The 63,997-nt window shown below is 50.7% G+C and overlaps 2 protein-coding genes across 4 annotated transcripts in view; both read right to left on the bottom strand.

Moving 5' to 3' along the window:
- Positions 1-23,606: 23,606 nt before the first annotated feature.
- Positions 23,607-37,872, bottom strand: HEYL (hes related family bHLH transcription factor with YRPW motif like). 3 transcript variants are annotated; one of them, XM_046662786.1, is made up of 5 exons: positions 37,682-37,872; positions 31,582-31,648; positions 30,485-30,568; positions 29,157-29,238; positions 23,607-26,732 (listed from the first exon to the last, which is right to left on the bottom strand). In XM_046662786.1, the coding sequence occupies exons 1-5, from the start codon at positions 37,759-37,761 to the stop codon at positions 26,059-26,061; spliced, it is 987 nt and encodes a 328-aa protein (XP_046518742.1). In that variant the 5' UTR covers positions 37,762-37,872; the 3' UTR covers positions 23,607-26,058. The 3 variants fall into 3 exon arrangements, with proteins under 3 accessions (XP_046518742.1, XP_046518743.1, XP_046518744.1); XM_046662787.1 differs by lacking the exon at positions 37,682-37,872 and adding an exon at positions 32,892-36,345; XM_046662788.1 differs by lacking the exon at positions 37,682-37,872 and adding an exon at positions 31,881-32,875.
- Positions 37,873-48,897: 11,025 nt separating this feature from the next.
- Positions 48,898-63,997, bottom strand: part of NT5C1A (5'-nucleotidase, cytosolic IA) — a 20,783-nt gene continuing 5,683 nt past the window's right edge. The window contains exons 2-6 of the mRNA XM_046663473.1: positions 62,595-62,762; positions 62,003-62,132; positions 60,447-60,569; positions 58,184-58,368; positions 48,898-56,533 (exon numbers count right to left, since the gene is read on the bottom strand). Coding sequence (XP_046519429.1) covers positions 56,168-56,533; positions 58,184-58,368; positions 60,447-60,569; positions 62,003-62,132; positions 62,595-62,762 — 972 coding nt within the window. The 3' untranslated portion in view covers positions 48,898-56,167. The remainder of the gene's footprint in view (positions 56,534-58,183; positions 58,369-60,446; positions 60,570-62,002; positions 62,133-62,594; positions 62,763-63,997) is intronic.

Here is a 63,997-nt window from a genome sequence, read left to right as displayed (position 1 = left end):
ATCCATCCATCTATCCATCCATCCATCCATCCATCTATCCATCCATCCATCCCTCCATCTATCCATCCACCCACCCATCCATCCCCTCAATAATTACCTGATGCCTATTACATGCTGGACATGGGGAGCAGAGATGAATAGCACAGGAGGTAGGCATGCGAACCAATAAGTTCCATCACAGAATGATAAATGCCTTGGAGAAGACACAGCATAAGTCCAAGAGGGGAGTAAATAACTAACTGAAAAAGCCAGAAAAAATCTCTCCAAAAAGGGACATCTGGGTCCTTCTCTTTTTCCTGATATAGCTTACTTTTCTTTTCCAAGTAAAAAGCAATGCTTGCTTACTGAAACAAGCCAAATTCTAAGAAAAAAAAGGTAATTTCCCTCTCCCCCACAGAATCATTTTCTGGCTTTTATGGAATCCTTCTATTTTTTCTGTGATCACATGAATGTATGTGAACTTAGCACTGTGTCATGTCACCCGGCAGGCACTCAGGTCAACCCAGGTAGATCTAACTTGTTCCTGCTAATACTCTTGCCAATAAGGGTGAACCATGATTCATTCAACCAATCTCGACTCGTGGAAACTCACATTTTTTCCAGACTGGGGCAGTGACAAAATACAGCCACAAATCTTGACCTTAATTACCAGGGTTTTTTGTTTTTTTTGGGTTTTTTGAGGAAGATTGGCCCTGAGCTAACATCTGCTGCCAATCCTCCTCTTTTTGCTGAGGAAGACTGGCTCTGAGCTAACATCTGTGCCCATCTTCCTCTACTTTATATGTGGGACGCCTGCCACAGCATGGCTTGACAAGCAGTACATACGTCTGCAGCTGGGATCCGAACCGGCGAACCCCAGGCCAGCAAAGCGGAACGGGCAAACTTAAATGCTGCGCCACCGGGCCGGCCCCATCAGGGTTTTTAACTAGACTAAATAGTCTCAAAAGTGGGATTACAGGGGTCAATGAGTACATGTATTTTAAATTTTAAGAGGCACTGTCAGGCACCTCTCTGTTGTGTTCAGATTGTTGTAATTCAGTCTCCCAAGAGAAATATGTGAAAAGGCCCATTTCCTTCCATCTTTGCCAGCCCCAAATGTTATCCATTTTAAACACTTTCCTCAATCTTATAGGCAAAAACTGGTGTCTCTTTGTTGCATTGATATGCTACTAGGGTGACTGCCTTTTCATGAGTTGATTGGCCATTTCCCTTTCTTTATCTGTGAGTTGACTGAACTTGGTTTTGAAAGAACAGGCATTTACCAAGCAAATGGGACACTCAGTAGAAGACCTTCTGTGCAGAGTCTGTGCAAAGACCCCCAGAGCAGGAAATCTGATAAGGGAATTATAAGTGGTTTAATTCTAGTGGCTTAAACCAAAAATGTTGGTTTGCAGGATGATGGGAATGGCAGGAGATAAAACTGGATGTGTGGATAGAGGGCCAGATCTTGCTGTGTCTTCCATGCCATACAAGGTCCTAAGACTTTATCCCCTAGGTGGTGGAAGCGTTGAAGGTTCTCTCAGGTGGCTGGGATGGAATTTGAAATGATGAGTGTATCAGTTTCCTGGGGCTGCCGTAACAAAATACCACAAACTGGTTGGCTTAAAACAACAGATATGTATTGCCTCACAGTTCTAGGGGCTAGAAGTCTGAAATCAAGGTGTCAGTAAGCCATGCTCCCTTTGAAACCTGTAGGGGAGTCTATCTTTGCCTCTTCCTGGCTTCCGGTGGTTTGCTGACAATCTTTGGTGTTCCTTGACTTGTAGATGCATCACTCCAATCCCCCATCTTCACATGGCATTCTCCCTGTGTCACATCATCTTCCCTCTTCTTATAAGGACATCATTTATATTGGATTAGGGACCCACCCTACTCTAGCATGACCTCATCTTAACTAATTCCATCTGCAATGACCCTGTTTCTGAGCAAGGTCACATTCTGTACTGGGGGTTAGGATTTCAACATAGCTTTTGGAGGGAGGGGGCACCATTCAACCCATAAAAATAGGGAAGAGCGTACTCATGAAAAGGCTAATTAATGGAACCCAAACAAGGAGCGTGGCAGCAGAATGCCTGCTTCAGTTTTGTTGCTTTCCAAACTGCTTTTCATACAGCAGCCGGAATAGACTTAGAAATCGTTTCCCCTACGTAAAACCCTTCAAGTTACTCACTGCTCTTAAAATAACATCCTGACTCTTTACTATGGCTTTCAAGGTCCTGCATGAGCTAATCAATGCCATTCCTACCTCATTCCACTGGTGTTTGCTGCTCCGGCCACACTGTCCTTTTCTTTGTTCCTTGAACACTTCCCATTTCAGGGCCTTTGCACTTGCTCTTCCCTCTGCTTGGAAGGCTCTTCCCCTGTTCCTCTCTGCCTGGCTCATTCGCATTCTTTGGGCACCCCCTTAAATATCACCTCTTAGCAGAGGCCTTTCATGGCCATCTTGTCTAAGGCAGCATCGCTACCACTTTACTCTGCCAACTTCCTTCAGAGCCTGTATCATTGTCTGTCACTTCTACTACGTCCATCTTACTAGCCTGTAAACTGCACCAAGTCAAGGGACAATGTCTGTTTTGTTCACCATTGTATCCCCACTGCCTACCACAATGTCTGGCTTAGCGTGGAGGTTCCATCAATTTTGGGTGAATGAACAAATGACCACATTGATTTGCGAGTCATCAGCATAAGTATGACGGAAGAGGTCAGTGAAGGGGAGAAGGTAGGACGTTGAAGTCCTGGGGAATGCCCACACTGAGGGGGCAGTGAAGGAGACTGAGGCGGGAGCAGTGACAGTGGTGCCCACTGGATGGGATTTCAAATGGTAAATCCATCCAGGCTTTTTAAGATGGTGGTGACTAAAGGTGTTCATTGCTGAAAGAGATGAGCCAATAGAAGAGATGGAGGATCCCAGATGGAGTGAAGAATCATGAGACAAGGTCCCCAAGGAATGAGGAGGGGGTGGGACCTGGGAATCTGGTGGAGGGATTAGGCTGGGATAGAGGAATGGGATCCCCTCCCTTATCCCTCCCCAGGAGGAGAGGACAGGGTTCCTGGTCAGTGTCTCCAGGCTCTTCTGGAAGCATTCTTCCCAGGCTTACTAATGCATTCCCACTACACTGGCCCTTTCGCCATTCAGGACCTTTGCATTAGCTGGGACCTCTCCTGGGGCTCACCTCCCCTCATTGGCTCTTTTCTCATTCTCCAAGTCGCAGCTCAAGTATCTCCGCCTCTGAGAGGCCACCTTCTCTCACAGGTGCTTTTGTGATTGTCTGTCACAGCATTCTGCTTATTCTCCTACAAGAACGCATGAAAATCTAGAAGGTATTCACTTATTTGGAGTGTGAGCTCTATGAGGGCAGGGCTCATATATTTAGTTCCTAACATAGAGCAGGTGCTCAACCAGCCTTCCCATCCACCTAGTTGCACAAACCAGAAGAACACAGGCATCATCCCATCTCTCTTCTCACCCCACTCCACCAACCACATCCAGCCAATCACCAAATCATAGATCCTGACCCTCCCGGTAGCATCTCCAGGCAGCCTGACTCTCCCACTCCAACAGGTCCCTCAGCCTGGGTCTCCACCCACCGCCTTCCATTCTCTTCACAGCAGCCGGTTACCTTTCCAAAGTGCAAATCCAGTCCTGCTCCTCCCCTGCTTAATCTCTGCAGCAATTCTTCCCTGCCTTCAGAATAAACTTTAGACATCTTAACAGGCTCCCCAAAGTCTCTCAGCTCAGCTCTCCTCCTCCTCCTTATCCTTAGCCCTGCCCTCCACCTTCCAGTATAACTCCAGCCTTTTTGAAATCTTCACCTCAGAAGTCTCCCTCTCTAGGAAGCCTTCCTTCCCTTCCTGGTGTGGAAGTGCTGGCAACGCCTCCTTACCCGCGCACGGAGGGGCCAGGTAGTGTTAGTCTTGTTCACCACTGTATCCCTGGCATTTAGCACAGGGCAGCACTTGGGAGCACCCTCCCTCCCCAACTCTTTTGTCAAATAGCTAATGAACTGGAGGCACAGAGGGCGGTTTTGCAGGAGTCTTAAGAGCAGAGAGGTTTTGCTGTTCTGCCGGAGAGTGGAGGAGTAATGGTTTAGCAGCAGCAATGGGGAAGGGCCGCTTCTAGTGGGGGGTGGGAGACCCAGCAGACAAGAGGCCCTTGGGGAAGCAAGGACAGAGGGAATCACATCTTCCAGAAGGTAGAAGGTTTGGGAGAGAGGCAGGCCATGGAGGGTGGACCACGAGGATTAAGGAAGCTGTGTGGTCCAGTGGTTATGGACACAGACGTCGGGTCATGTAGGTTTACGAGTCACCAACATATAGGTGATAGAAATCACGTCACCCACTTACTTCCTGAACATGTGCAGAGTGGTCAGTGGTGGGAGCCCTCGCTGTTGGATTGGAGACTGTGGTCAGCCTGAACCGGCCCACAGAGCTGGGCTCTCCTGGGTACACTGGACACACTGTCCTGAATCCTGGCAGTCCTGGGGCTGATTCAGAGAGGAGAGGATCACAGGAGAATCTACTTATCTGGAAAGGCCTTGAATCAGCACAGGGAGATAAAAGACAGAGATTTTGGTTTGGGTGGAGGGTGGGACTGGGGGGGGCGGTGGGGACAGGGGGCTGGCAGGAAGGGCAAGCTCCTCCTCCCCGCAGATCCCTATGGCTCCTCCCTGGGTGCTTGCCACAGCCTCTTGGTCCCTCTCCCTCCAGCGCCCCTGCCATCCACCCTGCACGTGGCAGCCAGAATCATTTTTAAGACGTGTAAATGAGATCATGTCACCAGCCTCGCCCAGAGGAAATCCCGTTAGAGGCTTCCCATGGCTCTTAAGACAGGAGACGGCAATACGTGTCTTTTCCAAAGTCCGGTGGGAAGGGGGATGATTTTAGGAGGCACATGGAGGAAGATTTTTAAATTTCAACCGCACATTAAAAAAATGTAAGTGATATATTAGTCCTTTGATTTCATGAATATGCTTGCTTAGGGTAAGGATACAAAGGGAGCCAATTTAAAGAAAATTTTAAAGGAATTAAGAGTACAAGTGGAGTCCCATGAAGCAGGTCCTTGAATGATAGAGGTCTCTCTTCAGCCTCCTCCACCCTCGCTGTCCCTCCCTCCCGGGCTCCAGATATACTGGCTGGCAGGTCCTTGAAGATGTCATCTGCTCATCTGCCAGGAATGTTCTGCAATGTTCTCCCCAGCCTCCCCCCCGGTACCACTCCCCCATCTTCTGCTAAGATAACGGCCACTCAGCCTTCAGCTCTCCACTCCGGCGTCACTCTCTTGCGGGGAGTATCTCACGGTCAGGGGCCCCCGGTGTGATTATCTCCCGGGCCTCTCTGCTTGTCCTTCTGAGCGCTTCCTGCAGTTTGGGCTGATCTATTTTGCGTCAGGGATTATCTGAGGCCTCAGTGAAAGGTGAGCTTCTTGAAGCTGAACAACTTCTTGCTCACCATTGTACACCCTGCACCTAGCACGGTGCCAGGCAGTACTAAGCACTCATTTAAATGAATGAATGCATGAGTGCACAGATGAAGCCAGTGACTCCACCTGGAGGCGCCTGCATGTTGGCACCACGCAGCTGTGCCTGTGGAGTTAGGCGCAGTCCTGGGGCTGGTACTCAGACGGGAGGATCACAGGCACCAGCCTTTGAACAAGGAGCCCCATGCTTTCATTTTGCACTGGGTCTCACAATTTATGCAGCTGGCGGTTGAGGGAGTTGGGAAGTGAGGGCAATGGGGTGGGGTGGGGGAGGAGATGACTCCTTCCAGAAGCAAGGCTGAGAAGGAAAGAGAGAGGGGGTCAGAGCCTCCCTTTTTCGCCCTGGTCCTGACTCTGCCACCTGGGGTCGTAGAGACCAGATCTGAGCCCTCTTCCTGGGGGGGTCCTAGGAAAGATGTGCAGGCGAGGTCAGGGCCCTCTAGGAGCCTCCAGCGGCTCCTCCCTGGTGCTGAGCCTGGCCTCTTACCCCTGGCCTCTGCCTACGCCTCAGTGCTAGCTTTTCCCGGACACCACTGATGTCAGACCTTTGCCACAGGAAGGGTTAGGTTTGGAATATACGTTTTAATTAAAAAACTTTTTAAATATTTTACAGAAGTCCAGAAAATAATGTAACAAACACCCATGTGCTCATCACCCAGCATAATCAACTGATAATGTTTTTGCTCCAGATATATTTTCTATATAAAACAAATAGAACATCACAGATAAAGCTGAAGGCCCCTTTGTTCCTCTCCCAAGTCCAATTCCTCTCCCTCCCTTTCATTCCCAGGCACAGCTGTTGTTATTAATCTGACATGTATCCTTCTAATCTATTTCTACGCACAAAACAGAATGTGTGTTCATAGCAGCACTATTCATAATAGCCAAAAAGTGGAAACAACTGAAATGTCCATCAACTGATGAATAAATAAGCAAAAGGTGGTATATCCATATAATGGAATACTATTAAGCAATAAAAAGAAATGCAGTGGTACTCCATGTTAGCATGGACCAGCCTTGAAAACACTATGCAGTGAAAGAAGCCAGACACGAAAGGCCACATATTGTGTAATTCCATATATACAGATTAGGCAAATGCATGGAGACAGAAAAGAGATTAGTGGCTGATAGAGGCTGGATGGGGAGGAGGGAGGAAAGACAATGACTTCTTAGCAGGTATGGGGTCTCTTTTCGGAGCAATAAAATTGTTCTGGGGCCGGCCTGGTGGCGCAGCAGTTGGGTGTGCATGCTCCCCTTCGGCGGCCTGGGGTTCGCCAGTTCAGATCTGGGGTGCGGACATGGCACCATTTGGCAAAGCCATGCTGTGGTAGGCATCCCACATATAAAGTAGAGGAAGATGATCATGGATGTTAGCTCAGGGCCAGTCTTCCTCAGCAAAAAGGGGAGGATTGGCAGCAGATGTTGGCTCGGGGCTGATCTTCCTCAGAAAAAAAGAAAAGTGTTCTGGAATTAGACGGTAGTGATGGTTCCATCACTCTGTAAATATAAGTCACTGAACGTACACTTTAAAATGGTTAAAATGGTGAATTTTGTTATGTGAATTGTATTTCAATTATAAAAAACAGACTGTGATTTTAAGATATTTTCCTAAGTTCTTTCATACTGTAGTTATAGTTCTGCCCCTTGTTTACTGACTCAGCATTGTATTTGATATGGAGATCCGATTCATTTATTTTAATTGCTCATTTATCTTTTATTGGAGGAACACGCTATAGTTTATTTTTCTACAGGTGGGCACTACAGGTGATGCAAATTTTCTCTACTAGCAGTGCTGCCATGGACAGCCTTGGCAGTGTCTCCTGGGGCACATCTGGGGAGAATTTCTCTAGGGTATATAATTGCAAGGTTGTAGAGAACACAACTCTTGAAAATATTGTCAAATTGCTCTCTAAGCAGTGGTACCAATTACACTCCCATCGGCAGCTGATGAGTTCCCCCAAGTCCTTGCCACCAACACTTGTTACTTTCAGACTTTGATTTTGACGTATCTGATGGTTGTGCAGTTTCTTTTTTTTTAAAGGATTTTATTTTTTCCTTTTTCTCCCAAAGCCCCCCATACATAGTTGCATATTCTAGTTGTGAGTCCTTCTAGTTGTGGCATGTGGGACGCTGCCTCATCGTGGCCTGATGAGCGGTGTCATGTCCGCCCCCAGGATCCAAACCAGCGAAACCCTGGGCTGCTGCCGCGGAGCACTCCAACTTAAAAACTCGGCCACGGGGCCGGCCCCATGTTGTGCAGTTTCAATTTGTGTTGGTATTTCATTTATTTCTAGTTATTTCTTTCTTTTGTTTCTCCTTCCTGCCTGCCTTCCTTCTTTTCTTTCTTTCTTTCTTTTCTTTTCTTTTTTTTTTTTTTTGAGGAAGATTAGCCCTGAGCTAACATCTGTGTCGATATTCCTCTACTTCATATATGGGACACCTGCCACAGAATGGTTTGATAAGCGGTGTGTAGTTCTGCGCTTGGTTCCCAAACCACGAACCCTGGGCCGCCGAAGCAGAGCCCGCGAACTTAACCACTATGTCACCAGGCTGACCTCCTTGTTTTCCTTTTTAGTATTTTCTTGGCTATTCTTGGACCTTTACACATCCACATGGATTTAGAATCTGTCCAGTTCCATGAAAAATCTTGTTAGGTCTTTTAAAATCATAGATTCATTTGTGGGTTACCTGGCATCACTACTATATTGAGTATTCCCATCCATGAACAAATGATATATTTCCACTTATTTAGGACTTCCTTTACTTTTTAAAATAGGCTTTATTTTTTAGAGTAGTTTTAGGTTCACTGCAAAACTGAGCAGAAAGTACAGAGAGTTCCCATATATCCTTTGCTCCCTACATGCAGGGCTTCCTCCACTATCGACATCCTGCAGGTCTGCGTATCTTGCCCCACAGTGGTACATTTGGTGCAATCAATGGACCTACAGTGACTCGCTATCATCCAAAATTCATAGTTTACTTTAGAGTTCACTCTCGGTGTTGTACATTTTATGGCTTCTGACAAATGTATAATGACATGTACCCACCATTATAGTATCAGATAGAATAGTTTCACTGCCGTAAAGATCCTCTGTGCTATGCTATCCCAACCCCCTCTTCCCCTCAACCCTTGACAACCACTGATCTTTTTACTGTCTCCATAGTCTTACCTTTTCCAGATGTCGTATAGTTGGAATCATACAGTATGTAGCCTTTTCAAATTGGCTTCTTTCACTCGGTAATATGCATTTAAGTTTTCTCCATGCCTTTTCATGGCTTGATAGCTCATCTCTTTGTAGAGCTGAATAATATTCCATTGTCTGCATGTACCACAGTGTATCCATTCACCTACTCAAAGACATCTTGGTTGTTTTCAAGTTTGGGCAATTATGAAGAAAGCTGCGATAAACATCCGTGCGCAGGTTTTTGTGTGGACATAAGTTTTCAACTCATTTGGGTGAATACCAAGGAGCATGATTGCTGAATCATACGATAAGAGTATGTTCAGTTTTATATTCCTTTACATTAAAAAAATGTTTTACAGTTTTCTGAGAAAACATCTAGCAATCTTTTGTTATGTATATTCCTAGGTGCCTTATAATTTTTGTTGCTATTGGAAATGGTATCCTTTCAATTATATTTTCTTATTTTTTGTTAGTAATCCAATAAGCATCCAATAAGAATGCCATTGATTTATATAGAATGTTCTAGTATTCAGCAGTCCTGCTAAATACTCATATTAGTTCTAATACTTTGCATGTACCTTCCTTTATTTGCTAGGAAGAAAATAAACCATATGCATGTAGGGATGGTGTTAACTCTTCCTTTCTATTTCCTAAACCTCTTACTTCTTTCTATCATTTTATTGCATTAGTTAGAAATGCCAGTAAAACTGTGACTAGAGAGCATTCTTATCTTGTTTTTGACTTTTATCTTAGAAGGCTAGATTTTCACCCTTAGATATGACATCTAGGCATTTAGTAAATATCCTTATCAGGTTGATGTATTACCATACTAATCCTAATTTGCTAAGATTTAAAAAAAATCAGTGTTTAATTTCATGAGATGACTTTTATGCATTTATTAAAGTGATCATATCCTTTTTATCTTTCAATACATTAAAGTTTAGAATATAGGAATTGTTTCCCTGGTGTTAAACTATCCTTGCATTTTTGGCTACACTCTATTTTTGTATACTTCTATATAATATGGATTCTGTTTTCTGTTTTATTATTTAGGATGTTTGCATCTATAATCATAACCAGGCTTGTTCTATAATGTTCTTACCTCTGATTGCCTGGGCTTGATGTCAAGGTCGATCTAGAATTAGAAAATGAGTTAGGTAACTGTTCCTTTTTTCCATCCCCTAAAACAGTTTGTATAAAATAGGATGTATTAGTCAGGGTTCTCCAGAGAAACAGAAACAGAACCAATAGGAGATGTGTGTGTATATCTAGAAAGAGAGAGAGGGATTTATTATAAGAGATGGCTTATGTGATTACGGAGGCCAAGAAGTCCCAAGGTCTGTAGTTGGCAAGCTGGAGACGCAGGAGAGCCGCTGGTGTTGTTCCACTCTGAGTCCGAAGGCCTGAGAATCAGAAGAACCGATGGTGTAAGTTCCAGTCCAAAAGCCAGCAGGCTCAAGACTCAGAAAGATTGGATGTTTCAGTTTGCATACAAAGGCCGGGAAAAAACCAGCATCCCAGCTTAACACTCAGGCCAGCCAACTTCCCTCTTACTCAGCCTTGTTGTGCTAGTCAGGCCTTCAACTGATTGGATGAGGACCACCCATATTACGTAGCACAATCTGCTGACTCAGTGTACCAATTCACATGTTAATCTTGTCCAAAAATACTCTCACAGACATGCTCAGAATAACATCTGACCAAATATCTGTCTATCCTGTGGCCCAGTCAAGTTAACACATAAAATTAACCATCACATAGGGAGAATATGTTCTTTGAAAGTCTGTAAAACTCAACTGTGAAACCTACCGAACTTGTCATTCTTTTTGTGTGTATTTGTTTGGGTGGGGAGGTCGAGTAACTTATTTTTCAAGAAGATCATTTCCTTGGAGCTATTCTGCCCTGCAGGGACCCACACGGGCTAGTCTTTCCCGTTGCCTCTTGAAGAAGTCTGATCTTCACTTAGTCCGTGAAGATTGATGGGATCCAGGAGACTAAAGGAATCAAGAACAATGGGCTGTTTTATTTGTAGAAACTACTGGCTTTGGGGCTGTACCATTTAGGGATGTTGTAGTATTTCACTCAGCAGTTGTCAAGTTGTTATTTTAATTGACCACTAGAGGTCAGTAATGGATCAAGAACGAGGACAATATAATAAAAGGATTAAAATAGCTAACATTTGATAGATAAAAAGATAGATGCTTTCCCTCTCTGCCCATAGGATCCTGAGATTTAGAGAACCTAGGAAACTTGTCCAAATCATGTATTCCAGTACATGGAAAATCTGGAATTTTAATCTAGTTCTAGCTGATCCCAAAATTCACTGTTTCTGGTATGGGTAAAGTAAATAATTGCTCTTCCTTCATTCATTTTTTAAGTTCATTTATTCATTCACTCATTTGAGAGCAAAATAGCAGAGTGGCTAGGAATTCAGTCTTGGGAGTCAGCCATTTGGATCCCTCCCATACTAGCTAGCACCATAAGAGCTCTGTGCCTCAGTTTCCTCATCTGCCTATGGGGATACTAGGATTTACCTCATAAAACTATTGAAAAAATGAAATGAGATGATATAGGGAAAGTATCTGGAACACCATATCTGGTCTTTAGTAAGTACTTAATAAATTTGAGCTATTATTATTAACAACCAATATTTATTAAGTGACTACTGTGTTCTAATACTACTGCTGTAGGTTCTGGAGATGCAGCCACCACACACACGCACAGACATCCCTGCCTCCTGCAGCTTACATTCTAAGGAGGGAGACTGACAATAAACCAAACAGGAAAAATGTTGTATTTTTCTTAGTATGAGCAAATGAAAATGGCCAAAAATAGAGCGTGGAAGAGGGCCTGGGGGTGCCGGGGGTGGAGGAGGGCTTGCAATTTATATGGGGCTGTCAGAGAAGGCTTCGCTGAAGTGACACCCAGCAAAACCCAGGGGAGGTGAGGGAGCGAACTTCCGGTTTTCCAGGAGCCATGTGGATGACTGGGGGTTGAGCATTTGGGCAGAGAGAAGAGTAAGAGTAGAGGCCCTGAGACAGGACGATGCTGCCTTCAGGGAATGGCACAGAGGCCAGGACAGCAGAAGCGGGGGTGGGGTGGGGCCAGAGCTGAGGCATTGGAGGGGGGAGCCGATGGCACGGGGTCTTGCGGCCATGCGGGCGGCTTTGGCCTTTATGTGGGCTGGGAAGTCCTTGGAGGGTTCTGAGCAAAAGGGTGACCTCATCTGACTTGTGAGTTCAATGCTCCCTCTGGCTGCCCTGAGGAGGAGGGATGCAGGGCAGGGGCGGAGGCCAGGAGCCTAGGGGCGAGGCCGCTGCAGGGATCGCGAGGAGAGATGGAGACACGCTGAGGGCTGGGACCAGAGCATAGACTTGCTGGTGGTGAGCAGTGGACAGACTCTGGATATATTTTGAAGAGAGAGCTGATAGGATTTGCTGATGGACTGGAGGCAGGCTGTGAGAGAAAGAGGTGTCAAGGACAACTCCAGGGCTTTGAGCCTGAGCCACCAGGACAGAGCTGTCATTTCCTGAGACCCTGAGGATAGGGGAGGAGTGTGTCGGGGAGAGGGGGGGCAGGAATCAGAAGTTTGGTTCCGGACATGTTAGTTTTGGATGCCTCTTAGACATTTGGCCCTTGGAAATCCAAACCTGGACGTCGGGGCCTGGGCTGGAGACGCAAATTTGGCAGCTTTGAGCCGGCCCCACTCACGACCACACAGGGCGTCTGGTGAGCTCTGCCCAGGACTTGGCCTGTGCTCTTCCCCCAGCACCCTACCATGGCTGTGTCTGAGGGAGCCTGCTGCAGCCCCCTGCACCTCCCTACACGGGGTCTCCCGACAGAAGCACTGATCTCGTGCCCGAGGCAGGGTGGGTAACACCCACACCTCCTCCCCATGGTTCATTGAGCTGGGTCATCGCACCTCAGGCCACAGTTATTCACAGAAAGCAGGAACAAACCCCAAACCCAATTACCCATTAACCAGCCCTGAGTGAGGGCCAGGTGGACAGGCCTCATTTTCTCACCAGAGCTGGTTACAGTCAGTCCAGGGAAGGCAAATAGGTTGCATCTGGTGTGTCAACCTCAATTAATTGAGTTTGGCTCTGGATAGTGCTGCCTTAACAAGGGGGAAGAGGTGGGTAATTGATTAGCAATGTCTGCCATGGGGACAGGATCAGGAAGTGGGGGTTCATGTGCCAGATATTTGTTATTCCCAGTCTACCTGCAAATACTCATGGGCTTTCGCTTGAAAGGGCCTGTTGGGGGACCGTGCAGTGTGGGTCAGTCAGCCAGCTTCCTGAGATTCTCAGGTTGAGTGAGAAGTTTTCGGTCCTGCTTGAATCAAACAGAAAGAGCCCTCAAAGCCAACACCTGTCACCATTTCCCTCAGCCCACCAGCTGTATAATGAGGGCCTCTCAGCAGCCCTTTCGGTGAGAAATTTAACTGCACAAACAGAATTTGAGATGCTGCTGAGGACACGGCTGGCGACCGCAGCCCTGCAGCTGTTTTTCTTAGTGAGCAGGTGACCTCAGTGAAGTGGAAGGACTGTGGTTTTTTGAGGGGGAGGATTTTCAAAGGAAGATGAAGAATTAATTAACCTTTGCTACCTGGATGGAACTTTCTTCCGCAGAGGGTACCTGATGTGGGTATACAACTTAACCTCAGGAAGATTCAGAATTATGTATAACATGCTAAGCCAAGAATTAAAACTTTAATATTAATATTTCTGTTTAAAGAAGAAATCTATGTACATTCAGTTTTTTATATAAATAGATTTTTAAGAGAACTTAAGGTTCACCTCATTTATAACTTGGATTTATTAGATTTATAAGAATGATTTAAATCCTCAGAAAGGTTTTGCTTATATCAGATAACTGAGATGCAGGAAAAGAAAATTGAATCTATTCATGCACTTTAAAATGTTCAAAGATGCAAGTTCAAACGCTTAGAGGCGTTTGCTAAAATCTGCTAGATTTTCAAACAAGATTGTAAGCTGAGTTTTAAAGGCGAAGAAACAACTAGTGTTTTGAATTAGTAACTTTAACGAATGGAAACGAATTGTGTACTCCAAAAGCAAACTTCTAAATAGTCTTTTTTGTGTTACAAAATCATCCTCAAGAAACAACCCAAACATCCATCAACAGAGGAATGGATCAACAAATGTGGTACATTCATACCGTGGAATACGACTCAGCAATAAAAAAGGAGGAGCACAGAGCTTAATGATCTCTAAAGCATCACGCTACGTAAAGGAAGCCAGACTCAAAAGGTTACACGCCATATGGCTCCATTTATATGAAAATTGTAAGAAAGGCAAAACTATAGTGACAGACAGCCCATCACGGTTTGCCAGGGGTTGGGGTAGGAGGAGGTGATTGACTGCAAAGGGGGTAGGAGGGAACTTTTTGGGTGACGGAAATGTTCTATATCGCAATTATGGCAATTACCTGAGGGTATACATTGTCAAGACTCATTGAATTGTACATTCAAAATTGGTGAATTTTATTGTATGTAAATTATACCTCAACACTGCTGATTGTATAAAATAAATAGTGCTATTCTCAAGGTCACCCAAAACCTCCATGTTCAACGTGCAGAATGAAGCAGGATCATCTTCTGAGAAGGATGTGGGAAGAGAGTGTGGTTGTGAGGAGGGAAGCTGAGTAGTGACATCGTTGTCATGGAAGCTGCAGAGCCGGCCTGGTGAGAAGCATAGCAGATCCCTCCATTTAGGTTTCTGCTTATGAATAAAGTCAAACCAATGACTTCTTTTCTAAAAGATTGGCCCTGAGCAAACATCTGTTGCCAATCTTCTTCTGCGTTTTTTTTTTGGTTTCTTCTTCTCCCCAAAGCCCCCCAGTACATAGTTGTATATTCCAGTTGTAGGTCCTTCTGGTTGTGCTGTGTAGGACACCACCTCAACATGGCTTGATGAGCAGTGCTAGATCCGTGCCCAGGATCCGAACCGGCAAACCCCAGGCCACTGAAGGAGAGTGCATGGAACTTAACCACTCAGCCATAGGATAGCCCCACCAATGACTTTTCTAGTCGATTGAATGACTCTTTTCTAGCAGGTGGAGAACAGGCAGGAAGCTGGCTGTAATTAAGGTTCAGGTTCTGCCTAGTGTATTAATTATCTATTGCTGTGTGACAATTACTGCAAACTTAGTGCCTTAAAAAACAGGCATTTCTTATCTTACCATGTCTGTGGGTCAGGAGTCCTGGCACAGCTTAGCTGGGACCTTTGCTCAGGGTCTTACAAAGCTGCCATCAATGTGTTGGCCAGGCCCATCTGGGGGCTCTCCCGGGAGGCAATCCACTTTCAAACAGGTTGTTGGCGGAGTGCATCTCCGCCTGTGCTGTGTGATGGGGCCCTGGCTTTTTGCTGGCCATCTGCTAGAGGCTGCCCCTGAGGCCCTAGAAGACGCTCGCTTCTCCTTGCCACGTGGGCTTCTCCAAAGTGGCCACTTACTTCACCAAGCCTGCAAGGAGAGTCTCTCCCTCCAGACAGCTAAGGCAGAGTCATACATAAGGTAAGGCAATCGTGGGAGTGACATCTGTCACCCTTGCCATGTGATGTGGCTTAATCATGGGGGCGATGTCCTCACATGTGCCATATTCTACTCATTAGAAGCAAGTCACACGTTCTGCCTGTGCTCAGGGGAGGGGATCATACAAGGATGTGGACACCATGAGGCGGGGGTCATGGGGGTCACTACAAAGTTTGTCCCCACACCTGGTGACTGCCATGGAGAGAGAGATGGGACAAGGAGTGAGGTTGTTTGAAGGGGTGATTACGAACCTGAAGGCCCTTAGCTAGGCAAGGAGGGGCGGGAAAATAGGAAGTGACCAACGGCTGGGGAGGAGGACGTGGGGTCAGTGATCTGAGGACCTCCTGGAGGTTGGAGAATTTTTGCCATGGGAAGGCTGAGCAGAGGGAGATTGAAGGAGAGCATGTGGTGGGTGGAGAATGGGATGTTTGAAATCAGGATTTCCTAGGGGGGCCATTTTTGGTGTTGGTGAGTTCTGCAGGAGTGGGCAGTTGAGCCGGCGTGAAGGAGGTCATTGGAACTGGTGAGGTCTAAGTGGCCTCTCTGCTCCCACCCTTGCTCCCTCGCAGTCTATCCTTCACACCGTGACTCCTAATATGTGGGCAGAACGTGAGTCTCCTCTACATTTAACCTTCCAATGCTTTCCTGCCTCCCTGAGTAAAATCTAACACCCTCCCGGGACCTGTCCCCCACCCCATCTCGGACTTTATCTCCTGCCACTCAGCTGCTGTCTACACTCCAGCCACACTGGCCCCTGGCACTAGCCCTTGATGCTCCCTGCCTGGAACACCCTGCTCTCTGAGAGCCTCCTGGCTCCCTCCTTCTAGTTTCTGTTCCAACTGCGGCCGCTGGCCTTCCCCGTCCATCCTGTATGAAACAGCATCCCCTCCAATCGCTCCCTGTCCCTTTCCCTTCTTCCCCATCAAGCAGTTCGTGTATGTATGTGTCTAGGTGTTTATTGTCTGTTCCCTTCAATGAAAATGTCAGCTCCATGAATCTGGGGTTTCGTTTTATTCACCGCCGTATCCCGAAACCTACATGAGTGTTTGGCACATAGTCAGCACTCCCTCAGTCTTGTTATGAAGGCAGACAGAGCTGGTTTCTGCGTCCTGAGGGGTGGCTAGTTGATGCGGATGGGTCTGGGGCCAAAGCCTTGAGGTGTAAGCCCGAAGCTGTCGTGCAGGCCTGGGTACCCACCTGTCTGCCCCCTCACCCCCTGCCTACAATGTTGAGAAAGGGTGGACACAGAAGATAGAGCACTTGGGAGGCTGTAGAACTTGGCAGTTAAGAGCTCTGCCGCTTAATGGCTGTGTTACCTTGGACAAGTTACTTCATCTCTCTGAGTCTCCATTTCCTCATCTGTAAAATGGAGATAAGAACAGAAGCAAAACCTAAAGCATGGAGCTGTGCAGATAAACTCACACTCTGAGTGAAAAGCACTTGGTACAGGGCCTGCCTATGGCGAGCACTCAGCAATGACTGGATACTGTTATGTTATTTCTCTGTGCCTGCTTACAATTTACGATGTTCCACTACTGTGCAAACCAGCTTTGCCATTTACTGTTTTTCTGATCTGGGGCAGATCCTTTCACCTGAAATGAGATTTAGTTTTCATCTGCGTAACGGAGATCATAATTCCTGCCCCGACTCCTTTGGCTAAGTGGTTGAGAGGCAAGCGAGCTGATGCATGGGAGAACGCTGTGAAATGTTATGTTGCTGTATGAAATAAAGCATTATTACTGTTTGTTCTTTTGCCTGGTTCCTCTTTGGGTTGCTGGAGTTGCAGGCAATGAGTGGTGTGTAAGTTTCCAGAGGCTCCAACAGAACATCTGGGGTGACCGAGATGGGGTGTCGCTATACTGGACTTCCTTGAGCAGAGCAGTGGGATCCAGATTTTGCCCAAAGGCCTGAGCCAAGCCTGAGTTTAAAGTGGTCCTTGGGCCCAGGGCAGCGTAGGTCAGCCAGCCAGCTTTCTGAGATTCATGGGCTGAATGACAGTCTCACTTCTTTTCACTCCTACCTGAAGCAAAAAGAAGAGTCCAGAGAGCTTGGGTGTCTGTTTGGAGACCCCAAACCTGGCCCCTTTTTCCATGCCACTGTCAGGTAATTAATGAGGGCATTTCAGCAGCCCTATTCATGAGAGACTCAGCTTTGACAAACAGATCCCACAGCCCTGTGAGGCCCAGGCTCGCACAAGAACGCCAGGCCTGGTTGTGTCCTGGGCAGCTGGGAAGAGAAGAAAGTGTGACAGCTGGCTGGGTCACTGAATGTGTGTGTGTCTGTCAGCGCCTCCTCCCCAGGTGGGAGCCAGGATGGAGAAAGGCCCTCAGGGCACCATGTGGCACAGAATCCCTCCAGGTGATGCTGATCATCAGTCAGCTTGAGGCCCACTGGCCATGCTAGAGCAACAAACCCTCCTTGTCTTACACTAGGTTTTCTGGGGGAGTTCTTGAGGGAGTTGGGCTCAGTGTAGACACAACTCCATTTGGGGGTATCCAACAATGTGAGATCAGAGAGTGGTAGGTGGAACCACTATACATGGTTCCTCCAACCTGAAGTAAAATGCCCTCCAGATCAAGTGCACACACACAGGCATATGTATACACACACACACACACATACCCACTGGCCAATCAGTAGCTTCCAATGGCCCCGATTCCCTCATTCCTCTCAACCTCCCAGGCTGAGTGGTAACGACGAGGTGACAGGGACTATCTGCCAATATCCATTCACATTTATTTCAGAAAATGGGGCTACAATGCATTTCCCAGACTCCTTTTCAGTTTGATGTGGCCAACTGTCAAAGTTCTCACCAATGGAATGTGGATAGACACATGTGGATGTGCTACTCCTGAGCCTAGGCTGTAAGACTGTGGTCACGCCTCCACCAAGCTCTCTTTCCCTTCCTTCTGGCTTGAATTCACGGAGACCTAGCGTCAACCATGCAGGCACAATGCTCTAGGAGATGACGAGGAATCAAGATAGAAGGAATCTGGGCCCTAGAACGTCTGCATTGAGCAGAGTTCCTTGCTGACCTGGACTGTCCGCCAAGCAGTTGAATGAGCGATGAATAAACTTCTGTCTTCTTTCATCCACTGAGTTATCACTGGGCCTCTTTGTTACAGCAGCTGAGCCTTACACTTACTAGCACAGGGGAGAAGAGCATGGCTGAACTGAAGCTTTCTTAGGCTGACATATCAGTCCAGCCCACCAGTCCTGGATGGCCTGCCAGTGACCATCTTTGGGTTTGTATTACAAGAGGCAGCTGGGGAAGAAAGCAGCATACTCAATTGATTAAGGCAGAATCAGACAGACCTAGGTTTTAATTTTGGTTAGAACATTTATTACTGTTGTGAACTTTGGGCACTTTCACTAAAAAATTGAGTCTCAATTTCTTCTTCTGTGAAATGGGGATCATAATAGCACCCACTGTTATATGAGATATTTGAGATATAATCTCATATGATTATATGAGATAATATAGGTCAAGGGCTCAAAAATGTTTACTGTTACAGGCCAATATCACTGATGAACATAGATGCAAAAATCCTCAACAAAATTTTGGCAAACTGAATACAGCAATACATCAAAAAGATTATACACCATGATCAAGTGGGATTTATACCAGGGACACAGGGATGGTTCAACATCCGCAAGTCAATCAACGTGATACACTACATCAACAAAATGAAAAACAAAAACCACATGATCATCTCAATAGATGCAGAGAAAGCATTCGACAAGATCCAACATCCATTTATGATAAAAACCCTCAATAAAATGGGTATAGAAGCAAAGTATCTCAACATAATTAAGGCCATATATGACAAATCCACAGCCAACATCATACTCAATGGACAAAAACTGAAACCCATCCCTCTCAGAACAGGAACAAGACAAGGGTGCCCACTTTCACCACTCTTATTCAACATAGTACTGGAGGTGTTGGCCAGAGCAATTCGGCACGAAAAAGAAATAAAAGGAATCCAAACAGGCAACAAAGAAGTAAAACTCTTGCTGTTTGCAGACGACATGATCTTATATATAGAAAATCCCAAGAATCCATAGGAAAACTATTAGAAACAATCAACAGCTACAGCAAAGTTGCAGGGTATAAAATCAACATACATAAATCAGTAGCATTTCTATATGCTAACAATGAACTAACAAAAAAAGATCTCAAGAACTCAATCCCTTTCACAATCGCAACAAAAAGAATAAAATACCTTGGGATAAATTTAACCAAGGAAGTGAAAGATCTATACAACGAAAACTACAAGACTTTCTTGAAAGAAATCAATGATGACATAAAGAGATGGAAAGACATTCCATGCACATAGATTGGAAGAATAAACATAGTTAAAATGTCCATACTACCTAAAGCAATCTACAGATTCAACGCTATCCCAATCAGAATCCCAATGACATTCTTTACAGAAATTGAACAAAGAATCCTAAAATTCATATGGGGCAACAAAAGATCCTGAATTGCTAAACAATCCTGAGAAAGAAGAACAAAGCTGGAGGCATCACAATCCCTGACTTCAAAACATACTACAAAGCTACAGTAATCAAAACAGCATGGTACTGGTACAAAAACAGGTGCACAGATCAATGGAACAGAATTGAAAGCCCAGAAATAAAACCACACATCTATGGACAGCTAATCTTCGACAAAGGAGCTGAGGGCCTACAATGGAGAAAAGAAAGTCTCTTCAATAAATGGTGCTGGGAAAACTGGACAGCCACATGTGAAAGAATGAAAATCGACCATTCTTTTTCACCATTCACTAAAATAAACTCAAAATGGATCAAAGACCTAAAGATTAGGCCTGAAACAATAAGTCTTCTAGAAGAGAATATAGGCAGTACACTCTTTGACATCAGCTTCAAAAGAATCTTTTCGGACACCATAACCCTTCAGACAAGGGAAACAATAGAAAGAATAAACAAATGGGACTTCATCAGACTAAAGAGCTTCTTCAAGGCAAGGGAAAACAGGATTGAAACAAAAAAACAGCCCACTAATTGGGAAAAAATATTTACAAGTTATTTATCCGACAAAGGGTTAATCTCCATAATATATAAAGAACTCACACAGCTCAACAACAAAAAATCAAACAATCCAATCACAAAGTGGGCAGGGGACATGAACAGACATTTCTCCAAAGAAGATATACGGATGATCAATAGACACATGAAAAGATGCTCATCATCACCAATCATCAGGGAAATGCAGATCAAAACTACACTAAGATATCACCTTACACCTGTTAGAATGGCAAAAGTATCCCAAACCAAGAGTGACAAATGTTGGAGAGGCTGTGGAGAAAAAGGAACCCTCATACACTGTTGGTGGGAATGCAAACTGGTGCAGCCACTATGGAAAACAGTATGGAGATTTCTCAAAAAGTTAAAAATAGAAATACCTTATGACCCAGCCATCCCACTACTGGGTATCTATCCTAAGAACCTGAAATCAGCAATTCCAAAAGTCCCATGCACCCCTATGTTCATTGCAGCATTATTCACAATAGCCAAGATATGGAACCAACCTAAATACCCAGAAACTGATGATTGGATAAAGAAGATATGGTGTATATATATATATATATACAATGGAATACTACTCAGCCATAGAAAAGGACAAAGTCGTCCCATTCACAACAACATGGATAGACCTTGAGGATATTATGTTGAGTGAAATAAGCCAGACAGAGAAAGATGAACTCTGTGTGACTCCACTCATACGTGGTAGTTAACATATAGACAAAGAGAACTGATCGGTGGTTACCAGGGGAAAGGTGGGGTGGGGGGAGGGCACTAGGGGTGAAGTGGTGTACCTACAACATGACTATAACATTACTAGGATGGGGCTGGAGGACAGAATACCCTTGTGGAAATTAATTTCTTCTTCTCCTCTCAGAAAGCATCAGCCCTTTTCAGGCTCACAAGCTGGAGTCCAGTTCACTGGTTGAATGGAAACTTACCTTGACTGGGAAAGAAATCCTGACGGGTTTCTTCAACCTCCTATGGGTTGCCTGAACCTCACAACAGACAAGTTAAATCATCATTTTGGGGGCCTGCACTGATTTTTCTTTTTGAGGAAGATTAGCCCTGAGCTAACATCTGCGCCAATCCCCCTCTTTTTGCTGAGGGAGATTGATCCATCTTCCTCCATTTTCTTTTTTTATATGTGGGACACCTGCCACAGTATGGCTTGATAAGTGGTGCGTAGGTCTGTACCCAGGATCCCAACCGTCAAACCCCAGGCCGCCGAAGCAGAGCACACGAACTTAACCGCTACACCACCACGCCAGCCCCCTGGATGCTGAAGCTTTTAAAAAGCATCTAAGTATTTCCAATGAATAGGAGGCATTGAGTCTGATTACTAGCCCTCCCAGTCAGTTGTCCATACCACCCCAAACAGGAATTTCTTTTTTTCTGCTTTATCTCCCCAAATCCCCCTCGGTACACAGTTGTATATCCTAGTTGCAGGTCCTCCTAGTTCTGGCATGTGGGACGCCACCTCAACTTGGCCTGATGGGCGGTGCCATGTCCGTGCCAAGGATCCGAACCGGCGAAACCCTGGGCCGCCGCAGTGCAGCACGCGAACTTAACCACTTGGCCACGGGGCTGGCCCCAGGAGTTTCTTAAACAAGGTCTGACCTTGGCTTTCACCTGGCAAACGCTTCTGTGGCTTCCACTGACCACAGGCTGAAGTCTGCATGGCACTCGAGGCTTTTCCCAATTTGGATTCAGCCTCTTTCCACTAATGACACTAATGGCTAAGATTGACTGAGAGATTCATGTGACCCGGGATTGTACTGAGGGCTTTCCATGTGTTATCCCATTCAATTCTCACCTAACCTTATGAGACGGTGCCTCGGTTCTGTTTTCCTATCAGTAAAATGGGGACTGTCCATGAAAAGCATTTGGCACAGTGTCTGCTACGTAGTTACGGCTCAGTTAACAGTAGCCACTGCTGCATTATCCCAGTTTTGTAGATTAGAAAGTTGAGGGTCAGGGGTATTAAGTAACTTGCCCAAGGCCACAGCCCTGATAAGTGATGGAGCTGGGGCTAGACCCAGGGAGTCTGGCTCCAGTGCCCAGACTAGCCTGTCTTTCGCTCTGTCGCTGAAGGTCTGTGCTCAACTCAGGCCAATTTTCAGAGCTCCCCTTGATGCGGTCTCCAGGTCTCTGCACAGTCGGTTCCCTCCACTGTTAGAATGCCTCCCTTCGTCTTCCTCCAGGAAGCCTTCCTCCCAGCACCCCCCTCCCTCATGGCCACCCTAGGCCATGGCAGATACCCCTCATCCTCCTCCACAGACCTCTCTCTCCACTCTCACCTCACCAAACTATCACTTAGAGAGAGGGTACGCTCCCTCAGGGCAACAGTGTCCTCGTCACCTCTGGCTCCGTCATGCCTGGCCTAACACGGAGCATACCTCTGCGACTCTTTATTGGATTTGTTGCGAGCCAAATCCATCAGAGAGAGCCAGGCCAAGAGCGGAGAACAATACCTGCTGGCAGGGACAGCCTGCCTGTCCTCAGCCATCAGCGTGCACTCCAGAGCGAGCACACTCACGCTTTTTTTTGGCCAGAGCCTTCTCACCATCTGCCAGGAGCTCCAGTCTCCTGGCCCAGGCTCTCACTTTGCTCTCCAGCCTCCCTGCAAAGTTGGCCAGCGGATGGAGCCTATACCATCCAGCAGCACGAGTCCAGAGGATTCCTCACCTCCCCCAGTTCATGTATTCGACAAATATTTGTTGAACAGTGACTTGAGCCAGGCACTGTGCTTGGCACTGGATGCAGGGTGGAGAGCAAACCAGGCATGGCCCCTGGCTTCACGGAGCTTGCATCCTGGCTGGGGAGACAGTCAACCCACAAGTAAACACACAAATGGGTGTGTAATGGCTAATTCCTTACGAAGGGAAAGAATAGGGGACTCAGACAGATTAACTATTCAAGCACAGTATTCAGGGAAGGCCTCTCTGAGGAGGTGGCATTTAAGCCAAGGCCCGAGGGGATGAAGAGCTCAGGCTGCAAAGGGTAGAGGAAAAGCATTCTGGGCAGAGGGAACAGCATATGCAAAGTCCTGGAAGTGGAATGAGGTTGGAATGTTGAAATAATGGCAGGACAGGCTGGCAGAAGCCCAGGGAGCAAGATTGAGATTGGCACGCAATGAGGCTGGAAGTGAGGTTGGGACAGAAGAGGATGAGCAGGCTGGAAGTGAGGCTGGGTCAGAAGAAGAAGCGCAAGAAAGCAGCAAGGCCACCTTCGGGAGGGCAGCGGTCTGGGGAGAGGTGATGTGGCCAGACCAGGGTGATGGCTGTGGGTTCAGAGGGAAGTGGATGGACTCCAGGGTTATTGAAGAAGTAGAATCTTGGAGGTTTCCAGAAGAACTAAAAAAAGTTTTATTGGATGTCTGCAACAACTCCAGCAATGGGGTAGGGAGTCCGGGGCACCAGAAAGGCTTGGGAATATAAACAAAGATACAAGTCCTCAACCATGGAAACAAACACACAGTCACCTTTCCCCCAACAATCTCTCAGAGAGAATGAACCCAAGATCAACTAAGATGCTGAAAGTTCTGGGCCATTTCCACCTCGTTCAATGGTGTCAACCAATTCTTTTGGAGTTGGGTACTTGGAATGTGGAAATATGTTTCCCACAGCCCCACTATGAGTAAACGTTGGATTCTCGGGCTAGGAAGTCGCCAAAGTGCAGGACTGCAGGACTGACCTGGTACCCTGGGAGCAGTGGGCCACCACCTGGGGTGGTCAGGGAGAGGAGGAGGGGGGAGAGGGGGAAGGAATAAGGGGGGGAGAGGGAAAGGAGGCAGAGAGGGGAAGGAGGAGGGAGAGGCAGGGGGGAGGGGGGGGGAGGGGGGGGGGGGGGGGGAGGAGGAGGAGCAGTTCTTCTCCCAGTCCTTTGTGAGGTGAAGTTGGTCTTTGCCTTCTGCCACCTCCCTCTGTCCCCCTCTCCCAACTCCTAGGAGCCTGCTGACCGCCCAGCCCTCCTTCTCTCCGTCCCACCGTCTCCATCCCCCTCAGGAGCACTCCCTGAAATGAGGCCCTCTCCCCTCAGCACCGTCCAGCTCAGATGGGCCCAGGAGGACAGCAATCTGACAGGACTAACTCACACAGGAATGAAAGAATGACTCTAGCTTTTTATGCCCCCTTGAGGAATTTGCCTTTTCAAAAGAGCTTTCTGGGTCATTAAAATGATCTCTGCCCTCTTACCTACTTCTCTGAAAGGGCCCTTTTTCCCCGGGGCCTTTGCAAACTCCACTTTTAAGCCCATGGAGTCTCCTCGAATTAGTCTCTGGGGAGGGTAGTTCCATCAACGAGTGGGGGTGGGAGAATCTTCCCAGGGGTGACACTGGAAGTATTTAATAACTGGTGCGGAATAAGCACCAGTGCCCAGAGGACCCCATGGCCTTGGGTCTGCCAGGCATTAACCAGCACAGGGTCCTGAGGGAAAAGCCATGTGGTGGGGGACTCTCGGAGACACTCAGGGACAGCAGGTATTTGTGAACGAGCGCAGAAGTATTTCTACATGTTAACAACAGGTCTGGCAATGCTGGGCCAGCTGGATGTCAGTCCTGGGTCTGCCCCTGTTTGGTCCAGTCTCTGCTGTTCCATTGGGAATGGTCGCTGGGCCACTTGTTCCCTCTGTTAGAGAAGCGGTCCGGGCTGGAGGTGGGGAGTGAAACGGCCTCTGAGCAGAGCCAGCTGTGTGGGATCCTGGGTGAAGAGAATCTCAGGCCCTAGACCCACTGTGTGACCTTGAAGGGCCGAGCCGCCTCTGACTGTCCTTCCTCTCACCCCTCCTTGCAGTTATTTTTGTCCAGCCTGACAGCCCTTGGCTGTCCCAACAGTCTGGCTCTGTGAGCCGGATGCAAACCAGGCGGCACAAACGTCTGGTGCTGAATCCCAAGAGGATTCCTCTCTGGGCGCCATCACGTGGGAACATGGTCCTCCACACTGTGCACCCAGTGGGGACCACGTGCCTGGAGGATGGTGACGGTGAGAGAGGCAGGGAGCTGGGTTCTCAGTTGGTCAATCCTGGCTCCGGTCTGGGGGCGCTGTCTGAGGCCGGTGGTGAGGACACCCTGTCGCAGAGCCTTACTGCTGCCCGGAAACCTCCCAGCCGTGTGCAGGGAACAGCTGGTCAGCTGGAGGTGGTGTCTGCAGCTGAGAAGAGGGCAGGAGCAGGCCCTGCTGGGCCCCCAATCCTCAGGCCTGGGATGTGGTGGACGGCAGGCCCGTCCTGTGGTTTTCTGCGATGGGGTGGGCTGAAGACAGGTGGGCAGGGGCAGACAGGGTTCCCAAGAGACCTATTTGTGGCCCTTGCTCAGTTACTGTCTCAGGAAGTGAGGCAGACACAATGTTCCAGCCCTGTGGCCCTGGGAAGGCTGCAGCCAGTCTCTCATTGCTCCTGGCTGGGGTCTGGTCTCTCGAGGGAAGCAGCCTGCCTTAGGCCATTGTGCCCGTTAGGTTGAAGATTTGTTCCCAGACCTGAGACTCACGCCTACTGCCCCCTGTGTGCTGGGGCAGGAGAGGGGTCTGGGCACAGCTCTTCGGGGCTCTCCTGGGACTCATCTGTCCAGGTGAGAAAGGAGACCAAGCCTCTGAGATCAGAACAGCTCAAGGAGCGCTGGCTGGACAAGCTGGGATGAGCAGTGAGGAGGGGAGATGGGCCAAAGGAGGAGGGACCTTTGATGGGTAAAGAACACGCCTTCAATACACGAGCCAGTCCAGGAAGCAGAGCAGAAAAGGCGGCATCATTTTTTGAGCTCCTGAAACAAGAACTCTCCTCACTGCCAGGGGGAAAGCCAGCTCAGAAAGCCCCAACTTCAGTGATTTCAGAGACCCAGGACTGGCAGAGCACAGCTCCTGCTGCTCTCCCAGCTGGCCCCAGGGAAGGGGGCCTGGGCACAGGAACAGCCGCATAAGCAGGGGACCCCACAATGCCAGGGGGAGTCGGAGAAGAAGATGGAAGGAGGGGTGCCATGTGGCTGCTCCTGGCAGCCCTGCTGCTGGGGGCCATGGGCAGAGGGGCAGCTGGCCTCTCCAGGGGGCGGGCCCTCCGGGTAGTAGATGTTCCTCGACTGGGTGGCAAACTCCTCCGGGGTGGCAGGATGGTACCAGTGGCTCTGCGCAAGGGAGCGGTTCGCAGGGCTGGGATGGGGTAAGCGAGTGAGGAGGCGCTGGGGAGGACGGGGCCGGGCACTCTTCCCAGGATGGCGAGCTGGTGGCTGGGTGCTGACAGCCCTGGACAGCTATGGAAGAAGGACCAGGGCCAGGCAGGGAAGGCCAGGGGGCCAGCGGGCGTGGGTGAAGGCTCCATCTCAGCTGCATAGCTGTTGAGGTGGGAGAGAAGGCGGATCCGCACAGGGTCTGCACGGCTGCTGGGCCCTTCTAGGACCCCCAGGTACCTGATGACCTCGGTGAGGCATTCCCGAAAACCGATGCTCCGGAAGTCAATGGCCAGGGCTCGGGCATCAAAGAATCCTGCAAAGTAAGGCATGATTAGAACATGCCAGGCAGGGGGACAAGCACTGAGCCTGGCGTCAGGCTGTCTGAACTCTGGACCTGCCTCCCCCGCTCACTCCCTGTGTGACCTGGGGCATGTCACTTCACCTCTCTGAGCCCTAGCCTCCCCCTCCATAAAGCAGGAATAATCATCCTACCTGGGACAGAGGGGAGCGGGCTGAGAGGATCAAATGAGTTCACTAAACGGTGAAGCATTATAACATGTCAAGTATTGTTTTCATCAGGATTCAAGATTAATCCAAAGAAGAAACTCTGCAGCCAAGATAACTTCATTTAAGTAGACACTTGCCAGGTGTGAAACGGCTGTACACACGGAGGTGTAGAACCACCCTGCCTGCTGATGGGGGCGGATGCTGGGACGTGGTGGCAGCAGCCATCAGAGCTGGGAGACTCCTTGCAGAAGGCAGCATAGTGCAGCAAGGAAGCACAAGGTCTTTGGGGGCCAGCCGCTTGACTGAAGACTTAACTAGCTGCCTGACCGTGCACAAGACCCTTAATCTCTCTATGCCTCAGTTTCCTTAGCTGTAAAATGGGCCTATAATAGTACTTGCTGCAGAGAGCTGTGAGGGTGAAATGAAACGGTGCACTGAAATGCTCAATAAATTAAAAGTTAGCTATCATTTGTATTACTGGCTTGGCCCCCGTAGGCAGTAGAGTTTGTCCCCCAGCCCAAAAGGCAGCCCGGAAAGCAGGACCCCACTCTGGTTCTCAGCTACTGTCATCAGATCAGGGACCCTCTCTTTGACCTGGTGACCAGATGGACTGCCCACAGAGGTAGTCACATACTCGCTGCCTCTCCACATCCGCCCCTCCCTCGACCGCCTTCTGGGCAAAGACAGAACAGCCCCAGCGAGCACTGGCCTCAGGACTATGGCAGCAAGTGTCCAGTCCCTGGTTCACCACTGAGGCCCCCACAGAGGGACAGCTCGGCAGGAGACGACGTTTGGAGTTAGCCTCCCTTGGGGGCGCGACCTGGTTCTGCTGTCGTTGTGCAAGTTAGTGGTGCAACTTTGAGCAAATCCCTCCACCTTTCTGTGTTCACTGTTCTCTTTTAAATAACATTTACTGAGTTCTTACTAAGCACATAATTTGCATGATCTAATTTAATCCTCATAAGAACTCTATCATTACTCCCATTTTAGAGACGAGGAAAGTGAGGAATAGAGAAGTTAAATCATTTGTTCAAGGCCATAAAGCTAGTAAGCAGTAAAGCTGGGATTCAGATCTCACGCCAGGGCCCTAAGCCACAATTCCGTCTTCCCGTTACCCTTAGCCAGGAAATGGCGATGAGCAGCCACCACCCTCGAGGCTCTCACGAGAAGCAAACGAGATAACACTAAGTGAAAGCATTTTGAAAACTATAAAATGCTGCCCAGATATTAGTCACTATTTTTCTTTTAATTGGATAAACATGAATGTAGCTTGAACTATCTCCCCCACTGGTTGATTAGAGACAGAAGTTTCCACAGTTGGCCATGCATTCGTTGGCAGAAGTTCCCAAAGCGACCACCTGCATCAGGGTCATCAATGGGCTTGCTAAACTTGCAAATTTCCAAACTCACTCCAGACCTACCGCCTCAGCATCTCTGGGGTGTGACCCACACCTGCCTGTCCCCACATGATCCTGCTGCACACTGAGGCTTGAGGAGCACCAGCGTGGGCCGCTTAAAATGCAACTGTCCCCTGGAAGGGTAGAGTGTTAAGGTTTTAGGACTTAGGTCTTTGTGGCCAAGGTCTGCGGAGCTTTCAAGGTTTCCCAATTGGGAAATCACCAAAACACACAGAGAGGCTTCATGCAGACAAAACTGCCATTTGTCTGAAGTGTTTTCAAAGTCACAGTTCCGTGACTTTATTGTAATGGCCTAGCTCAAAATAACAGAATGAGTTACATTTGCACTGTACTACAATCCTTAGACGGATCTTCAGCTGTGAGCACGACATATCACCCCAGCACCACCGAGGACACAACAGTCCAGAAGGCTACCCGGCGAGCAGGCACACCAGGGAACGTCTGTGGCTAAAAATTTCAGGCAAGCCCCTCCCAATGGGATCCCAGTGAGAACGAGCTCCTTCAGGCTCGTGCTTAACGAGGCCCTGGGGGGTGGGACCAGTAAGAACAGTCTGTGGTAGAAGAGCTCCTCCAAGGCCTAAGGCTGGAGGAATGGTTGGGACAAATGGAGACACGGAGAGTAGAGAGGGTGAATCCCAAAGAAGAGAGCCAAGTTTGCGCATGTTCCACCTGGATCTGCTTCAGCTCCTCTGCAGACTGTGGGCTCCATGAGGGCAAGGACCACACGTGCTTTGCTCACCAGGGTATCCCCAGGGCCCGGCCCGAAAATATTTGCTACATGAAGGACTCCCAGGAGAGGAGAGCATCAGTACCTGTCCCACCAGTGGCGTGGAGCATTTTCAAGTGATCTACCGTCATCTGCAGGACCTCGGCTTTCTCCAGCTTGGAGGAGCCCTGCGTGGACAGAAGATAGAAGCATGAAGGCCTCTGGCTGACTTTGTCACTTGCCCAACCTGCACAGCATCATCAGCACTCACTGTCCCAATTTTCTCATCTTCCTCCCGCTCCACCCCTGCATGCAACTGGGCTTCTGCTTTGGCCAAGGCCTCCAGATCTAACGGATTCTCCTCACTTCTCATTTCAGTCTACCTGTCCGCTGTACTGCTGACCATCCTTCCTGAAACTCCTCTCCCACGACTTCCACGACACCACAGCTTCTTGGTTCTCCTTTCCCCTTGCCTGTTGCTCTAACCATCCATTAAAGCAGCGGTGTTCCCGGTGGGGGTTGGCTCACTTTTCTCGCTCTGCACACTCTCCCCGGAGGGTCTCGTCTATTCCATGGCTACCTGCCCCATCACTAGAATGCCAGTCCTGCATACCCACCTGCCTCCTGGACCAGCTTCACTGGGACTCCAGTTCCACACTCACCATACCCAAGATCCAGCTCATCATTTTACCCCCAAAGCACTTGCTATTGCTCTATTCTATCTCTTGGGAAACGTTTCCTAAGCCTCCAGCATCACCTGGTTTCCAGGTGAAAGCTAAGGGTCAGACCCTCCATATGAGGGTAGGTACCAGGTCTAGTTCATGGCTGGTCTTGTGAGGGTTTTAGTCAGCGTCCGTGGGATGACTGATTTGTTCTCACAGGCATAAAGGAAGGCACAAGCCTATGACCGTGCCTCAGGGCACAGGGTGAGAATCTTTGAGGCTGTGTGACTGATTCAACTATCTGACTTCCCACTGTCGTCCCTCCACCCCATGCTGTTCAATGGCAGAGTGCTCACTCCCCAAGCAGCCTGTTCTACTTTCAAATAGCTCTGAAATATCAGTAGTGCAGAGGGATAAGCCGCTTTAGAATCACACAGTTCTGTGTTCCAGTTCTGCTCTGCTATTGACTAGCTGTGTGACCTGGTGTAAGTTACTAACCTCTCTGTGCTTCAGTTTCCTTACCTGTGCAATAGCCATAATAATCCCTCCCTACTTCAGGATCATTTCGAGGATTCAACTCAATTGGATGATGGACATAGAGCCACAACACCTGAGACACCTCAGAAAATATCAATTGCGACTCCCCTTATTCCGGCAAATGGTAGCACTCTCTTCAGGGAGCTGCTACCCATCAACAGGATACGCCAGGAGAGGTGAACCTTTCTGCCACTCGCAGAGTATTTCTTCCAGCGCAATCAGTAATGCCACCTACCTGCTTCTCAAAGGCAGTGGGGACCAAGCGCCGCAATTCAGACAGGCTGCTGTTGATGCGGTCTCGGCGCCGTTTCTCTATGATCTAAAAGACAATGACAAGAAGTTACACGTAGGCACTTCATCACAGTTTCCAATGCGCCTTGATGGACACTGACTCATATTTTCCTTCATAACATATGTGAGGGAGAAAAATCTATTCTTATATTATGGAGGAGGAAGCCGAGGCTCAGAGAGAGGCAGTGATTTGCTTAAGGTCACACAGCAAAGAAGTGCAAAGCTGGGAATAGAACTCGGATCTCTCATCTTGATCTGTAGGAGTGACATTCAAAACATTTAACCATTGATACAGCAGGGCGCCAACCAATCAGAACAGGGACACCAGCCACAGCGCTGGAGCAGACCCTGGAGACCCCTGCTGGGCCAGGGGCATGAGGTCTGAAGAGTCCTGGGCATTGCTCTCTCCAGCTGGGAAGGCCTTTCATTCACACTACCTCATTCTCATCTCGCAATACTGATAGCAGAGCAGAAATGATGACCCCCATTTTACTGATAAAGACAATGAGGGCTGCACGGAAGCGGTGTGCCTAAGGTCTGATGGTTAGTGAGTGGCAGGGCTGGTCTCTGCCAGATCCCAGGTCTCTGGACTGGAGTGTAGAAGCACAGCTGCCTCCTGGGGGAAAGCAGGGCTGGGATGAGACCACCGAGAGAAGCAGAGGCCACTCCTCCTCCTGTCCCCCTCCCCCGCCCTGCAGCACACTAGGAGGAAGTGAAAGCTCTGGGCTCAGAGAGAAGAGGGGAAGGCTGGAATAAATAATAACGGCTAATTGTGTGTCAGGTATTGTTCCGAGTGCATTACATTAATTCACTTAATCTTAAAACAACCCTTTGCGGGAGGTCCTGTCATTATTTCAGTTACACAGATGAGGAAATGAAGCACAGAGAGGTTAAGTGGCTCGCCCAAAGTCCCCCCTGCTAGCTACTGGCAGAGCGAGGATTTGAACCCAGGCAGTCTAGGTTCAGGGTGATGTTTTTGACTCCGGTTCTCTCCGCCAGGCCCCTGGAGACTCAGGCAACTCTGCGGAGACAGACACTCACCCCTCTGCGTTTCTTCCTGGCTTGCATCTGCGAAGGGCTGGGGGTGGACAGCGGCCTGGCCATCTGGCTGGAGAGGAAGAGAAAGGCTGACTTTTCAGCGCTCGGGGCCCATCTCCCTGGCCTGGGCTGACCTCGCAGGCCGGGCTGTGGGCGGGCACAGCCCCCTCCCAGGCGGCCGTGGTCTCCCAGGCCGGGAAGAGGCGCAGGGCAGGCGTGGGTGGGGACGCTCTCTCCCCTTCTCCCCCGGGGCCAAGTCCTCCCCTACACGCGGTCTCCTGCCCTGGAGTCGGGGGGCTTGCCTGCTCGCCCGACCTGCCCGGCCTCGCCCCTACCCCTCGGCCCCTCGCCCTGGCCGCGTTCGGGGAGCCGGAGCCGCAGCCCGGCCGCCGGGTCCTGCAACCCGATCCGCGGGCGGGGCGGGCGAGGGCACGGGCCGAGGCGGCGGGGGCCGGGCCGGCGGCTTGGGTTTCAGAGGGAGCCGCTGGGAACGAGCGTGGAAAAAGCAGATGCCGCCGCTTCCCACGGGCCGGGCGCGCCGGCCGCCCGCCCTCCGCCGGCCTGCAGCTGCCGCCTCCTCCCACGCAGCGCGGCCGGGGGCGAGGGGGAGGCGGCATCTGGGTCACAGGCTCCTCTGGACTCTGGGGACACTGCCTTGGCCTCCCCAGAAGGCCGCAGCCCCGCACCGCGTCTGGCCTCCCTGAAGGATGGATGTTTGCTCGGCCCCAGGAGTTCCCATTACTGGGCAGAGGCTCAGCCCTGGGGGCTTTTCCTGCCCAGACTGATAGAAACCCTCTTAAGCACAGCTGCTGGCCCCCTTAACGATTTCCTGCTTCAGAGGCTCTCTGGGAATGGAGGGGATTCACTGGGTTGCCCTGAGGATCATTCATTTGGCCAACACTCCAGAGGCCCCATTCAGGCCCAGGGCTGGACTGGAGGTGGTCAGCCCGACCCCAGCCCTCCAGAGGCTCAGCCCCCGTGGGAAGACACCACCTCAACAAATAACTTTAGACAAGGTGACTCCCCTGCCATTCTGGAAGGCAAAATGCACACATCCGAACAGGAACCCATGAGCTGGCCTCCACCTCACACCTCTCCTCTTCCCGGTGGGTTCCCCATCTCAGTGAGGGCACCGCCTCTCCCAGTTCTGCAAGGTGGACACCTGGCCACCATCTTTCATTCCTCCTCTGTCCTCACCCCAACTCATTAAAACCTGCCCGTTCCATGTCTAAAGTACGTCACCTCTGCCATCCTTAGGACCAAACCTCTGTCCTGTCTCCCAGGGACCACCGGTCCCTGCGCGCCCCTCTTACCTCCTACAAGCAGGCAGAGTGATCATTTAAATGCAACTCTGCTCTTGTCACTCTCTTAAAACTCAGTCAAGGGCTTCTCAATGCTTTTAGGATCAAGGCCACCATCTTTCCGGTGGCCCAGCTGGCCCCTGTCATCTCCTAGACTCAGCTCTCTTTCACTCTGTGTGCTCCGGCCTGCGAATGCATGAACTCTTTCCTAGGATTGCACATACTGTTCCTCTAGCCTAGAATTCTCTGGTCACCAATCTCCCCACCCCCAAGGCCCAGCCCCTTTGCCTAGTCACTTCTACCGCTCTTCAGGTCCCAACTCAAATGTTACCTTCCTGGGGGAGGCTTTTCTGACATCCCCCCTCACACTACATGTTCCCTGATCTACACTCTCCTAGCAGTCCGCATTCATAGCGCTTATGCCCATTTGTTGTTTTATATTTGTATGATTATTTGATTAATGTCTCTCTTTCCAACAAGTCCATAAGCTCCATGAGGCCATGAGCCATGTCTGTCTCATTCACTATTGCAGCCCCAGTACACAGCATGTGCTTGGAACACAGTACAGCTCATGGCTCAGCTCCTCCTCCAGCCCTCATCTTTGCTATCATTGGGGAACAGAGAGGTGGCACCAAAAAATCCATGTCCTAGGCCCTTGTAGAAGGGGAGCGAGCATATGTGGCTCACCAGGCGGGTCCCAGCCCACACGACTACCCTCTTGGCATCCCAGGCTGTATCATTTTCATCAACTGTTCAAAGAGAGAAGCTTGCAGGAGAGAGCAGATCAACATTTGTCAAATCCCACTGCTATGCCCCTGGCTTTGTCCAGCTACATCTGGAAAAGAATATCGCCATCCAAACATCTGGACAAGAAGGGTTGGTAAGAGGCCTGTGAAGGGTCCTGGGAGGGACAGCCCAGCAAGTTAGGTCCAGAGTTCAGACAGCCAGATCCTGAGATCTGTAGGGCAACTTGTTTACAAAGCTTCACTCAGGACAAGCCTCAAGAGCAAAGGTAAACTAAGAAACACGGCCTCTGTCCGCCTGTCCCCTTTCCCCCCTGACTAGGGCTGGATAAGACGTATCTAGGGGTATTGGGTTAGCACTGCACACGTCACTGCCTTTCAGCCTGATCCTTCCTTAGGGACCATCTGTCAGAGGCTGACGCACCCCTTTCAGGACACGGCAGCTCTGCCATCCCTTTTCCACTCTCCTGGTCCCTCATTCTGAGCACTATTATCCCTCTCCCCCGACTCCCATATCTCACGGGCAAGCCTCATTTCACAGCTGTCTTGGCATCCCTACATATGTTTCCTCCTTTGAGCCTAACAAAAGCCCCATTTTACAGATGAGGATGCTGAGCCTCGGGGACCTAAGGCAGCTTGCCCAGCCTACACAGCTGCTAAGGAGCAAAGCCCGCATGGGAATCCATGTCTTCTGGCTCCAAATTCAGTATTGTTTTCCCTCCTAATTCCTATTTCCTGTCTGTCTGAATAGCCCTCCAGTCCTCTTATCCTTAAAACTCCCAAGAGCTCAGACAGAGCTTGCTTCCAGGCTGTGATCTGGCCCTGACACTGGGAGGAGGTGTGGGAGCTTCTTGTCTGAGAGTCTGAAAATAAGGCAGATTTTCACGGATCCAGAGAAGATATGTCGACTGCTAAGATCTGCTGCACGGGCTTCGAGTGGTCCCTAGCCAGAATTCTGGGGTGGTCCCTTGGGTGGGGGTGGGGGCAAATTTCTAGCTGGTCTGGCTGCCAGTGCTACCACCCTCAGTGCTCACCCTCAGTTCCCCTTTGGAAACTCCCCCCGTGGAGCCCTGGCAGGTGACCCCACCCGTTTTGCATCAACCAAAAGCAGGATCACAATGTCTCCAGTGAAGGGCTCTCAGAGAGCACTGAGCCCACTTGTAAAATGGGGAAACTCAGAGAGGGGAAGGGAGCTGCTCCAGGCCACACAGCAAATTAGAGGAAATTCCAGAACTGGAGCCAAGTCTGCTGGCTTTTAATCCAGTGCTCTTCTCAGTGCACCCCCTATATTCATTGTCCCATCACGTATATCTCATAGCCAGTACTTCTTGTTCTAGACAGCACTTCCACATTCACTTGTCTCATTTATTGCACAATAGTTCTGTGAGTTAAGTATAATTGGGACCATTTCGCATTTAGGGAAAATCATCATTTGATAGATGGAGTGACAGAGACACAAAGCATTAAGAACCATGCACAGAAAGTCCAGCCCTCAGACTTCCAGTCTTTTCATTGGACCATGCTGCCTCATGGCATCTTCCAACGGAATGGTGACCCCAGAGAGAGTAGCATTAATTGGAAGTCACCTTGTGCCAAAACAGGGAACTGTGTGTTTTAGGTACATTACCTCATCAAAGCCTCACCCTGTAAGGTAGGCATTCGCATCCCCATCTTGTAAGGGAGAAAACTGAGGTGCAGAAAGCAGTCAAGTCACTTGCCCAAGTTAATGGTGGTGAGAGTCAAACTCAGGTCTGTCTATCTGACTTCAAAGGCCACCATGTGCCTTAAATCATGTAGGAATGACCCACAGACCCTGACCCAGTGCCCGACATGTGACAGGTGCTCATTAAATGTTTGCAGAGGGGGAGGGGAGAGGCTATATTCTCAGTGTGGACCCAGCTTGTGTCAGGGGGCTGGGTTCAGACAGGAGCCCTGTGGGTGATTCTGTCACGTGGGGCAGGATACCACCACCAGGCAGATGCCCACAGTGATGATGGCACACACCCTGCTCTTTCCTCTCACGTCTCTGAGTATGGGGGATTTGTGCCCTGCCTCTGACCCCAGGGAGGCTGGCTGCCCCAGCCCTATGGCCCTGGCCACTGTTTATCTGGCTTTGTTTCCACATGAAGCTCTTCTTCTCTGAGAGTTCCCCGAGGGCAGAAGCTGAGCAGGATACATCTGGGCCCCCCACGCCCAACCGAGGGTCTGGGCTACAGCAGGCATCGTTCAGCGTTCCCTGAATTGAAGCATTGATGTCTGCTGGGGGAGGGCCCCTTGGTGAGTGCTACAAAGAGGGGTCTATAAGTCAGCCTCTGCCAGATGTCCAATTGCTTTCTCTCCTCTGAGGGGGTCTGCTCCCCTAAGAATCTAGACAGTCTCTAAAAATGGGCTCTGGCTGAAAGGACAAAATGCTGTATAGGAAAAAAACTGCCCACTAATCCGTTATGCCATAGGCCAAATGCCACCACCTTCAGGAAGCCCTCCCTGCTGCCTTTGGTTGTGAACGACCTCTCCCTGTTTAGATGTCCTCGCAGTCCACAGTCTGTCTCTCCTTCTGTCTTCCATCCTGTCTATGGGCTTTATGTGACCTGGTAGGTCACTGACAGATTCTCAGAGGGCAGAAGCCAGTTCTGATCAGCCTAGCTCTCTGGCATCAATTTCATGAATCTGATTCGTGATGACCCAATGACATTGAATTTGAGACCCCCCCCCCCCCCCCCCACCATGTGGTGCTGGGCCCTTCCCCTGCTCCTAGCAGGCACAGATTCAGAGAACTACTTCTCTAAATAGCAGTTTCTGCCAAACAATTTAAAAAGGCTAATAAGTTATATAGGAAATTGTGTTAAACACCCCCAAACCTAATGTACAGGATGCAAGGGGGCTATCTATTACCTTACCTCCTATTATAAGCTATAAGTAATTGGGAGCTGGTGGCACTTTACTAGGATTTGTGACTGAGGCAGGATTCCTGGTCTCCGAAAACTGAAGATCATTGAAATTATGACATGCCCTCAGAAACGCCCCTGAGAATGAACTGAATCCCCCTTCCAACTCTATTCTAGAGTGTCAGGTTCGGATGAGCCAGGAGAGATCAGAGAGCCGCCCCTTCCCACTCCCCATCCTCCTTTATTTTACTGATGAAGAAACAGGCTCACGAAGGGAAAGCAGTGGCCCAAGGCCACATGGTGATTTGGTGGCAGATGTGGGGCTGGGACCCAGGCCTGCATACTCTCAGTCAGTCTCTGCTGCTGTCTCTGGGTTCTGGGTACCACATGTTGGGGGCCTGACACTAATTAAGCATTTGCCATGTGCTAGGCCCTGTATATCATCTCATTTGATGTTCCCAATAACCCTATGAAGTCAGTTCTATTATTTACACCCTTTTTACAGATGTGGAAACTGAAGCTTAGATTGTTCACAGAACTGGGAAGTAGCAAACTGTACAAGTGCAGTTCGTTCAATCGATTTGAAGCTGGTCAGAATATTTAACAAGAGCCGAACGACATTGGCAGCAGAGGGATGCAGGAAAAAGAGCACTGAATTGGAGGCCAGGCCCTTGGACTGACCACAGGAGAGTTGGCGATTATTGTCTTCAATACCATAACCTTATTTCAAAGTCCAGTTTGCTTAAGGAAGGAAGGAGAGACTTTCTTCCCCTGGAAGCTTTTTGGGGGCTATATGAAAAGTGCGCCTAAGCAAGGGTAAAATCGGGAAAGCATGGTTATTCCGCATCGTCAGCGGGCTCCGAAAGGGGCGTATGGTACCAACAGTCTATGAGGGTTTCCAATGATCTCCGGGGAGAACTCGCGCATAGCCTCACCCGGGCACTTGCACAGAAAGCCGATCGCCAACTGGACATCAGACCCCGGAGCTGAAGTCCACCTCCATCCCCCTCTCCCGAGCCCCAAATGGCGAGAGCGCACAGGCTCCCGGGCACTCGCGCGTGTAACGGCCCACACTGCACCTGCCCTCCCCCGCCCCCTAGACACACACCTGCGGGAGCTCGCGCACACCTGCGCCGCCCGGGACCCCCCGGGACGCTCCCCGCGCCCGCCTTACCTCAGCTCGCCCTCGCGGCCCACGTCGATGGGGCCGTCGGACTCGCTGTCGGAGCCGCTCGGCTGCCTGGGCCGCTTCATGGCGAGCGCAGGCTGCCGGGGCTCGGGCGGCTGCGAGCCGGGAAGTCGGGCCCCGCCCCGGCCCCGCCCCGGGGCGCCGCCGCCGCCCTTTCCCAGGGCCCTTCCTGCCCCGCAGCCCGGGGCCCCGCGCCCCCGCGCCCCCGCCGGGACGCACAGGCCGGGCCGTGGGAAGGCCCCGGGCGGTCGCCGCCCCCACCGACGGCGGGAGGGCCGGCTCCGCTCCGCCGCCTGGCCTCCTGGCCGCCGCGCGCTGGGTGGCCTTGGGCAGGTGCCCTTGGAGGCCCCTCCGGGAAGCCTGGGGTCCCTGTCTGTCCCTGGTTTGCCCCGGCGCGGCCGGCCTGTGAAGGCGCCGCTCCACCATGCCCCGGCCTCTGCGGGTTCTGCCTCCTGGGGTTCTGGGGGCAGCAGACACGTCCGGTTTGGCGAGGGTGGTGAGGCTGGTGGGGGTGGCTGTGGTCTGATCTTCGACAAGAATCCCCTAGCAGCTTCTCCCATAGGGGTCCGAAGCAAGTGGAATGGGGCTTGGGGGTGGGGGCCAGGAAATGGTCAGACATGAGAGGGGTGGCTGTCATCCCCTAAAGGGACAGCTGAGGTTGTGGCTGCACCACCTGAACAGGAGGTCTCCGGCCAAGGTCCATGAGGACCTGACTTCATGGTGGTGGTAGTGGAGGGGGGCGTGGGTCCCTGGGAATCAGCTCCCAGTTCCCCAGAGGCAGAGCTGTCCTGGGAGGCCAAGAAGGCCAGGTGAGGGCTCGTTCCTAGAGCTGTGGCAGGGCCTCAAAAGGGATACAGGGAGGCACCCTCCAACCTCCCTTCCTGGTACCCCCCGCCTCCTCCAACAGACCAAACTGTTCGTTCTGTGCGGGCTCCAGCTGCCCTGTCCCTAGGGAGGGAGACTCAAGGAAGATTCTGAGACTCACCTGCCCTTCTCCTGGGCTGGTACCTCAGAGAAGTGCCCCAGACCCAGAAGGAAGCGGAACGGGAGCATCCTGGAAGGTGGACTTCACGAGCAGGGAGGAGGAGGTCTTGATGTGGTGGGACCAGAGAATTCTTTCCCTTGGACCTGCCCACCAGGACACGGAGGGAGCCACCCCTTCGCTCGGGAGAATGGAGCTGGTCATTGAGAGGAACTGTACTTTTACCCCCACAGCAAGACACTTGGGGACACTTCATAACAGAGGTGGGAAAACATTCCTGTGTCCCCTTCCACACATGTCCACAGACACAACCACTTGACCAAGTGCGCAAACACATACATGCAGACACACACTGATATGCCGCTGGCATGAGCAGTCAGTACCCGCAGCCTGTGCTTCCTCAGGAGGCCCTGGGGGTCACCCCAGCCACGCCTAAGGACTCTCTTAGTCCAAATGCCCTCAGCACTCATGGAACTTCTGTGAGCACACACCAGTGAGTGGAAATCTCAACCAACACAGAAGTTGCACAATCTGTGCACTATGCATTCCCCAGAAAGGCAGAAATCAAGGATGCCCCCCAGATATCTGCCCTGTGTCATGACTTTGATGGCAAGGGCTGGCAGTGGAGCAAACTTGCAGGCGAAGGTCAAGGGCTCTGTTATGGGCAAGTTCATGTGAGATGCCCCAGCTCATCAAAATGGGGTGCACAGTTAAATAGGGGGTCTGGAGCTCAGAAAAGAAGTCTAAGCTGGATATTTAACTTTGGAAGTCATTAGATAATAGGTGACGCTTAAAGCTGTGGGAGGAGCTGGATGGGTGGCATAGTGGTTAAGTTCATATGCTCTGCTTAGGTGACCCCAGGTTCGCATGCCTGGATCCCAGGTACTGACCTAGCACCGCTTATCAAGCCACAGCATCCCACATAAGACAGAGGAAGATTGGCAACAGATGTTAGCTCAGGGCCAATCTTCCTCACCAAAAAAAAAGCAAAAAGCTGTGGGAGTGGACAGATTACCCAGATAGAAAATGTGACCGGAGACAGAGGAAGGGCCTAGCTAAACAGTTAACATTTGGTGAGCGCTTAGCATAACATCTGAAACTGTTGTGTAAGTATTAACTCATTTAATCCTCGACAACTCTATAAAGTAGTAATATTATTATCATCCCCACTTTACAAATGAGAATCAAAGGCACAGGGAAGTGGAGTAACTCTAGCTAAAGTGGACAAGAAGTAAATGAAAGGAGTGGAATTCAGCAAGGTAATTTGGTTCCAAGGCCAAACCATTAGAATTTATTACCTTATATAGCTCTTAAACATGAAACTGTATTATCTAGTACTGGGTTATGCTGTCAATACAATAGTCATGATGCACATGTGGCTACTCAGCACTTGAAATGTGGCTGGTCTGAATTGCTATGTGTGGTAAGTGTGAAATACCCAGGAGAATTCAAAAAAGAAAGAAGGACGCGCATTGATATTTTTAATATTGATTACATGTTGAAATGATAATATTTTATATGTATTGGATTAAATAAAATACATTGTTAAAATTAACATCACTTGTTTTCTTTTTAGTTTTTTCTTCATGTGGCGACGAGACAAACTTTAATTGTATATTTCTCCCATTATCTTGCTGTTGGACAGAGCTAATCTAGTGCAGGGTTTCATAATCTCAGCACTACTGACATTTTGGGCTGGAAAATTCTTTATTGTGTGGGGCTGTTCTGTGCACTGTGGGATGTTTCAAAGCATCTCTGGCCTCTACTCACTAAATGCCTGTAGGACCTGCCCTAGTCGTGACAATTAAAAATGTCTCTAGATAATACCAAATGTCCCCTGGGGGAGAAATCACCCCAGTTGAAAACCGTGGTCCAGAGAAATTCCAAGAATTTAGATGTCGAGTAGAAGAAAAAGAGCTGCCAGAGGAGACTGGGAAGGCACAGCCAGCGAGGTGGAGGAGAGCCAGGAAGGAGCGTTACAAGAGCCAGAAGAGTGTTTCAAGTACTTGGTCATGATCCTTGAAAATGTCAGTCCGATATGTCACTGCCTGCTCAAAACCCATCTGTAGGCTTTCCATCACATTTGGAATGCCAATTGCTTCCCACGGCCTGTACGTAGGGGGACTATATACTTTATCATCTAAACGTGGAGCATCTTGAAGAGTGAAAGGACGCAATACTCATAACTCTGCCGAAACAGTCCAGGGCGTACTGGATATGTACGGTCGTCCTAAGCTCTGGTCCTTGACCTTGCCTTGCTCACTTAGCCACTAGAGCCTTCTTGCCATTCCACCAATATTCACGCTTGTGCCTGCCACAGGGCTTTGCATGTGCTGTTCCCTCTACCTGGAATCCTTTTCCCCCGGCTCTTCTCAAACAACCTCACTCCATTCAGGTCTTCGCTCAAACGTCACATCCTCAGAGAGGACTCTCCTGACCCCCTATCTAAAATCGCCACCAATCCTGCAGTCACTCTGTCCTCTATCTCGCTTTATCTTACTTTGCAGCATCTATTAATATCGCTGACATTATATTATATATGCTGCTATAGTTGTTTATTGGCTGTGTCCCCCACTAGAAGATAAACTCATGGAGGGTGGAGATTTGTCCCTTCTGTACACTGCTGGCTCTCCAGGACCTAGCACAGCACATGGCATGCTGTAGGTGTACAATAAATACTTGCTGGCAGAATAAACTCATTTCAGACACTTGACTGTAATGGTAAAGTAAGCTAGGACAGAAGCTGGAGGGAGATGTGGACTCCGGGGTTTGTTTGCTTTTGCTGCCGTTTGTTTTAAGATGAGAAAGAGGGGGCCGGCCCAGTGGCACAGCAGTTAAGTGCGCACGTTCCGCTTCGGTGGCCCAGGGTTCGCCGGTTCAGATCCCTGGTATGGACATGGGACCACGTGGCAAGCCATGCTGTGGTAAGCATCCCACATATAAAGTAGAGGAAGATGGGCACGGATGTTAGCTCAGGGCCAGCCTTCCTCAGCAAAAAGAGGAGGATTGGCAGCAGTTAGCTCAGGGCTAATCTTCCTCAAAAAAAAAAAATAAATAAATAAGATGAGAAAGCGTAGGGCATGGCTCAAGCAGCAGGAAACTGTCACTACATGGGACTTTGATGAACGGCTTCCACCCTGACTGTAAAGTTGGTGGGGGTAGGAACCACTTTTGTGTTCATTATTAGCCCCCTTAGCACGTAGCAAAGTGCCTAGCACATAGTAGGCATTCTAAAATATTTGTAAAATAAATAAATGATAATAATAATAATAGCAATAATAAAAACAAATTTTTATTGCACTTGCCATGTCCCAGGCACTGTCCTAAGTATTTTGATGTATATTAACTCATTTAAACCTCACAACAACCCTATAACAGAAGTGACTGTTGTCATCTATTATAATCCTATTATATTGAGACATAGGGAAGTTAAGTAACTTCCCCAAGATCACACGGCTAGTAAGTGATAGAGCTGGGATTCTAGCCGGGTGGGCTGGCACCAGAATTCATGCTGGTAGCCACCGTGCATTAGAGCGGGGTGGACCAATCTGAGACTCCTACAATAGGCCAGGCAATGGGGGCTGGTTTAGAGGGGATGAAGATGGAACAGATCCAGGTGATGCTGGGTTCCTGTTGGGTGGCTGAGTGGGTGCAGGTGACACAGCAGAAGGTGAGAGATTCAGTGTGGCCATGCTCTGTGAGGCCCATGGGACACCTGGAGGAGAACCGGAGAGAGATCTGGGCTGGAGTGGAGATTTGAGGACTGGTAGCAGCAGCCGTGGGGTACGTGAGATATCTCAAGGAGCTGGTGCTGAGCAAGAAGGAGGAGAACTTAGGATAGGACCCTGGCAAAAACAGCCAGAGAAACTCTGGGGAGGGGTGGAAATTTGAGCAAGAATGGAGCACCTGGGGCCAAGGCCAGAGGGCCAAGAACAAGGGCTGGTCACCAGTCCTGGGCTCTAAGAGGAAGATGGGCAATCATGGGGTCACAGAGGCCTTGGCATGAATGGAGGAGGCAGAGCCAGGAGCCAGATCTGTGGATGGGGAAGTGTCTGGGGGAGGATGCAGGAGCAGTTGGAAGAAGGGGCAGGTCAAGGAGAGAGGGCGCCGCAGGCAGCTCCAGAGGCCGGCAGGGGCTCAGCAGGAATTTGCTTGCTGATGGACAGAGGGTCAGGAGAGGGCAGAGGCGCGAGCCCCAGGGAGCTCAGCCGTAGCAGTCAGCCTCAGTCCAAAGGGAGGGAGGCAGAGAGGGAACTCCACCCTCCCCACTTCCCCCCGGCCCCTGCCCCAGCGCTGAGCGAGCAGGAGGAGATTTTCAGGGCCAGGTTGCAGCTCCAGTGACACTTTCTCAATTCCTGACCCCCACACTAGGCCAGCTCCAGTCTTCTCTCAGAGCTGGTATTCAGATTACTAAATGGACATGGTCCAGGCTCCAAATGTTTGGGGTCTGTGATGGCCTTCTGCTGGAACAGGGTTCTAGAGACCTCTGCTGGGCCAGGCACTGAGCCTCTCACTGCTGGGTCGGGGAGGGATCTGGGGGGTCCCAGAGGAGAGGATGGGTGGCATGGAGATGCTCGGGTGCTCAGGGCCATGGTTGGTATTATTCATTCTGTGATAATTTGTGCCTGTCTCTGGGATGTAAAGGCAGGAACCAGGATTTGCTCACTATTGTCTCTCCTGTACCTAGCAGCATCTGGCACGTAGTAAGTGTTTGGTAAATATTGGCTGAGTGACAAGTGATGGAAAGGGGAGCTGGGTGGCTCCTGAAGGCCTCCACCCTCTCTGTGGAGGAGGTGGTGCCTGGCCCCTGGGAAAACAGCAGAGTCACAAGGGGCACTATCCCCGCCCAGGGCCTGGGGAGGGGTGTGGAGGAGGGCTGGAGCACCTGGGTGCCACTCCATCTTCTCTCTGCAGGGCCTCACCCCTCCCTTTATGTCTGGGGACACTGAGACCCAGAGAGGGTCAGCAATATTCCTAGAGCCTCAGTGAGGCAGGAGGCGAGCCAGGATAAGAAAGACCTTTCTGTGCCTTGGTTTTTTCATCTGTAAAATGGGACGGTAACCGTTACGTACTACATAGGCTCCTTGGGAGGATTACATGAGGGAAGATGCATAGAACACTGCCTGGTGTTTACAGCAAACGCTTGGTAATGCTAGCATTTGGGCTGAGCCTGTCTCCATGCATTTTCTCCCCTGGTGACTCATCAGCTCCCATGGCTTTACCTCCTACAAGCCAATGATTCTTAAATTTATATCTCTAATACAGATCTTTTTTTCTGAGCTTCAGACTGATATATCCAACTCCCCAGAGAGTTTCTCCTTATACTCATGTTGGTCCACCTATGTGCCAAGACCTAGCTGTGGGTGTGCTGGGCCTGCCCTGGACCTCCTGCAGGCTCTCTGTTCCAAAGCTAACAAATAGAGGGCCTCTGGCCCAGATGTCAGGCCTCCTCATCACCACTTTCCTGCTTGGTGTTCCATCCTGAGAACAATCTGAGCCTCCTTGCCTCAGCCCTTCCCTGACCCCTGCTCATCCAGGCCCTTCCTGTCCTCCCCTTGCACTCCTCCCCTGCTCCCCCGGGACCCATCAGCGCTCACTTCCCACCTCCCCAGCTGCCGCCACAGCTGGTCACTGACGGAATGTGCAGCTGCTGAGAGCCACATGTGCAGAACAGGCGGTGCGCAGCTATCCTGGAGGCTGGGGTTGGGGGTGGGACCATCTGTCTGTGTCTGTTTGTCTGTCTACAACACACACATGCACACACACACACACACACACTCCCAAACTCCTCTTCAGGGAAGGCAGTGGACAGTACTGCTTCGGTTCCCTTCCCTATCCCTCAGTTGCAGAGTTCATGAGGATCAAGCTCCGTCTATGGGGTCCAGCGTCCCCAGCTTGGGGCCCCTGAGAGCAGACTGGATGGGCTGGCCCAGCTCTCTTGATGTCCATCCACTGCCCGCTCCTATGTGCAGGCAGCGCAAAGCCCCACAGAGGCTGCCCAGGGCCGGCAGGGCAGGCTGGGTGTTGAGAGCCTCCCTAGGTTTCCCAGGCCCTGAGGGGGGAGGGTGCCCTGCAATGGAGGAAGCCAGAGGCCTCAGACACATTCCAGAGCCCCCTTGGCAGCGCCCAGAGGCTCCAGAAGAGACTCAGCCCTGGGGCAGCGCCAGCAGCATCTGTCCTGGTTCCCACACTCTGGCCTCTGGAATCTCCGCAGATTTCTCTTCCATGTGCACATGATGTCAGCAGGACAAGGACACTAAGGGTGGAGGGAGGGGAGGGACTGAGGACACGATGCTCCCTGAAGTCAGATGACTGTGGAGGGGGTGGGGATGGGGAGAGTCTGGGCTTTGGCATTGCCCACCCAATAAGGAGAGGATGACTTGGCCTCTGGCTCCCAAGCCTGACTGAGTCCTCACACCCCTCAGTGCTTCTTTCCGTCTCTGGGAGCCTGTTTCCTCATCCGTAAAACAGAGATAAGACCAACATCCACCTCCTACATGTCATAGTGAAGGCTGCAGAATCTCAACTCCTGTGGGAGGTCCTTCATGGGCGCAGCCCACTGTCACCACTTCGCTGACCTCCACCCAGACCTGCCACTTCTCATATGTTCTAGAACATGTAAGATAGGTTCATTCTTCTGAGTCTTTGTAGTCTGTCTGCCTTGAAAGCCTTTCCCTTTCTCTCTGAAAAACTCCTACTTAGCCTTCAAAGCCCAGCACATAAGCCCCTATCTAGGAAGCCTGTCCAGCCTCCCTTGGGCACTGATACTGCCTCCTTGTACTCTCATAGTTCTCCTTATGGTAGCCTGAACGCCCCATACTGCTACTGTCTGCTTACCTTCCCTGACTGCGCCTCCTCAGGGAGCTGTCCTTCCTGGGGCTGATGGAAATCCTCAGGAGCCCAGGCACAGCACCCACTATGTGTCAGGGCATAGTCAGGACACAGCTCTCGGCTTGGCCCCCGCCCTGATGCTGCTAAGTAGAGCTTCCCACCCATCTCCCCTGGTCTGGAGAGAGGCCATGCTTTGCAGTAAGCAGGTGACAAGCTTGCACCTGGGCTGTGCCCGCACTATCGTAACATTGGGTGAGCTTTAAATCACTCCGATCTTCTCAGGGCTTGTAAGGGGGACCTTGTCAGGGGAATGAGAGGATGAAGATTCAGATGAAGGCAGGTGAAAATATGGTGTTTGAGAGGGAATAGCGCCGAATTTGGAGCAACAGCCTCGTATTAAATTTCCTTTCTGTATCTAACTAGTGCGTGTCCTCAGTCAGGTCACTTCCCCTCTCTGAGTTGGTTTTCTCCTTTGAGAGACGTGGATGAGAATATCTCACTCACGCCTCCCCGCCCAGATCCAAAAACCGTGCGGTGGGGGGAATCAGTATTTTTGCCTCTGGAAAGATGGCTCTGCTTCTTACAGAGGTGCCAGTGAAAGACCACTCCTCAACTTTTCCCCTGGAGTGACCCAAATGGCAGAAAATTATCTGTACCACTCCTGAGGTTCAGGGGCACATAGCTCAAGGTCAGTTAATGTAAGCTCAAATTTTCTTACATGCATTTATCTTAAAAATATACATGGGAGAGTCAGTATAGTGTCGCACTTAAGATACACACTCTGGAGCCAGCCAATGTGAGGTTAAATCAGGCTCTACAACTTACTAGCTGTGGACCTTGGGTGAGTTACTTTACCTCTCTGATCTTCAGTTTCCTCATCTGTAAAATGGGGATAATAATAGTACTTACTTCGTAGGCTTATTGAGAGGATTAAATGAATTGATTTGCATAAAGCGTTTAGAACAGAGTCTATTCTATTCACTGTTATGATGCAAATTTGTAATTTTATTCCTTGAGTTACCTCTTTACAAAAAATGTTTTTTTTAAAATGACTTGTTGGCAAGTAGAACTGACCACCAATAGCAAAAGAAAGGAAAGACAAAAAAAGAGAACATGTAGCTCTCAGGTCTCCGATGTGCTTTGCAGGGTGAAAAGGGAGGGCACAGAGGAGGAGAAAGAATTATGGCCACGATTTCTCCATCCCACTGCTCCGAGCTACAGTCATATCTCTACCACATCATGGGGTTTTTGCTCCCAAATCCAGTTCAAGATCATGTCAGAAAGTACAGGATTCAGTTATGGCATCAGAGGATTGGTCTGTTCACCCAAGGGCGGAGCAGGAGAGGGCGCTGGGCCACCTCCTTCCCCAGCCCTGCCTCCCCCCTCCCTCCACCCCTGCCCTTTCCCTCACCTTGGACATGGTTCATTGGCTACAAACCAGTGTAAGCAGCTTTGGTACCACTGGTCTTTCGGACATTATAAAAACTTCACAGTGAGACCAAAACATGTCAGAACGCAAAGTTTCCATGACGTTCCCAAGTAGGTGACCCCAGGGCCCCTGAAGGAATCTGCTGGATGAGAGGTGTGAGGAAGGAAATGGATGAGGAGTCACACTTCTCCTTGTCCCTGGTGACTGGGTGGGAAGGTGGGGGACTTCAGGTTAGAGAATCAAGGAGGCACATTTGGAGCTGGTCTTGACTGGAGGCTGGGGAATGGTTAAGATAAACTCGGAAGTCCCGAATTATACCTGGCTGATGGAGGCATAATAATACGTGTGAGTCAACCTCAAAGATGGCCCCCAATTACCTCCACTTCCTCGCGTTCACACCCTTGCGTGGTCCCCTCTCACACTGCATCAGGTTGGTCTGTGTGATCAACAGAACACAGTGGAAGTGATGATACATCACTTCCAAGGCTAGGTCAGAAAAGACAGTTTTTTAAAGCAAGTTTGCCTTGCTCTCTCTTGGATTACTCTGGGGGAAGCCAACAGCTGTGTTGTGAAGACACTCAGGCAGCTCTGTGGCAAGGAACTGAGGCTACCTGCCAATGGCTATGTGAGTGCGCCATCTTGAAAGCAGATCCTCCACCCCAGTCAAGTCTTCAGCCCCAACTGACAGCTTGACTACAACCTCAGGAGACACTCTGAGCAAGAACCACCCAACTAAGCCACTCCTGATTTCTGCCCCACAAAGATCATGAGATAATCAGGGCTGGCCCCGTGGCCTAGCGGTAGGGTTCACGTGCTCTGCTTTGGCGGCCCAGGGTTTCACCAGTTCGGATCCTGAACACAGGCCTAGCACTGCTCATCAAGCCATGCTGAGGCGGCGTGCCACATAGCACAACTAGAAGGACCCACAACTAGAATATAAAACTACGTACTGGGGGGCTTTGAGGAGGAGGAGGAGGAGAAGAAGAAGAAGAAAAGAAGATTGGCAACAGATGTTAGCTCAGGTGCCAATCTTTAAAAAAGATGATGAGATAATAAACGTTTATTGTTTTAAGCTGCTAAGTGTTGGGGTAATTTGTTATACACAATAAATAACTAATATGCATTAAGACTCCCATACCTTTGGTTTCCTACCCAAATAGGCCACAGGTGATCCTTTGGTGATCTTTTTAGGAGAGATATTCAAAATACTTTACAACCAGTTCAGAAATGACATTGGCTGCCAGCAGCTGGCCTAGTCCTGTCAGCCCTAATCCAATTATTCACTTACAGGCACTTTTATTGACACCCATTTAGGGCTAGGGGACACCAAAATGAAGCTGGAGAGACTTTTTGGGCTATGGAAGAAAGAGCCATGGACGTAAATATTGTTCAAGGGAGGAAGTGATCTGTTCCTCACGATGCACAGAGTTTTGAGGGAGCCTATTTGAGGAAATCGTGTTTGAGATGCACTGTGACAGGGGCTCAGCAGCTGGAGGTGAAGGGGAGTGCAAGAGAAAGGAGGGTGGTGGACAGAATGGTGCAGAAGTATTGGCCCTAGGTTGGGTGGGCTGTGGAGGGGGGCTGAGGCGCAGGAGGAAGTCTGCGGCTGGAGTCTGAGTCACCCCTTCTTCCTCCATCTCTCATCCTTTCTTAGCTTCTCTTCTTCCTCCCCCCCCCTGCCCCACCCCCCGCTTGGTAGTTCCAGATGGGGACATTGAGTCCATGCCAAGAGCACTGCTGGGGGAAGATTGCCTTCTGATGGGCTCAGGCTTCCGTCCATGGCAGAATCTCCCCTCGGGGTGGTCTTCATGTGGAGGGAGTGGGTCTACAGAGAGACCCTCGCAGCCATCAGGGAACTGATCCCAGGCCTGTTCACTACACGCGTCCCCATTAGCATTTCTTGAGGGGACCCTTAGCCAGTGTGTGATTACAACTGTGAGAGGGGGAAACACAACAGTATAAGTTTATTTTAAAAGTCTTCTTTTATTTGAATGGCTTTTAAGAAGCAGAGGCCCATGTTGCAAAATTAAGTTAGAGGACAAGCATGGGGAGTGAGAGGGATCCACACTGACAAGCACGCAGCACCCTTTTGTCCTGTGACTGGGTAAATGCTGCAGAGCCAGACAGAGCTGGGGCCTGGGGAGGGCTGAGAGCAGCCCAGGGAGGGGCAAAGCCAGGAAAAGCAGGAGCAGTCTTATCCTCGGGGCAGGGCGAGGATAGTCACGCAAATGAAGAAACACATGCTCCGATGGTTTAAGGAGGCACTTAGAAGATGTACCATCAAAAACAACCCAAGGAGGTCAGGTTATATGGAAGACCGGGCAGTCCATGTTTGCAAAAGATAAAAGTAGAGCTTTCATAAAGCAAATGGTATAAAACAGCGCTTCTGACAGGTAGATACAAGCACATCATGTGTAGAGGCTTCATTTCAAATCTTGTCCTAAATTGGAGGTACTGAGATACTTTTAAGTAGAAACCGGAAGTTAAGGATGTGTGTGCTATTAATTAATAAAGAAGTTCGATGTACACAGTTTAAAACACACAAGGGATGGACTAGGTTATCTCTAAGGTCTCTTAAAGATCCCAAACTCTGTGAGTCTGAGGGTAATATTCTTACACTCTCAGTTACTCGGTTCTGAAAAACCCAGTTCCCTGGACCTGGGCCAGTGGGTGCAGACTGGAGACCCGAGGGCTGGATTTAGCCTGCAAGATGTGTTTTATTTGGCCTGCGCAGTGTTTTCTAAACTCAAAACAGTTGCCAACATTTAGAAGTCCAGATTTCTAGCTTCCCTTGAAAAATGGGGTGGAAGACCCAGCAACACCAGGCTGCATGCCCACATGGCAGCACCCGTGTCAGACGACAGAGTGTTTTCACCGAAGACCCCGCCTAATCCTCTTCGCTCCTTTCTGTTTCCTGCCTGGCCCTTGGGGGCATCAGGGTTTGTGACTTGGCCCTGGCATCCAGTGTGTGGTGACTTCATGATTTTCTGCTTGGTGGCAGCTACAAGCCTAGCCTTGAGGCCTTTACCCTAATTCTGTGGCAGACCCATCTCCACAGTTGGCCCATGAAGGTGTATTCACCCCCAGGCCAGGAGCGTGGGAGTCAGTGACCCCAGTCCCCAGAACTTTGGTTAGTCTTACAGGGGCCTCTCACTTTGCAAAGATGAGTAACTGAAAAGCTGCCAGCCATATTTCACTTTCATAAATTGAATCCCAAAGGTCTCTGGGGGATGGCCCAGCAGGGAGAGAATTCCTCATCAAAGCCAAGCATAAGTCACTTCTGGGCCAGACTAGAACACCCAAGCAGAGGAAGGAATCCCAGTTTAGGCTGGGCTGGGCCAGGGGGGCAGGGAAGAAGGCAGTTTTTCTAGCCATGGCCATGAGATGACCAGGGCAGCTGGGAACAATTGGCTGGTTTTACACTTTATGTCATAGTTAGTGTGAATGGCTCCATCTGAATTTGTGCAGTGCACAATCTGCCCAACTATGCATGTTGGCCTTGGACTTTCAGAGGAAGGGAAGAAACAAGTAGAGATGGTGAAGCAGGTACAGCCAAAAGGGTTGTCCTAGCACAGATTTTACCACTTCCTTCCCAAAGCTGCAAGGATTAGGGGCGGGAGGCAGAGGGTTAGGACCAAGACCTTGTTGGCCAGAGGCTAGAAACTGGAGAGAAAGACAAGAAGCCTGGCCTCAGCAGCCCCCGCCCTGAGCATGTGCTAATGCCCATGAGATGATGGGAATAGCCAGAACTAGTCCCAAGAAGCAGGGCTGGCCATCAATATGTGGAACTCAGGATGCTCAGTTAGCAGAGATAACCATCTTGTACACTCACACTCACACACACACACACAGAGTTGTCAGCAGAGATTTCTGACTCGTTACACACACCCACATAAACATGCACACATGCAGTTTTTATCCTGTTGCACACACTCACAGGGGTGTGTCCATACACACAATCACAGTGGTTGTTGGTAAGAGCAATCAGCTTCTCACACAGGTATTTTTAACAAACATTTTCAGAGCCCTTCAAGTCCTTTTTGGCTTAGCTAGCTGCAGGAGTCCAGCACTGCACCAAGTAACATGGCAGGAGAGAAAAATAAACCAGTGAATGAAACCAGCGAGGCCAGAGGCTGAGAGTGGGCCTGCAGTGCCACCTACTGGCAGGAGGGGGTTTTTACTTTGCTCAAAGACTGGGTGAAACCCAGGACAGTTCCTCACGCACCCCTTCTCAGGAAGCCACCAACTACAGGATGCTATTCTCCCTCTTCTTTATGTTCTGTCCGAGTCGGGTGAGACCCTGGCATCCTCAGAGTCGCACCACAGCATCAGAGAATGAACATTCAGGGCCTTGCATGCTCCCTGGAAAGCAATACCCAACACCAGAAAGGACAGCAAAATAGGATTCCATCCCTCATGTAGTGGCTGCCTGGAATGCTGGATTGAGAAGGATTCTGAGGCCAAGTCTAGGCTTAGCGGAGAAGAGTATCATGATGGAACGGCGACATCAACCATGGCGGTAGGTGGGACTGCTTCCGCACTTGCCATTCTTGCAGTGGATCCTGGAACCTTGGTAAATCCCTAGATCTGCAGGGTCCTAGATTTCTCCTGGTCCACAATTCCATCATGAGGCATGTGTGTTTGTTGCTCACACCCTCATACCACAGGAAAACTGCCATTCCATCTTTCACTGGAGTTTTATCTCTTGCTTGATTAGTAACTTCTGCACCGATACAGCGCTCACTGGGACCATTGTCGTGAACAGTTTGTTCTTGCTGCCACAGAGAACATGTGGAGGACTCGTGAGATCTGAGCACTAAAGTCAACACGGGGCACTTCGCTTTATCCAAAACTAATATTTAACCAAGGCCCATCCGTCTACCAGCACTTATCACTCCTCGAGAGGCCCCATGAGGGCAATAACAAGCTGAGAACAACAAAGCCACACTGAGCAGATGCTGCACTGCCAGCTGGGCTCGACCCCAGCCAGGGGTCCTGCTCCCTGCCCCTCACTAATCAGCTTGGGAGGGCACACCCGAGTCAAATTTGTGCATCAACAACATTTCAAATGACAACAGGCCATGGGTCACTTGAAAATAGTCAAAAGTTGAAGTCTTAATCCTCAGACGCCAAGGGTCTGCTGTGTTGGCATCAACTCTGCAATTCTTTGCAGCCCTAACAATGCTTGCAGGTGGGCATGGAGCTCCCACGTGCTGCCCTGTGGGCAACAGAGCCAGCCTCCACCTCCCAATGCTTCGGTGGATGTGAGCTGGTCTCTCCCACTGAGGAGTGGTCCAGGGAGGTTTGCCTTAGCCCAGGGGTCAGCGAACTTTGTCTGTAAAGATAAATCTTTTCAGCTCCGTGCTCTCTGTTGAAACAATCCGACTCTGCTGCTGCAGTGCAAAAGCAGCCGTAGACATCTGCAAACAAACGGGCATGGCTGTGTTTCAACAAAAGTTTCTTTATCAAAACAGGGGGTGGGCCAGGTTTGGCCCAAGGAACCACCGTTTGCCAACCCTGTGTTAGCCCAATGCAGGGTCTTCAGACTGGCCTTCATAGAACTTGGGGGTGTTTGGAGGTACTTCAGGGGGGCTGCAAATGTTTGGCTTTAAATTATTCTTAGCTATTTAGGAAGGTATAACAAAAATGTACACACTCAAGTGTATTAAAATAACATGCAGGAAGTCAACATGTGAACTGACTATCAGGTGAACTCCTTTGCTATGAAGCTTCTATTGCCGCCTCTAAGCAGGTGTACGGGCCATATGGCAAACGGTTGAGCCTGGGTCCCAGCATCAGACAGACACGAGCTTCAGTCCCCGTGCTGCCGCTTCCTAGCTGTGTGACTTTGGACAAGTTACTTCGCCCCTCTAAATCAGTATGGCCGGGGCACCACCAAACAGAGTGGACACTGGCCATCATGCTGGTGCAGCCTCCTGAGGACCCTTTTGCTGGATCATGGGAGGAAGCACTGATCACAGTGGAGGGGTCAGGCCAGCGGAGGCCACTCAGCAGCAATCAGGGGCTTAGGCAGCGTGATTTGCCAACGGTTACAGAGGTATTTCAATATTTTAAGCACCAGTTTGCCTGGACTGGTGCACACTGGTTGAATATCATTATAATGCCAGACCATTTTGGATTTGAACTTCTTGCTGGTTTTGAATTCTTCTGGCGTTTTCTGCTGCACTCCCACCCTTCCTATTGGGCTCTCAGGAAGGGGAGGGGGCTGTTTTGCAGCCCTCTTAGCCGTCTTAGCACGCAGTAACAGGGCTTCTGTTTTTCTGCTAAGTGGCAGTTTCCATTGAGTCTGGGACTTCGTTGGCAGGCATCTCCTGGGAAGTGTTCTGCAGGACTTGCAGAAGCAGTGCTGTTGGCAACAGGGGTCCAGATTTCGGGAGCTGTGGCCCCTCTGCCCAGGGCTGCAGGCCAGAGTTGGGCCTGGGGCTTTGTGCTCACCTGGCTTTTGAATTTGTCTGGTGATGAAATACACGATGCTCCTCGCCCCAGGGCTCCTCCTCCCTGCTTGAAACGATCAAGTGTGTCTGGCAGCTGCCTAAGCCTGGCCCCAGGACTTCTGGCCTTTTATTCCAGCTACTAGAAGCCTTTTTTCCAGGCCTGAGATGCTCATTTATGGTTTCAATAATAGAATTTGGACCCCCAGTGTCTCTCATTGCCCAGGGCTGTCTATTTCTATTAATGGTGGCTTATCTTTCTGCTTCCAGCATCATATTTGCCTGCTTCCTGGGAGACCTAGAAGAATCAGGTGTTGATCACTAGGCTCTGGGGGCAGGACCTCTTGGTTCCCAGGATCCCTGGGGTTTGTCTTAATTAGGTGACATCTGGTGCTGCCTTCATAGCGTATGTGTGGTCATCATAGCCTAATGCCATTCTGTGGACCACCAGCTGGCTGTGTGAGTCCTGAAGGCTCATCCGAGGGGGTCAGGGGGAGGTGGCAGAAGCCCTTACGTGGTTCAGCCAGGATCCGAGGTGACTTGAGTTGAGCTGTCCTTCTCACTTTCTTTTCATTCCTCGAGGCAGTTCTCAGGTCTCACAGTATCTCTTGGCTGGGATGGGGCGCGGGCAGGGGAAGGAGCTCAGAACCAGGCCCTCTGCCCTGAGGTCTCCTCTGTTGGCCAGAAGGATGCTGGCTGTGGATGGAAATGACCTTGCACAAGGACATCTTCATCACCTGCCCTTCCCCTGATCAGGCAGTCAGCCGTGGGCAGTGGGCGTCCGCCCCAGGCACTCAGCACAGCCTTGCCCTTCCTCCCGAGGACCCGCCTCCTGGAGGCCTCCAAGAGGCCCAGCGGGACACGGCTGATAGTGAAAGCCCAGCCCAGCACTTCTGGCCCAAACTGCTGCTCCTTTCAAGAACCACCTCTGTCTTCTCACTTTTTTCTCCTTCCCGGATTATCTTTCTGCAACTACTACCCTGCTCTATAATACCCAGAACCTGTGTCCATTCAGATCCTGGGCTGAGTCCTCAGAAGGACAAAGGTCAGGCTCCAGGTGGCCCTTCCCCCCTTTTCTGCTCTCAAAAGCGTTCCAGCTCTCCTGCACACACCTCCAGGCTCCCCCCGACACTCCCCCACCCCCATGATACCTTTGGCTGTCTTCACAAAGTGCTTGCTCATAGCTAGGATTCCCCCAGGGAGCCGGGCAATCAGCCCCCCACACAGACATCTGCTCACCCCTTCTGGGTCTTCCTGAGGACCAGCCATCGGTGCTCCTGCCCTCCCTCTGGAGAGAGCTAGGCTGGTCAGCAAAGGAGGAGGCTGACTCATCAAGCAGTGACAGTTCTCCCCTAGAAGTGGTGACGAAGGGGCTCCTGCTGGGGTGGAGGATTCATCAGTGCACTGCAGGGGGAAGTCACCTTATCCTGGAGTCCCTTGCACAGCATCCCAGTGACGGAGAGCTCATTATCTCCATGCACGATCCCATGGCTGGAGAATCTTGCCATCGCACATTTCAGCTCCTTCCTCTCTAACTGATCACTGCCCCAGACCAGACCTCCCCACATCGCCCCAGACAGGCCTTCCCTCGGGCTCAGCCTGGACAACGTACGTCACTGCAGCCACTGAACTTTCTTCCCTTTCATTTGGGCCCACAACAGTAAACCCTGATACTCTTCCTCTTTCCCTATTGGCAGAGATGCTTGGCAGCACAGCAAGAGGCAATAATTGGGGAAGTGAGGGCTGAGGTGAGGGGGTTGGCAGGCAGGAACAACTGAACTTTGGCTAAGGGAAAGGCAAAGAAAGCACTGAGCCCATTGCCGCTAGAGCTCCTCCCCAGGAAGAGCCTGCAGCACCCCCTGCTGGCTGGAGGAGAGTTTGCGTGCAGGGGAAATTCACCCCCAGGCTCCTCTCACGAACCCTGCATCTGGCGGCTGACCCCTTGATGGCTCAGATTCGAGGATCACAGGAAGCAGATAAGTCTTTTCCAGTGGTTTCCAAACGTATAAAACTGTAGGTAGGATTGCTATGGGACGGTTTGCATTTTGCCCATATAACAAAGGCCTCCGGACTAAGGTGCCCTTGGGGGCTGAAATATCCTGTTATATCCTGAAGCAAGCTGGGTATCCCAGCATGGGACTGGAGCAGCCCAGAAGAAGGGCCGCCTTTTCGTAATTCATTCTAGAGACAGCGTTCTTCTGTAATTTGCACAAAGGTGCCGTCTATACCAGCAGCAGCCCTGGCACAGAATGCTTCCTTCAAAGAGGGCAATCTTATAAAACCAAGCTTCTAAGGGTAAAGGAGAGTTTGAAAACCACCTAAAAGATGGGGAAACTGAAGCCCACGAATGGAAGGGACTTACTCAAAATCATGCAGTTAATACCAGGATGGAGCTTAGAAGCCACATCCCTTCTCTCTCAAATCAGTGTTCTTTGCACTACATGGAGCTAAATTTCATCCTAAGTCACTGTTGAGGCATCCTGGCTTCTTTGACCTTCCCACCCTCAGTTCCATCAACTTCCCCTTAAATTCAGCAACGCTGCACAGTCTTGCTTTCCTAGCCAGGATCATGGCACAGTGTCAGCCCAAAAGGAGGGCTGGTAAGAATGCTGGGCCAGTCTGCATAGTTTCCTACAAGTACAGCACTCACAGGGACGAGGGCAGACATGCGGAAGGGCAGAATGGTGAGGAATTAGGAGGGGCCACTGTGTGACTCGTTGAAGAATGACAGGGAGCTGAGCCTGGAGCAATGCAGGTCAGTGAAGCTGGGGGCTCAGCTACTGTGCAGATGGGGCCTCATTTGGAGGTGCAGTCCGCCGGGGTGTCTGTGCCACGCCATACGGTACATGGGCGGCTACTGTACCCATCTCCTGAGCCCCAGCCACGTGGAACATCTGGTCGTCAAAGAAGATGTGTGGGCGGATCTTCTCGAGGAGGGGGCCCTTGGGTGCTCCCGCAAGGAACAGGGCCTCATCCGTCTCCAGGCCCCAGCTGCGCAGGGTCTTGAGAGCCCGGGCCCCGGAACTGGCTGCACTGCGTGCCGTTACCAAGTAGGTGCGGATCGGGCACTCCAGGCGCAGGCCCTTGGAGTAGAACTTCTTCTGCAGCCTCCCCAGCGCCTCCAGAAAGCCCTTTAAGGGGCCCTATGAGAAGGCAAGGGAACACTGTGAGCTCATTCCCTTCCCAAACATTTGCCCCCTCTCCAGCTGGGCTCCTACTTAAAGCACTAGCATCTTGCTGTTAGGCGAAGGAGAGCTTCTCGGGATCCCTAAATCTCTCACTTCTGCTCTGCCTGCTCAGGCCACTGTGTGCATCGACAGGACCGTAGGTACCTATGTCAGTCTGGGTGTTGGTACTGCTGGGGCTGGGGATGTCTGTGTCAGGATAACCATACCAGGGAAGCTGTTACTATGTATGTCCATCCATGTGTCCCCAGGTACATGGGTGCCTGCTCTGCAGCTCTGTAAGTGTGGCCTTCTGTGCTCATCAGCAGGGAGGATATTAAAAATACTTAGAAACTATGGCACAGGTACCCTCCAATCAGAATGGACTCTAGCTGCAAACAGCTGGGACAGACAGACCAACGAGTAATTGGCAAAAATCAACCTGCCCCCGGGGTGCGCAGGTGGCCGAGGGTGTCCTGCTCCAGCACTCTAGGGTCAGGGAAAGGATTTACTGTCTACAGTGCCCGGAACAATGAAGCTTAACGAATGAGGACGTGTGAATAAAGAACCAGATGATGAGGAAGAAGAAAACTAACAGCAGCTGGAAACAAGGAAAGATGGGCTTCTCATCTTGGAGACCCCTCGGTCGCTGGGTGACCCGGAGCAAGCAGTGGTCTCTTGGGCCTCTGCCTACCACTTGGTGGGAAAACTGTCCTGCCCTGGATTCCGGAGGATTTTAGAGGAACCACTAACGGAAGTGAAATGAACACTCAGGGGCCACAACGGAAGCCCGCTGAGCTCTTGGAGAGAGGGACTCTGGGATTATTGAGCACCCAGATTTTTGCTAAAAGTACAAATAGCAGCTCCCAGCAGACATGGAGAATCCCAACAGCTGCAACCCCAGGGAGTTTCCACCAAGCTCAAGGGCATATGCTGCTCTCACAGAGACAGAGGGTGAGTGAGGGTCCCTGAGCCCCCCAGCTGAGGGATGGATGGCAGGGAGGAAGGGCTGGGCTGGTGTGGCCCAAAGCAGATGGGCCACCACAGACCGCACACCAGGTGGATCTCCCTGCCTTGGTGAGGGGTACCAGTCCAGCTTCTCCTTTCAACCAGCCAGGGAAACAGGGGCTTCTTGAGAGGATGGCAGCCTACTCAGAGGAGCTGGAGAATCTCAGGGAGGGGATGAGGGTTCCAGAGAGGGGATGGCGCCTTCAGAGAGAGAGGATGAGGCCTTCAGAGAGGAGTGAGGACTTCAGAAAAGGCATAGAGACCTCAGAGAGGGGATGGAGTCTTCAGAGAGGGGATAGGGGCTTAGAGAGAGGATGGGGGCTTCAGGGAGGGGAGCTGTGAAGAAGAGGTAGGGGCTACAGAGAGGGGCTTAGAGAGAGAAAGGGGGCTTCAAAGGGGGAGTTGGACTGCAGTGCTGGGGGCTCAATGAAGGGGTAGAAGCTCAGTGAGGGGAGCCAAGGGTCAGGCGAGAGGGATGAGGGCTGGAGGTTTGGTGAGGGGCCCTGGCTGGATTCTGCGCCAAGCTTGGGGTTTGGTTCTGTGCTTGGAGGTTTCGGCCAAGGGCACGTTCTGGGGAGACACCTTGCTCAACTCAGGGGTTCTGGGGAGTGTGTGCAGCACCTGGGCCAAAGGTTTGTTCTCGTGGGCCTTCTCGTGCTCGAAGAACCTGTCCAGCCCGTGGGCCTTGACGATGCGCTCTGACTCGTCCGAGAAGAGCACCGCGTCCCCATCGAAGGCCACGCGCAGCTGACTCTGGGATACAGCCACGTCTCTGCTGGGGCTGAAGATGGTGGCAGCTGCGATCCCTGGGCAGAGAGAGGCAAGTGTTGTCTGCCTTCCTCGGGCAATAGGGGTCCCCTGGCTCCTGCCTCAGCTGCCTGGGGCCAGGAGACAGCTGTGTCAGGCTACCCTCGCCCCACTTGCCTCACCCAGGACTCAGGGCAAGGCTAGAGAGGGCTAATATTCAGAATATTTAAAAGCTGGCCGATAAGGACGGACTGTGGCTTTTGCTCTGAGTAGGGCTGTGAGGGCCCGGCCTGTGCCAGGGTTTCCTTTTGAGTTGCTGCTTTGTGGGAAGGTCTGGGGGTGTCCGAGGGAACAGGGGGGCACTCAGAAGACTCAAGGCAGGAGCAACTATCAATCAGTATGGAGGAATTTCAATACTTTAATATCTAGTAAGGTCATGCTGGTGTGGACCAGCCAAACGTCAGTCCTGGTTGGAAGGAAGGGTCCCCCAGGCCACTGCTGTCCCAGGAGTTCCTCAGAGGCCCCTGATGCAGACATACAGGGTGGCTGGGGAGGAGCCTTGATCCTCACATGGCCTCAGTTATTCTCTTGCTGTTGATTCCAGCAGGTCCCTCCCCTTCTCTGGACCAAGGTAAAATTCAGGGCGTTTCAGCTCTGTCCAGGGCTGAGATCCCAGGCTGCAGTCTGGGGTGGGGTGGGTGTGGGCACCCTCAGTCTACCACCACAGTGGTACCCAGGTATGTTCTACTCAGGGCAGCCTGGCCGTGGTTGGCTACAGGAGGCAGTGCTAATTACATTCAACCATGTGCACAGATTCTCTGCAACCCAGGGCTTCTCCGGGGGCTCAAGGATGCCTCCCGGGAACCCAGGCTTCAGACTAGGGCTGCAGTGGACAACAGAGAGCCAGTGTTAGGAGGCTGGGGACCGGGCAGCTGGCCCAGTCCCTTCCCTATTCTCCATCTCTCCAAAGGCTACTTCAGCCCTGCCCTTTGGGAATCTAGGGTCACAGGGGCTGGGCATAGGCAGAGCTTTGGGAGGAGCGAGCAGTGCCAGCCCCACAGCAATTTCACCAGCCTGAGGATGCTATAAGTAGGATCAGGCCCTGGGCATCAGGCCAGGCACCTTCTCAGCTCTGCCAATACCAGAGCCAAAATGAACCAGAATCACCCCCACCTTGGGCAGGGCCTCCCTCCTGACTGTCCTCTGCTCCCTAGCCTGAGCTCAAATTACACGTATATAGAGGCACACATGCAGGCCAGTGCCAAGGCCCCAACCAGAGGATGTGACACCTGTCTAAGGAAATGGCTTCTGGTCCCTGGTCAAAGAAAGTCTCTTGGAGCCCCAAGCAGATCAGAGGAGTGAGGCATCAGTGAGGAGAGAGGCCAGGCTTCCAGGCAGGAGACAGCGTGAAAGAGGAAGGGAAAATGAATACATTGCTGGTTGATAAAGAAAGCTGCCAGTAGCGTTCAGCCTGAGGGGCCGTCTTGGGCAGTGGGGCAGTCCTTCCTCCTCTGTGGGCCTGTTTTCTTCCATGTACAATATGGATACACACCCTGTTGGGAGCATTGAGACTATGGATACCACGCAAAGCCGCCCCTTGAAAGAGACACATGGGAGGGAAATTCTCTTCGTCAGTACTTGCCGCTGGGTCTCCTAGACTTGTCTCAACACTGGCCAGCCCAGCTTCTGGAAATGCTAGCTATTTCCCAGACCCCACTGCTCAGGCTGGATTAGATACTGATCTCCTTCCTCACTGGCCCAGAGAGGGGCAGAGGCTGCCCATGGTCACACAGGAATCAGATCTCCTACTGACCTGGAGGATTCTTAGAGGGGAGTAGCTTTCTGAGCTGTAAGGAAGGTTTCCATGGAAACAGAAGATTGGGTGATGTTGCTGAGTAAAAGCATCCTTAACATGGTAGCACAGGAGGTGGGAGAGAGGAACAGATGGGCAATAAGTGGAATAGGTGAGGCCTTATTCTCAGAGTTTACAGAACAGGTCATAGCAACTAAGGAAGGTATGCCCCTTCCAGTTACCATGGCAACCCCTAGCACCTGATCAGAGCTTTAGGACCAGGCCTCCCTCCTCTGGGACCCCTTTGCCAGACTCCCCACGTTCTCCCTCTCCAGTTTGACTCACCTTCATCAATGGCTTCCCGCACTTTTTCCGCATCAGCAGACAGGTAGAGGTTGGTGTGATAGGCCTTGAGGTAGCAGATGGGGCTATTCCCACCTGTCATGCAGAACCTCTCAATGAACAGGTCTGGGGAGGAGGTAGAGAGTACCCAGGTGATGCCGGGGCCAACTCTCAGGGCCTCAGAGTGGTCCCTCCATGTCCAATGGACGCCATCTTGGTTCTGAGTGGTGGTGGGGCAGCAGAGTGATTCTCTGAGTGATTTTAGGCCAGCATTCCCCCTTTCTGAGCCCCTCCATCCCTCATCCATGAAATGGGGGTGATCTCATCTCTGGAGCAACTGCTTGGCTCACAGTAACATCCTCTCATTGGGGAATGACAGTACTACAAAAGGTGGGTCCCCCAGGCATGACTGACCCCCCTGGCCATAGCTGACTGGATCAGGGCAGGCACCTGACCCAGGCTAGGCCAGCCAGATTCTCTCCCAGCCGGGACTGATCGTCACCTAGTACCCATGGCTGCCAGGTTGTAAAATATTTGCTGGTTGGTAAACGGCTGCTGCTCTGAGCCCACTGTTACCCCATCACTACCCCAGCCCCTCATGCAGGACAATCTGCAATGGAAGGAGAAATGGCTGGCACGGGAGCCCCGCAGGACCCTTCTCCAGCACTACAGGTGGCATCTGTCCTGATTACTCAGTGCCTGTGTCACAAGGTGGTTAAATATTTTGAATATCACCCCTCCTCCCAGGAACTTGAGATTAGGATTAAAAATGCCAACTGGCCACTCTTGGTTGCTTAAAACAAGCACTTATAAACTTGTAAATTTTGGCCATATTCAGGAAAAGCAGAGAAACATAGCTTGGGGAGAGAGAGAGAGACACGGGAAAAAGGGAACAGACTTGCTGAGAGAAGCAGAAATAACGGCTCATGTGGCCCAGAGAGAAAAAAGAGCCCAGAAGAAATTTCCAGTACTTGGATCCAGGCCTTTGTGCACCCAATTCTCCTTCATGTCCTGTGGTTCTAAGAGACACCGCTGCGGCCTAATAAGAAATTATTCTCTTCAGCTTCAGCTAGCTCAGGAGGGTCTGTTACTTCCAATCAAGCATTTGAAGAAAGACACAAAGCTCCTTCACTCTGATGACTGCACCTGCTTCTCCCAGCAGCCTTGAGGCCTGTTAGCCCCATTGCAGATAGAGAAACTGAGGCACGGAGGCAGCAAGTGCCCTGCCGGATCACACAGGGAGCGGGGCCTGCGCCACAGTGTGCTGGAGCTGGCTGGAGCCATCTTGCAGGAGCCAAATGTTAAATATTCAGGGATTTTTGGAGCCAGTTAGAGTGTTCAATTGTCGATAGCTTGAAATTAGCCATGGTGGGAATAGTCACACCCTGAAATGGCAATGCTACAATCAGGGTTCTTTTCCTCTTGTTTTGTTTTTTTTTAAAGAGCCAGGCACACCACTGGGCTTGACATTCCAGCCAGTTTACCCGACCCTGCAGAGGTGTGGCCCTGTCCCCAGGCATCTGGTAGGGGTGTCCCATGGCCAGAGCCCCCGTGCTCACCATAGTGGTTGATACTGTTGATGAGACGGACACCCACTTGAGCGTGGTTGTTGGTCACAAGGACGATGTCAAAGACATCCTCGCTATCAGGGTACAGCTCCCGCAGCCGCCTGTTCACAGCCTCCAGAGCCTGGATGGGAGAAGGGACCCTCCAGCTAAGACTCCCAGGAACTGACACCTGGAGTTGGGAGCCAGGGCTGGGGAGGAGGGGTGAGCTGGGACCCAATGCGGGGAGGAGAGGGAGGTCAGGGGCCAGGCTTGGGGTGACATCAGTGGCCATGGACTGTCTCCTCCTAATCTCGCCATTGTACGGGTTGGTTATTGCTCAGGGGTGCCTCACTAAAAGGGGGAGTGACCAAAGTCCAGCCCACATCCCACTCACCCGCGGGTTACCTGGAGTGGGGCTGCATTAGTCCAGAGGATAGGGTGGCCTCTTCTTCCCGCAATGGCTCTGTTCCCTTGCCATGCTGTGCTCCTGTGGGGTGGCATTTGCCCAGAGGGGGCCCCTTTTCCTTACTCAAACACCCATGGGAGTGCTTTTTCCTAATGCCCACAAAGGCACTGTGTGGCGAGTGGCGGAAGGGGCCCTCACCTTCACGAAGGGGAAGGCCGGCCCAGGGCTGAAGGGCTCGTTCTCGTGTTCCAGCTGGTAGCGCACGTACTCCTCCACGCCCTGCTCCGTGTAGATCCGCTGCTCCTCTTCCATGCGGAACAGGGCTCGGGACGACACAGCGATGGTGACTGCATTCTGAGGCTTGGGCTGCAGGGGTGCGGAGGAAAGGCCCTCCCTCAGACTCCCCTGAGGAAGGTCTCATGTGCCAGCCCCTCCGGGTACTGGGGATGGAGAGACGACCCAGGCCCAGCCTCTGCTCTTAGGAGGGTCAGCCTTGGGCTGGGGCAGACCAGGGTCAGGACCCCTCTGTGCAGGACCCAGCTGGGGACTGAGAGACATGATGGCTCTCCACCGAGGAGCACGATCGGACGTGAGGGATATGCCCTCAGGGAGTTTGCAATCTAGTCGGCCATCTGGACGCAATGGGAAAATGAATACAGTGTTTGTAGTCAGAGTATGACTGATGCTCAAGATGATCTCCAGATGGTTTCCATTAGAAAATGAGAGCTCCATGCCCTTAGGAAGAAATGATGCCCAGAAACATGACAATCATGTAAGAAAATTTATCTCCAGCCCAGATCTTTCTCCTGAGCTCCAGGCTCCTATTTCTAACTGCCCCAGTTGACTAACAGACACTCAAGTTCAACGTGCCCAAGGCCGAATTCCCGCTGCCCTCTCCACCCCCAAACCTGATGCCCTCCCTCCTTTCCTCACCTCACTGTTCAGCACCACCATGCGCTCATCACCTAAGCCGGAAGCCCGAAGCCACCTCAAGGCTTCCCTCTCAGCTCCCTACCCCTATCAGTCAATCACCAAACCTGTCCACTCTGCTAGGCTCCATCCAATTCTTTCTCTTTTCCCTACCATAGTCCAGTCCCTCACCATCTCGCGCCCCTCCAATCTGTCACCCATATTGTCACCAGAGGATTTTTTCAAGTTCCGATCTGATCGTGGCACCCCCCTCCAATGGCACCCACTTTTCTCCAGCTCTCTTCAGCAGCCTTGAGTACAGAGTAGGGAGCCCTTCACAACAGACTCCCACCTCTCGCTCCACTCTCACCTTCCCATTACCCTGCTTTGCTCAGTCTGACCTTTCTCATGCCCAAGCACACCTTCCCCTCTTCCTCTGAGCTTTTGCACATGACGTTCCCTTTGCCTGATCTGCTCTTTCCCCGACTCTCCATCCAGCTAATTTCTACCCAACCTTCAGGTCTCAAACTACATGTCACCTCTAGGAAGACTTCCCTCACCCCTAGTGGTGGGCTGGTTACCTCTCCTATGGGTTTCCTTTTTAGTTAAATTTAACACAGTTATAATCACTTATTTAACTATTCCAATTTCTAGACAGAGTTCTAGGGAGGAAGCAGGAACCAGGCTTAAGT

The sequence above is a fragment of the Equus quagga genome, chromosome 5 (genome assembly GCF_021613505.1).
Source record: "Equus quagga isolate Etosha38 chromosome 5, UCLA_HA_Equagga_1.0, whole genome shotgun sequence".
In the NCBI taxonomy this organism is placed as follows: domain Eukaryota; kingdom Metazoa; phylum Chordata; class Mammalia; order Perissodactyla; family Equidae; genus Equus; species Equus quagga.
Note: the sequence above shows the minus strand (reverse complement) of the source record. Positions and strands in the feature narration are given on the sequence as shown.

What these genes read in the sequence shown, in the direction of transcription:
- HEYL (XM_046662786.1), bottom strand. Translation starts at nt 37,761, where the DNA reads ATGAAGCGGCCCAGGCAGCCGAGCGGCTCCGACAGCGAGTCCGACGGC. An exon ending in CCAGGAAGAAACGCAGAGGG is followed by an intron (nt 30,569 to 31,581) that starts GTGAGTGTCTGT and finishes ATTGTCTTTTAG; the next exon opens with ATCATAGAGAAACGGCGCCG. An exon ending in CCACGCCACTGGTGGGACAG is followed by an intron (nt 26,733 to 29,156) that starts GTACTGATGCTC and finishes CTTACTTTGCAG; the next exon opens with GATTCTTTGATGCCCGAGCC.